The sequence below is a fragment of the Cyprinus carpio genome, chromosome B17, assembly GCF_018340385.1.
Source record: "Cyprinus carpio isolate SPL01 chromosome B17, ASM1834038v1, whole genome shotgun sequence".
NCBI classification, from domain to species: Eukaryota; Metazoa; Chordata; class Actinopteri; order Cypriniformes; family Cyprinidae; genus Cyprinus; species Cyprinus carpio.
The window spans coordinates 21,229,762-21,301,850 of record NC_056613.1 but is presented as its reverse complement, the minus strand read 5'-3'; the positions used below and the strand labels follow the sequence as shown (position 1 = coordinate 21,301,850).

The 72,089-nt window shown below is 36.8% G+C and overlaps 2 protein-coding genes across 2 annotated transcripts in view; both read left to right on the top strand.

Moving 5' to 3' along the window:
• Nucleotides 1-34,967, top strand: part of LOC109107645 (kinectin-like) — a 36,896-nt gene extending 1,929 nt beyond the window's left edge. The window contains exons 2-36 of the mRNA XM_042742771.1: nt 14,912-15,549; nt 15,869-16,057; nt 16,733-16,879; nt 17,244-17,374; nt 17,505-17,618; nt 18,212-18,334; nt 18,469-18,581; nt 18,705-18,849; nt 20,022-20,106; nt 20,190-20,398; nt 20,492-20,560; nt 20,641-20,678; nt 21,085-21,175; nt 21,273-21,341; nt 21,425-21,453; nt 22,746-22,836; nt 23,016-23,087; nt 23,210-23,247; nt 24,267-24,357; nt 24,453-24,565; nt 25,185-25,254; nt 25,415-25,455; nt 25,542-25,632; nt 27,060-27,146; nt 29,113-29,202; nt 29,399-29,497; nt 29,624-29,713; nt 29,826-29,918; nt 30,924-30,992; nt 31,117-31,200; nt 31,619-31,702; nt 32,711-32,794; nt 32,909-32,998; nt 33,289-33,399; nt 34,170-34,967. Of these exons, the coding sequence (XP_042598705.1) occupies nt 14,913-15,549; nt 15,869-16,057; nt 16,733-16,879; nt 17,244-17,374; nt 17,505-17,618; nt 18,212-18,334; nt 18,469-18,581; nt 18,705-18,849; nt 20,022-20,106; nt 20,190-20,398; nt 20,492-20,560; nt 20,641-20,678; nt 21,085-21,175; nt 21,273-21,341; nt 21,425-21,453; nt 22,746-22,836; nt 23,016-23,087; nt 23,210-23,247; nt 24,267-24,357; nt 24,453-24,565; nt 25,185-25,254; nt 25,415-25,455; nt 25,542-25,632; nt 27,060-27,146; nt 29,113-29,202; nt 29,399-29,497; nt 29,624-29,713; nt 29,826-29,918; nt 30,924-30,992; nt 31,117-31,200; nt 31,619-31,702; nt 32,711-32,794; nt 32,909-32,998; nt 33,289-33,399; nt 34,170-34,208 (3,816 nt within the window). The 5' untranslated portion in view covers nt 14,912 and the 3' untranslated portion in view covers nt 34,209-34,967. The remainder of the gene's footprint in view (nt 1-14,911; nt 15,550-15,868; nt 16,058-16,732; nt 16,880-17,243; nt 17,375-17,504; nt 17,619-18,211; nt 18,335-18,468; nt 18,582-18,704; nt 18,850-20,021; nt 20,107-20,189; nt 20,399-20,491; nt 20,561-20,640; nt 20,679-21,084; nt 21,176-21,272; nt 21,342-21,424; nt 21,454-22,745; nt 22,837-23,015; nt 23,088-23,209; nt 23,248-24,266; nt 24,358-24,452; nt 24,566-25,184; nt 25,255-25,414; nt 25,456-25,541; nt 25,633-27,059; nt 27,147-29,112; nt 29,203-29,398; nt 29,498-29,623; nt 29,714-29,825; nt 29,919-30,923; nt 30,993-31,116; nt 31,201-31,618; nt 31,703-32,710; nt 32,795-32,908; nt 32,999-33,288; nt 33,400-34,169) is intronic.
• Nucleotides 34,968-40,942: 5,975 nt separating this feature from the next.
• On the top strand, nt 40,943-65,466 carry peli2 (pellino E3 ubiquitin protein ligase family member 2). The gene is made up of 6 exons (XM_042742770.1): nt 40,943-41,302; nt 47,909-48,038; nt 59,895-59,996; nt 60,602-60,799; nt 61,078-61,266; nt 64,298-65,466. The coding sequence occupies exons 1-6, from the start codon at nt 41,226-41,228 to the stop codon at nt 64,886-64,888; spliced, it is 1,287 nt and encodes a 428-aa protein (XP_042598704.1). The 5' UTR covers nt 40,943-41,225; the 3' UTR covers nt 64,889-65,466.
• Nucleotides 65,467-72,089: the final 6,623 nt, after the last annotated feature.

The window sequence follows — 72,089 nt, the reverse complement described above, 5'->3', positions numbered from 1 at the left end:
CTTTTCCCATTAGCTGGTCACAATGCACAACACTGCTGTATGCTGGGTCACATACTCATGCACACTCTAAAGTGAAAAAAGCATGGATAAAAAGCGCTGGATAAAAGCGCATGTTCACTCTCTGACTGCAGATGGCGCTAAACAGGAATGGAGCTGTTTCCCCGGAAACCCTGTAAACAAAGCAGCAGCTATGCTACTTTGTTTCTGAAACGGGTTTAGATGATTTAAATAGCCATTCAGATTTGTGTATTCGCTATGGTGCTCATCAGAGCACCAAATACTTAAAGGGGTAATTTGAGATTGAGGGTCATATGAGACATGATGTGATTTCAATTTTTCCTTTCTTTTTGGAGTGTTACAAGCTGTTTGTGTACAGATAAGATCTCTAAAGTTGCAAAGTCTAAAGTTTCAAACCCAAAGAGATATTTTTTATAAAAGTTGAGACTCGTCCAAGCCCTCCTAAAACGCCTCGTTCTAACACGCCCCCACATATCTACATCATGATGTGGGAAGATTTGCATAACGCCGCCCAAATGTTCACGCAAAGAAAGAAGGCGTGACTTTGATTCTCGCTGTAGTAGTGTTGCTGTCGCCATGTCGTGGAGACTCTGTGTGTTTTGTTGTGAAAGCGAAACTACTTTGTTTGGTCTTCCAAAAGAGGACACAACTAGAAATCAGTGGTTAAGTTGTATTTCAACACTGTTCCATAACAGTTCAACTCAAATATTTGTGTGTGTGCAACGCATTTTATGGAGGACTGTGTCCTGAATTTGGGAGAGTAGCCTATAATGCCGCCTGTTCTGTTCTATGTTTACATATTTAAAGTCTGCGTGAACCGGAAGTTGCAAACGACTTTTCTCCAGTGTTGTGATGTATTTCCGAGAGAAACGGAATACTAAATGAGAAAAACTAGTGGGCGTGGCTTTATTTTCCAACTAGCACTTGATTGGATCTAGAACCAAATATGCACCTCCTCGCCATCTCTCCTTTCACGCGCTGTCAATGCTCTGTCTCCTGTCAGTTGGAGGGGCGTGGTTACAGATGCTAAGCAGACACCCAAACCGTCAAACCTACGTCATCAGGGAAGGTCCTCCAATGCAGAGGGGAGGGGCATTTTCAGATTTTGATTAAAGATTATGAAGCCAAAACATTTTTTTGTGTGGAGTGACTTGCATGGATGAATTGTTCACCACAAAAGATAAATTTAGGCAAAGTTAATATGGTCAATTTTGATTTCAGTTGGACTTTAAAGGATTTGCCACTGATGATTCAAACGTGAGTTTTGAGCAGTGTAGAGTAGAGCTTGTTGTTTGTCGTTTCTCCAATCACAAATACAGACATGGTTTTATTTTTACGTGGCACGATACGCAACGTGTAAAAAGACAGTATAAGTCATTATAATCAGTAATTATGTCCCCACTGGATGCAACAAATGCCTCGTTTGTAATGGGTTTTATTGTTTTTATCTCATCGCACCGGGACACGGCATCACGGTATGTTAAGGTGCATAACATTTCTGTCACACGCTTGAGGTATTATGGTAGTGGGCGTAATATGTATATCTGGCCAATCAGAGCACACGTCGCTTTTCAGAACGATTAGCTTTGTAAAAATCAACGCTTTTCAGAAAGGAAAAAGGTGGGGCAAAGAGGAGCAACAGTAATGTAAAGTATGTGGAAAATAATGTGGTTTTTGAACCTTAAACCACATAAACGCATTTCATTACACCAAATACACAACATAATGTTCTTTTTTAGCAATGTAATATGACCCATTTAAATATTTAGACTTAATAGGCTATTTATTTTCAAACTTTTTTACATTTTAATTTGGACTACAACATGCCCTAGATATTGTTTAAAAGTGTTTTGATTTTTTATTGTTCGGTCACACTTTACATTAGGGCTTCATTAGTTAAATCATTAGTTAACAAACTGCCAATGAAAAATTCTTCTAAACATTCATTAATCAATAACACGTTGTTAAAATCAAAAGTTGCAACTTTGTTATTTAATGAGCTATCGTGAACTAACACATTGTCTACACTGGACACGAGCGGTGCGGCAAAATACTATAGAAGTCATTATAATCAGTGATCCTGTCTACACTGGATGCAGATTTTTTTTAACAAAGATTAATATCTTCTGTAGCAAATGTAGGTATTGCTCATTGTGAATGTTATTGCATTAACTCAAGTTAACTAATGAGATCTTATTGTAAAGTGATACCTATTAGTCTTCATATTGGCTGTTGAGCAGCCGTATCATCCTGCAGCCCAAGACTGGTTGCCCACTGAAGCTAAGCAGGGTTGAGCCTGGTCAGTACCTGGATGGGAGACCTCCTGAGAAAACTAGGTTGCTGCTGGAAGTAGGGGTATAAGAAAATATCGATACACGTGAGTATCACGATGTTTTGTTTGGCAATACAGTATCGATTCTCAAAAACGGAATATCGATATTTAAAAAAATACAAGATTCATAAGATTCATGGCAGTTGTTTCGTTTTGAGTTCGTATCCCGACCGCTAGACAGCAGTCTTCATCTCTGAACTTAAACAGTGACAGGAAATACTAGCATTAAGGACTGTAATGGAGGATGCATAAACATTTCTTTCCAATTCCCGCCTTGGTGTATAAAGCTGAAGTGTGACATCATTTGTGTTTTTTCTGGTAACGTCCGCCCCAGCGCCGTGGCGTGGGTGGTACCTTGGTTCTGCCGCGTCCCGTGTGAAGAGCCTTTGGGTAGGGCCTAGCAGGCAGTATAGGGTCGCCGCACAGCTGCAGCTTTCTCTCGTGATTGTGGCGTTTTGTGCAGTTGGGGTGGTGCTCGCGTCTCGTGATTCACTCTGCACAAAAAATGTTTCAATGTTGAGTGTTACAGGGACTGATTATTGCAAATGCAAATCCCAGTGTATTCTGGTTAAACTATTTTTATTCATTTATTTTTTGCTAAGGTTTGCATATGGTGGTGTGTTCTTAATGACAGCTTTCCTAAAAATATATCCTATTCCTAAATTAAGAAATATCCCAATATATCGCCTTGCTTACAGCACCGCAATGTATCGCAATATATCGTATCGCAACCCTTGTATCATGATACGTATCGTATCGCCAGATTCTTACCGATACACAGCCCTAGCTGGAAGAGGTGTTAGTGAGGCCAGCAGGGGGTGCTCACCCTGTGGTCTGTGATGGGGACCCTGTCAACATGCACCGTCCTTCTGATGAGACGTTAAACCGAGGTGCTGACTCTCTGTGGTCTTTAAAAATCCCAGAATCCTGGCCAAATTTGCCCATTGGCCTCTCTGCATCATCATGGCCTCCTAATCATCCCCATATTCTGATTGGCTGATTGGCTCCTCTTCAACAATAAGCTGGTGTGTGGTGGGCATTGTGGCACAATATGGCTGCCGTATGGATGCTGCACATTGGTTGTGGTTGAGGAGATTCCCCCTTTCTATGTAAAGCGCTTTGAGTTCCCAGGAAAGTGCTTATAAATGTAAGGAATTATAATGATTATTATTATAATTCTTCTGCACTTAATCTGTGTAATTTTTTAACTTTATACATGTTTTGTGTATTGCTTTATTGTATTTAAATGTTCAGTTATTTTTGTTATAAGAAAAAGTTATTAAACCTGTTATACTGTTTTATTTAACTATACTGTATTTCAGCGACAGCTGAAAACTCATCTCTTTCGACGCTGCTTGACTTCATCCAAAATTTAAAAAAAAAGAAAAAACTTTGTCTTTCTCTTTAATGATTCCTTCCTTTTCTAGCTTGTGAACAAATGCCCGAAACTTGGTATTACGAGCACTTCCTGTGTCTGTTTGCCTCTTTAAGAAGAATCGTTTTATGTATTCCCCAATTGTAAGTCACTTTGGATAAAAGCATCTGCAAAATGACTAAATGTAAATATGTAACTGTATTATGACAACAGTTTTTGCAACTAAATTTCAGTATTGTGATAATACCGTATACCGCGATAAAAGCATTAGCAATGAATCACAACATGAAAATTTGATACCTGCATATCCCTAGTTGTGACATATATCTTGTTGTTAATTTTTTTTGTAAATTAAGTCATTTTGGCTTTTTAATAAAACAGAAAGGATATGTCCAGTCCCAAAACCATAATTCAATAGAAAGTGTTGTTACAGAAAATTGTGTTACTGAGGCGTTTTGTGAAGTCTAAGTTTTGTTTGTATTGGTGTGGAGCTTTCCTTTTCACACCGTGCCACCCTTGCACCAGTATGAGCCCTTATTTTCCTCTCTTTGTCTGAACCATTGTTCTGAGTAGTGTGTAGCTATTTAAATAAACACAGAGAGAAGTTTACGTAATTAAGACAAGTAGATGACTTCATTTTCACTTCCTGTGCCTCTTGGGTTGAAACTTTAACACAACTCGCATACAAAGTAAGGCTTTCCTATCTTCGTCCTCCATGGTTCTGAGGGAACGTTTGATTGTTTTGAACTGTTCTGTACAAATAAAAGTTTAAAACTGGATCTGTTTCTGTTCATTTTACTAGTTCAGGGGCTCAAAATGCATTTGAGTAGTAGTCAATCATGGCAATGATTGGCTGTTTGGACTGGAATATGCTGTGTATACTGCCTCCAGTTTTATAAAAATAGGCTGAAACTGTTTGCAAAGTGTAATGATAAACATTTAGTGTCCACTGAAGTATGAAATATCACAGCATTTTTAATTTAGCAAGTGAAATTCAGTTAATGTCTTGGAAAATAACCTTATTTTGATTTTTGATTTGCATTGTTTAATAAATTTAAAATTCATAAATTATTTTTATATATTTTAAAAGTAAATAAATTACTTTTAGAAATTTTCTAAATCAAATATTTTTAAATGATGAATACGTTCAATTTAATTCACAAAATTAAATGATTAATAAATTCTGACATATTTTGGTCGCCTAATTAACAAGATTAGTGGTCAAATAATTATCGTGATTAATCACATCCAGAATAAAAGTTTTTGTTTACATAATGTGTGTGTGTACTGTGTATATTTATTATCTATATATAAATACACACACACAGTATTTATTTAGAAAATATTTACATGTATATATTTATATTAATATGATTTAGTTTATATATACATATATTTAATATATAAACATAACTTATTTTCCTTAAATATATACATGCATAAGTGTGTAAATTTATATATACGTAATAAATATACACAGTACACACACATTATGTAAACAAAAACTTATTTTGGATGCGATTAATCGCGATTAATCATCTGACCGCACTAAACGAGATATTAAAAATAAATGTTTGGTTTTACATCTGGTTTAATTATCATATTGGAGATGGTTGATCATTGTTTTTTTGATAAATAGTTTTTTCATTTCCTCTTAGCAGGGCAAAGAAAAGTACACGCAGTTCAGAGAAAGTGAGCGCACCACACCCATCTCCACTTTGTTCTCTGTGCACAGGGTTGTGTGAATCGAACACACGTGAAGCCTAAGAAATGTGTTTCCACTTACTTAACAGGGAATATGCAAGTAAGGGCAATGTGAAGATTTAGTTTACACCTCAACAGCTGCTTGTCTCGTCTTGTATGTTATCAAAATTCCTTTTCTGCATTTGCTATAGTCCAGTATGCTTTCACATAAGTATTTTAAAAAAGTGTTATATTTTAATCCATATATTTATGTAATTATTATACATTTACATCAAAATGTTAACTGACTAATTAGGGCTGCGATTACTAGTTGATAATCAGATTAAGTGTAATCGTTTTTAACAAAACTACTAAATTCATTGTTAAACATTTAAATGAATTTTAGCATTCAAAAGTATCTAATGATCACAAGGGGTGTATTTGATCAAAAGTACAATAAATCAGTAATCATATCATTACAGCTTATAATAAATGCTTTCTTTTTTATGCATTAATTAATAATATATACATTTTGTGTAAGCAGATATTATTGTATATTAAATGAGAATTTTTTTAATACTTAAAGTATAGATTTTAATACAAGGGCCCATGCAGTATCTGCATTATTATCTTATGAACAAAACTAATTTAAGTGTCTGATATTGGTTATGGATTTAATTTTTTGTTTTAATTCTGTCATTTGACAATTAATGCATGATATTAGACTACAGCAATAAAACATGAATTATGAATGGTTTGCTATTATTAATTAATTTAATTAATTATTAATAAAAACCATATTGGGTACTCACTACTTATTGGTAGACTCTATAATCAATAACCAATTATTTAAAAAAAATTAAAAATAATATCAGTAGAAAATTTAGCTCAAACCACTCATCTATTACCATTTATTTATTTATTTATTTAAATGCATTCATTTTAAAGGAAAACCGGAGAAATGCTGTGGAATGAATTTAAACATGGCAAAACGTTTTAAAGGGATAGTTCACCCAAAAATGAAAATTATGTCATTAATGACTCACCCTCATGTCGTTCCAAACCCGTGAGACCTCCGTTCATCTTCGGAACACAGTTTAAGATATTTTAGATTTAGTCCGAGAGCTTTCTGTCCCTCCATTGAGAACGTATGTACGGTATACTGTCCACGTCCAGAAAGGTAATAAAAACATCTTCAAAGTCCATGTGACATCAGAGGGTCCGTTAGAATTTTTTGAGGCATCGAAAATACATTTTGGTCCAAAAATATCAAAAACTACGTCTTTATTCAGCATTGACTTCTCTCCCGGGTCTGTTATGAGCACGTTCACAGCACATCCGGTTCGCGAACGAATCACTCGATGTAACCGGATCTTCTTGAACCAGTTCACCAAATCGAACTGAATCATTTGAAACGGTTCGCGTCAACAATAAGCATTAATCCACAAATGACTTAAGCTGTTAACTTTTTTAACATGGCTGACACTCCCTCTGAGTTCAAAAAAACCAATATCCCGGAGTAATCCATTACTCAAACAGTACACTGACTGAACTGCTGACCGAGCCAGATAACGAACGAAACATTGACTCGTTCTCGAGTCAATATCCGTTTCTGTCGGACGCGTCCGGTTCGAGAACCGAGGAGCTGATGATACTGCGCATGCGTGATTCAGCCTGAAGCAGACTGACACACAGCGCGTCTGAACCGAACTGGGTTTTTTGGTGATTGATTCTGAACTGATTCTGTGCTAATGTTATGAGCGCGGGTAAACCGAAGGCTTGAATCAAGGGCAATCATCGCCAATGAAGTCATTACGTCGAGCGCAAAAGAACTGGTAAACCCGTTTTTCGGCAACCGGTTTATTGAATAAAACTGTCCAGAAGAACCGGTTCGCGGAAAAAGAACAGAACTTCCCATCATCACTACCGGTGATCCTAAAACCGATGCAACCGGTTCTTGACTCGAGAACGAGTCAATGTTTCGTTCGTTATCTGGCTCGGTCAGCAGTTCAGTCAGTGTACTGTTTGAGTAAATGAATTACTCAGGGGATATTGGTTTTATTTGAACTCAGAGGGAGTGTCAGCCATGTTAAAAAAGTTAACAGCTTAAGTCATTTTGTGGATTAATGCTTATTGTTGACGCGAACCGTTTCAAACGATTCAGTTCGATTGATGAACTGGTTCAAGAAGATCCGGTTACATCGAGTGATTCGTTCGCGAACCGGATATCACTAAACTGCAGTGTTGTGGACGCGCTCATAACAGACCCGGGGAGGAAGAGAAGTCAATGCTGAATAAAGTCGTAGTTTTTGATATTTTTTGGACCAAAATGTATTTTCGATGCCTCAAAAAAATTTCTTACGGACCCTCTGATGTCACATGGACTTTGAAGATGTTTTTATTACCTTTCTGGACGTGGACAGTATACCGTACATACATTCTCAATGGAGGGACAGAAAGCTCTCGGACTAAATCTAAAATATCTTAAACTGTGTTCCGATTATTACCTTTCTGGACGTGGACAGTTGGAACGACATGAGGGTGAGTCATTAATGAAATAATTTCTGTTTTTGGGTGAACTATCCCTTTAAGTAGTAGAGCTGATCGCACTACACTTTGCACTCAGATTAGACAAAAATATTTTCATACAGGGCTTACACATGCATTCCCTTTCACCCTGATGCTATCTTGGGCCGTCATGGGACTAATTGCTTGTTAGAAATGACATGACCTTTACTATAAATTAAGAGTTTAAATGGATCTTTCTTGGAAATGGTGTCTTTTTGGCTAAGTAAGTTGTGAGATGTGACCGGAGAAAATGGAGATTATAGACACCTGATGATGGTCTCTCTAGGGCTCCTGGGGAAATTGCAGTTAGAATGGTGACTCCGTGCTCTATTCTTAATGTACTTGGCTTATCCATATTCCCAACACAGTGAATTTCTCGGACACGCTGAACCGAACAGACTCCAGTCAGACAGAGCAAACGGCTGTTCCAGGACCTGGTGCTTCTTGTCACTGGTTTTCCGCACTGTCCTGAAGGCAGAATTCAGCCAGGCATGTCATCCAGCACAACAGGGCACTGGTTTCTGTTTTGCTTCGCACTTTGTACACGAAAAGCACTCAACCAAACGTGCCACTTTTTTTATCTGCCTTTTATCAAGAGCCTGTCTATTCCTTGTTTCCTCGTCGTAATTGAACATAGATGAGACATTGATTTTTTTTCTCTCTCTCTTTTCTTTGCTTGGTTAGTTAGTAGTAAACAGTTTTTGTTTCTCGTCAGACTCAGGGTTTTTCGTTATCAAATTATTTTTTTAAAGGGATAGTTCCACACCACCCAAAAATAGATTAGTCTGTCATTAATAATTACTCACCCTCATGTCGACCCTCGTTCATCCTTCAAACACCAGATTTAAGATATATTTTTTATGAAATCCAAGAGCTTTCTGGCCCTGCATAGAAATGCACCTGACTGAACTGATCGTCCAAGGCCCAGAAAAGGCAAAAAAAAAAAAGGACATCGTTGAAATAGTCCTGTGAAAACCAAAAGAAGAATTTAAGATTATTTTGTGTGGTTTCTTTGCAAGCAAAAAAGGACTTACAAGTTTGGAATGACACATGAGGGATGAGTCAAATTACATGACAGCCACGTGAGCCTCTAATTTGGTTTTGCGGGTGTAACTATCCATCTTGACTCCTTGAACTAAAATTTAAACTTAAAAACCAAAAAATCGGCATTTCTTTAACAACAACAAAAAAAACATTACTTTATAATATAAAAAAAAAATTCAGGCTACGATTCTCAGTCAAGGCAATCAATTCTCATTTTGTTTAGTTTTTGGTATGTTAAAGTACTAAAATGACTAAAAAATAAAATAAACACTAAAACTTAATAAAACCTGTATGGCCATTGTTTTTTAAAAATGACTTAAAATGACAAAAACAACAAATTACTGAAAACTTTGTGACTGAAAATTAAATAAATAAACAAAATATAAAAATGAAATCCTAAAAGTCTATCAAATACTACAATTAACACAATTTTTTCTATATAATCAATAACCAATTATTTAAAAAAAATTAAAAATAATATCAGTTAGAAAATTTAGCTCAAATACCCGACTCATCTATTACCATTTATTTATTTATTTATTTAAATGCATTCATTTTAAAGGAAAACCGGAGAAATGCTGTGGAATGAATTTAAACATGGCAAAACGTTTTAAAGGGATAGTTCACCCAAAAATGAAAATTATGTCATTAATGACTCCCCCTCATGTCGTTCCAAACCCGTTCAGACCTCCGTTCATCTTCGGAACACAGTATAAGATATTTTAGATTTAGTCCGAGAGCTTTCTGTCCCTCCATTGAGAATGTATGTACGGTATTACTGTCCACGTCCAGAAAGGTAATAAAAACATCTTCAAAAGTCCATGTGACATCAGAGGGTCCGTTAGAATTTTTTGAGGCATCAAAAATACATTTTGGTCCAAAAAATATCAAAAACTACGACTTTATTTCAGCATTGACTTCTCTCCCGGGTGTCTGTTATGAGCACGTTCACAGCACATCCATCCGGTTCGCGAACGAATCCAACTCGATGATTACACCGGATCTTTTTCTTTAACCAGTTCACCAAATCGAATTCCTGATCATTTGAAACGGTTCGCGTCAACAATAAGCATTAATCCACAAATGACTTAAGCTGTTAACTTTTTTAACATGGCTGACACTCCCTCTGAGTTCAAATAAACCAATATCCCGGAGAGTAATTCATGTTTACCTCAAACAGTACACTGACTGAACTGCTGACCGAGCCAGATAACGAACGAAACATTGACTCGTTCTCGAGTCAAGAACCGTTTCTGTCGGACCTCAAACAGTACACTGACTGAACTGCTGACCGAGCCAGATAACGAACGAAACATTGTGAAGCAGACTGACACACAGCGCGTCTGAACCGAACTGGGTTTTTTGGTGATTGATTCTGAACTGATTCTGTGCTAATGTTATGAGCGCGGGTAACCGAAGGCTTGAATCACGGGGCAATCATCGCCAATGAAGTCATTACGTCGAGCGCAAAAGCAAAAGAACTGGTTTAAAAACCGTTTTCGGGCACCGGGTTTATTGAATCAAACTGTCCAGAAGAACCGGTTCGCGGAAAAGAACAGAACTTCCCATCACTACCGGTGATCCTAAAACCGATGCAACCGGTTCTTGACTCGAGAACGAGTCAATGTTTCGTTCGTTATCTGGCTCGGTCAGCAGTTCAGTCAGTGTACTGTTTGAGTAAATGAATTACTCCGGGATATTGGTTTATTTGAACTCAGAGGGAGTGTCAGCCATGTTAAAAAAGTTAACAGCTTAAGTCATTTGTGGATTAATGCTTATTGTTGACGCGAACCGTTTCAAACGATTCAGTTCGATTTGGTGAACTGGTTCAAGAAGATCCGGTTACATCGAGTGATTCGTTCGCGAACCGGATATCACTAAACTGCAGTGTTGTGGACGCGCTCATAACAGACCCGGGAGAGAAGTCAATGCTGAATAAAGTCGTAGTTTTTGATATTTTTGGACCAAAATGTATTTTCGATGCCTCAAAAAATTCTAACGGACCCTCTGATGTCACATGGACTTTGAAGATGTTTTTATTACCTTTCTGGACGTGGACAGTTATACCGTACATACATTCTCAATGGAGGGACAGAAAGCTCTCGGACTAAATCTAAAATATCTTAAACTGTGTTCCGAAGATGAACGGAGGTCTCACAGGTTTGGAACGACATGAGGGTGAGTCATTAATGACATAATTTTCATTTTTGGGTGAACTATCCCTTTAAGTAGAGCTGATAGCACTACACTTTGCATCAGATTAGACAAAATATTTCATAAATGTGCTCACACATGCATTCCATTTCCACCCTGATGCTATCTTGGGCCGTCATGGGACTAATTGCTTGTTAAGAACATGACATACTATAAATTAAGAGTTTAAATGGATCTTTCTTGGAAATGGTGTCTTTTGGCTAAGTAATGTTGTGAGATGTGACCGGAAAATGGAGATTATTAGACTGATGGTCTCTCTAGGGCTCCTGGGAAATTGCAGTAGAATGGTGCTCCTAAATGTATTCTTAATGTACTTGGCTTATCCATATTCCCAACACAGTGAATTTCTCGGACACGCTGAACCGAACAGACTCCAGTCAGACAGAGCAAACGGCTGTTCCAGGACCTGGTGCTTCTTGTCACTGGTTTTCCGCACTGTCCTGAAGGCAGAATTCAGCCAGGCATGTCATCCAGCACAACAGGGCACTGTTTCTGTTTGCTTCGCACTTTGTACGAAAGCACTCAACCAAACGTCCACTTTTATGCCTTCTATCAAGAGCCTGTCTATTCCTTGTTTCCTCGTCGTAATTGAACATCAGATGAGACATTGATTTTTTTTCTCTCTCTCTTTTTCTTTGGTAGTAAACAGTTTTGTTCTGTCAGACTCAGGGTTTTTCGTTATCAAATTATTTTTAAAGGGATAGTTCACCCAAAAATAGATAGTCTGTCATTAATTACTCACCCTCATGTCGACCCTCGTTCATCTTCAGAACACAGATTAAGATATTTTTTATGAAATCCAAGAGCTTTCTGGCCCTGCATAGAAATGCAACTGAAACGTCCAAGGCCCAGAAAGGCAAAAAAAGGACATCGTTAAAATAGTCTTTGACACCAAAAGAAGAAATTATTTTTGTTTTCTTTGCAAGCAAAAAAAGGACTTACAAGTTTGGAATGACATGAGGGTGAGTAATTAATGACAGAATATTTATTTTTGGGTGAACTATCCCTTGAACTAAAATTTAAATTGAAACCAAAAAATGGCATTTCTTTAAACAACAACAAAAAAAACATTACTTTATAATATAAAAAAAAATTCAGCTAATTCTCAAGGCATCAATTCTCATTTTGTTTAGTTTCTGTTAAAGTACTAAAATGACTAAAAATAAAATTAACACTAAAACTTCATAAAAACTGTATGGACATGTTTTTTAAAAAATGAATTAAAATGACAAAAACAACAAAATTACTGAAACTTTGACTGAAATTAAAATAAAAACAAAATATAAAAATAAAATCTAAAAGTCTATCAATACTACAATTACACATTTTTGACACTTTGGAGCAAGACTGACATTGATCCTGAAAATATCTTTTTCTTATAAGGCCACGCCGAGCCTCTGGATAGATTAGCATTGAAGGGGGAGTTGTGCTGTTTTCAGATCTGTGACCACTCAGCGTGTGACATTTTCCCGGCTGGATATTTTTGTTCCTTGCAAAGCCCCTCTGCACTTGAGTTTAGGATGTCAGTTGTGAGTGAGCAAAGGGTATCTTGAATTGCATAGCTCCACAGTGTTATCTGTTCAAAGAAAAAAAATATTTTTTATTATAGTGGCAGTTTGGGCTTTATTATTTGGCTCAGTGATCATATTACTTATATACAGTCTCTGAAAAAAAAAGTGAATGTGAGAGAATGAGTGTCACCTGCTCGCAGGTACTTATCTTGGTGTCAATAAGTAAACCCAGATTGCTGCCCTCAGCACACATACTAATTGGATCATACCACTGTGAGAGGGTGGAGGTGAAACGGACAAGCCAGAGACATGGAGGAGGTGATGAGGTGTGATTTTTAAAGTAAGAGAAGCAAGTAGAAGTCAATCACAGAGGAGGCGGCGTTCCAGGGTTGGCCATATTAGAACATCTTATGCAATTTGCTGAATAAGTGTGCCAAGGTGTGATGATTTTGTTTTGCCTGAGGCATTGTTATGCACTGCCTTTAAACAGCACCTGGTGAAAGTACAAATGGCTGTGGTAGCAATATAGTGTGATAACAGAGCACAATACTCAACTTTATCTCGTGTTGTTTATTTTGGTTGTTAGTTTGATTTATTAATAATTATTGTGGTATTATGATGTGGTTCAACTGTAGGTCTGTTGCTTTGAATTAAAGCAGATATAATATCCACAGAGAGTTATCTAGTAGTTGCATGAAAAAAGGATGGCATGTTGCCTTGTACATCAATTTGTTGGCAGACCGTTAGCATCTATGTTTCTGGTTTTGTAGCTGCCAGATGTAATGCGGTTGCAACTGGGTTGTGCGATTATTGATAAAAAGTAACATTTTTATTAGTGGTTCAACGGATCATAAACCTCACGGTTCGGATCATATTAGATAAGCAAGAAAAAAAATATTTCAATATAATTTTGCTTTCCATTTATTACTTAAAACTAAGTACTACGATACCACATTAAAAACTACTGGCCTAACCGAGAAAGCTCAAACATGATTAAAGACAAGTGTACGGCCAGTAAAAATAAGAACAAATACACAAATTACAAGCATAGATAAATACAATTAAACAAAGTTACGAATAAAATAAAGTTGGTTATATTCAGGTACAGAAATGCCATAATTAAAGTGTAAAATAACACTGCATAGTGTTCATTGTATAAATTAAATCTAGATTAATCTTTGTCAAAGCTGTGTTTTGTTGTTTGATTCACTTTAATGACAGCAGCAGGGATTTATTGGCTGCTGTCCCTGTAAGACCTGATGCCTGAATCTTGGGGGGGGGGGTCCGATAACAATAATTAGGCACTATTTTGTGTGAGTGTGTTTTTGTGCAGGTCCCATGGCTGATTAAGCCCCAACTAAAACCAGCAGCCCAACTTTTCTCTATGAGTGCTTCAAAAATTAATTTAAAACGGGCGAAGAAACAAAGCAAATGAATGGGTCATTGGATCATTGAATTCATTAAAGTATGAAACATTGCAATGTTGCTCGGAAACGCACAACAGTTTTGCTCTGGCTTTTTTGGACTTCTTTTCATTGGTGAAACAGCGCAAAAACAGACAATATTATGTCCAAAATGTAACTAACTCAATATTAACAACTGTTGTCAACACAAATCAACACATTTTGCGATCATGCTAATGTGCTGATATTTGGGAAAACAGCACTCTTGCTTGTGTGATATTACTTAACTAAATCATATTCATATCCTACAAATATAAAAAAAACAAAAGCTCATACAGGAATATTTTTGGCTTTATAACTTTTCAGTTATAGTGTCATCCAGTAGGATTAATGAAGCATTGAATGGTTTTGGACTCTCAAGACGTGTTTTTGTTTGTTTGTTGCAAAGTGAGTGACATATTTGATAGTGTCAGCTTCCATTTCAGTAAAACAACAATTACAATATTATTGTAGACGAGAAATATTGCATACCCCTAGTTGCCACCCCCATACTTTTGCAGCATGTCAGTGACTATTGGGTTTAAGTAGTGTAGATATTATGCATTTTTCAAGTTTGTGTTTTAGCCGAAAGAGCTTGAAATAGGTCCATATACATAATTTTGATTCTTTGTAGTTTGCATTTGTCAAGTGGCCCTATCGTCACGCATCCTGCTGAATATTTGTGCTCTCTTCTTTCCTTCTGCCCTTTATTGTGTTCTTCAAGAATGGCGCTGGACATGGCTGACTCCCAGTACCTGCTCATCCTGGCACCGTCGCTGGTCATCGCTCTCATGTTCCTCTTTTTCTGGCTCTTCATGAAAGAGACTTCTTATGATGAGGTTCTGGCCCGCCAGAAACGAGACCTTAAATTGCCTCCCGCCAAGCCCGATACTCGTAAAAAGAACGAGAAAAAGAAAAACAAGAAGAAGGAGGCCGGCGGAAATGGAGTGGGAGGAGGTGGAGGTGGTGAGTCAGAGGAAGACTTGAGGGATTTCGATACATCTGATGTCACTAGCCCTACCTCGAATGAAGAGGACTCTGAGGCGGTGCCCGTGAGTCCACCGGTTGCTGCTCCGGTCCTGGCAGAACCTCCATCCGGGATAAGAGAAAGAAAAAAAAAAGAGAAAAAGCCAAAAGCTTCTCCAGCTGCTGTCCCAATGCTTGTACCCCTTTCCCGTACAACCCCAACTACCCCTCCTGCCTCAGAAGAAGCAGAAGTCAATGGCTCCAAACCTGCTGTCCGTAAGGAGCAGCCCCTCCCCCTGACCAAGCAGTCCAGCCCACCGCAGCCTCAGGCCACGCCCCCTGCACCAACTGAGACTACCAGCAAAAAGAAAGCCAAGAAGCAGAAGAGTGAGTCTGGTGAGTGTACTACCTACAAATAGGAACATGTGTTATGCAATGTTGTGTTGAAAATGTGCAATGTTCTATACCATGAGGGCAATCCAATGTACAATATTCAACTTGTGAATAGTAAAGGCCAAGGTATACCAACACTTAGCATCTATGTACAGCTGGTTTTTGCTGCCTCGCCCAAAAAAATTTGGTGCACCACTACTTAAAACCATTCTAAGCCAGAACCATTCAGGACACCCTGATGAGCACCATCATTACCCTAACAACCACCCAGAACACCTTCTCATGCTCCTCTCTAAAGATCTCTGGCTCTCATTTCTCACAGAAGAGCATCCACCTGCGGTCAAGCCTGATCTTTCTCCTCCTGTGGTGAAGAAGGTGGAGCCTGTGATCATCGAGGTGGAGATAAAGGCAAAGGACGGAGCCGCCCCTGTAGCCACAGCAGCACCACCAACTGCCTCCAGCGGCAGTGGGCGTAGGAAGAAGAAACAGAAGGTGGAACCTGTCGTCACAGGTAAGAATAAACCAAAATCAGACAAACCAGAGAGGTTAAAATTCTCAGTTGAGTCATTGAATCACTAAAGTAGGCATCTGGTCTGTGAGGTCTATGGCAAGATTATATCAACTTAAGCCAATGTTGCTCTATATAAAAGGGTTAGTTCAAATCTATCATCATGTGCTCACTGTCATCTTGTTCCAAACTGTATGACTGGCTTGCCTCCAAGGAGCACAAATGGAGATGTTCTGAAGATGTTCTATATCCTGCTCTTTTCTCTGTTAGGAAATGATGCCATGAACAGGGGTTGTGATGCTCTAAAATAAGCACAGTAGAAGTGGTCTATGCTTTCATATCTCACTTGGACAAATTCAAACTGCATACTTGAGAAATATTTTCATGAGTTCTATGGACTACTGTAGGGCTATGGAAGTGTCCTTTCTCATTCACTGTTATTGTATGGAAAACATTTACATTTACATTTATGCATTTAGCAGACGTTTTTATCCAAAGCGACTTACAGTGCATTCAGGCTAACATTTTTTACCTAACATGTGTTCCCTGGGAATCGAACCTACAACCTTTGCGCCGCTAATGCAATGCTCTACCACTGAGAAACAAAAGTTAAACCGGATTGGAACAACATAACGATGATAATAATAATAATAATTGCTGTGGTCATGTGTGTTTCAGTGGATGAGGCACATGTCCAGTCCTCAGCCCCGGTCACTGACTCCACCACCTCGACAAACCACCAGAGCAACCAAAACAATGAGGCTCCGCCCCCTGCTCCTGCACCCACCAAACATGGCAAGAAACAAAAGAGTGACACCAACAAAGGTACTTGGCATCTTTCATACACTTTTTTTTTTTTTTACACAAAATGGGGGGTATAGCCAGATTTGAATTATTTAAAACATTTTATTGATACTTTTTCATGTTTATTGAGTTATAACTATATTCATAATCTTCAATCTCCACCATCTTGGAATATTTGTTCCACTGAGCTTGTCACAATGCTTAATGGGATGGTCTTTTCCACAAAGGGTGTAGACAAATGCTGCCTTAGAAATAGGCCTAAAGAAGGCATATTAGAAAACAGCACAGCCTATGATCCCATAAAATACTGCCTATGGAGGGTTTGAAATTTTCCTGATGGCCTGCGGTTTGAACAGGTGGCTAATACGTGTCTGTTTTTGAGCAGAGAACTCTGAGGTGAAGCTCAAGGAGCTGCAGGCCAGTCTGAGTGGACTCGTTCTGTCAGATTCTGATGTGGTCAGTCTCGTCTCGCTGCTCCGAGACAAGAGTCCCAACGCTTTGGACAGCTGGTATAAGGTTAGAAGATTAGGTTGACTTTTGTTTTTTGTTTAGTGTTTTTTGCTATCATGCAGTAATGAAATGTGTTTGATAGTGAAAGCTTGAGTCGTCAGATTTCTGATGATTTTTTCTGGTTTCGCTTTCTCAGACTGCAGCTAAGTTTGAGCCTTCGGCCCAGCAGCTCGCAGAGAAAGATCGTCTTCTGAGCACGCTACAGGAGGAGGTGTCTATCACCAAGGGCAAAGTCAAACAGTTATTAAGGGTTGTTAGTTTATTTATTTTATTTTTATTTATTTGTGTGAGTGGCTTGCTTGTTTTGAAATTGGTTACTCATTATATATTTTTTAAGTTCCTCTATCACAATAAAGAAAAACTGTATAAATGCATTAATTTTGTGCACCCAAAAAATGTAATTCATTTGGACCCTTATTGGGAAAGACAAGGAAATAATCTCATTCAATTTCAGCCCTGTTACCAGATGTTTTCAGTTGGTTTATTGGTTATTAATTAATTAAATGTTTGTTTACTTAATGTTTATTAGTAAAATAATAATTTCAGGGTTGTTAACACTACTCAGACATGTTACAAAAATTGCAAACCTCATATAAAATAAACTTATATATTTTGATATTTTTTAATTTAGTTTTTGAAAAAAGTTCTGAATAATTAAAATATTTCTAAATTTTTCTGACTAAAAAATAAGTCTTTGTATGACTTTTTTTATTAATTTCAAGCCCTTTTTTGCAAAGTGCCACATGCTCTAGTTATGACACAATATAGAAGATAAGTAACATAAATATTGTAAAAATATGAATATAACTGAGCTTGGTAGTAATTTATTGACTGGGACTTCAGGAACTGCAGGCTGAGAAGCAGAAGACGGGCCGCGTGGAGTCTGTGCTGCATGAACATCGTGTTGCCAGAGAGAAAGACATCATGCAGGTGAAAGCTCAGAGCTACCAGGAGATGCAGATTAAGGTAATCAATCTCTTTGACTGATAAGACTTTGTGGTCTAACCAATGCAAGTCATAATAGAGCATAAGAAAGCATGCTTGATGTGGTATGTTCATGTGTAAGAACATCTAATGACAAGTTACCTGTCTCTCTGCAGTTCCAACAATTAAGAGAACAGCTGGAAGGACAGATTGCACGCCTGCAGCAGGAAAACAGCATCCTGAGGGATGCTGTGGAGAGATGCTCCACCACCAACCAGATGGAGAACAAGTGAGTCCCACCAACACCCAGATTCCTCTCCTTTGGTCCACTTATAGTGTCAAGATTCATAATATAGTATTTCAAGACCATCCATCAAATAGGCTGTGTTTTTGTTTAATGTGTTATTTTCAGGCAGTCATCCGAGCTGAATAAACTGCATTCGGAATGCAACGGCCTGATGAAAGAGCTAGCAGAGACCAAAAACAAGCTGCAGCAGGAAGAGTTGCAACGGAAGAGTCTAGAAGTCAACTACAAGCAGAATATGTCCCAGCTGGAGGTGCCTGCAAAGCCTTGCACAATACATTAACATGCCTTTTTGAATCACACTTCTATTAGAACACCAAACAAGGCATTTAAGTTGCAAAAAGGAACCATTTTAAAGGTTTATGATGTACAAAGTGCAAGCTAACTACCCTGCACTAGTTTAGAAGAGTGATGTTAGCTTAAACATTCATGATCAGATTAAGTGTTTCCAAGCTATTCATAACTTAAAATATTTTCCATATGTAATAGGATTAGTCCAACGAATTGTTTGGTTTGTAATTTGTACCAGACCGAAAGCCTCATACTGAATGGTTCAATACGAATACGTGTATCGTTATACCCCTAAATTCAAATCAAAGGGTAAAATTTTTTTTTTTTGATTTTCATTCATTTTTGTGTGTGAACATATATATATATATATATATAATATCAAACCTGAGAAAATGGCACCATCTGGTAAAAAAAAAAATATATGTATGTGTATATATATGTGTATATATATGTGTATGTGTATGTGTATATATATATATGTTAAAATATTTTGCTTTGTAAAAAAAAAAAAAAAAGTATATATGTAAAAATTTTATCTTTAAATTTAATCTTTTAAATAATTATCAGATTTTAGAATAAAAAAAAAACTGTTTTGATAACAACAGTGAAGATCTCAATTAGGTGCCTTAATAAAAATTGAACAATTGAATACATTTCACACTTTTAAATATCAGATATTAACTAAATAAAAATGAATCACTGATAAAGAAAAAAAAACACTGTGATTTTAAAAGCATTGCTTAAAACAGATTTTTAAAGTTAAATGACTTGGATTGGATTGGCAAATGTATTTATTTACATGCATACATAATTACTCTTTTACTTTTTAACATTTTAAATTAATTAATTTGATTAAACATGAATAGAATTTTCCTGTATATAAGACAGGCTGAAATCTCTAGGAGAGTGTTCATCACCTCTGCTCACTTTATGATTTGAATTTTAATTTTCAAGCGATAATTTCCATTTTCCTTACACCACTGCTTGTTGGCAGAATTAGATTGTTACAGGAAAGGCTGAGAAAGGCTTGAAAACAGCTGAGCTTTTGTTTAGTGTCTCTAAAATGTAGCATCTGTTTGTAGCGTCACTACATTTAGCTATTGAGCTGAAACTGTTTTGTATCTTTTGTCGCAGGATGCAAAACGTCGTTGGGAAGAGCTGCAGAACTATTTGCACAACGTGAATGCAGAGAGAGAAAAGCTCCAGGCCACTAAACAAGGTAGAAACACACACACACACCATCTTACAGACATCAAGTGCTCTGCACACACCACTTAAGCAGTGTCTCCTGTGTCTTCTCAGAGCTGCAGAATCAGCTGATGGCTGTGGAGAGCGAGATAACCAGTAAAAACAAGGAGATCCAGAATCTCCACAGCAACTTGACGGACACGCTCATCTTTAAAGAGCAGGAGCAGCAGAAGGTCAAGCAGCTGGAGCAGCAGGTCATGCAGCTGTTGGAGGCGTCGCAGCACACCATGCAGCCGGACAACCAACTGCAGGAACAAGTCCAGGTACCTGAGGAGTCCCAGCACTCCTCGAACTCTAAAGAAGCATGTGTGCGTGTTACATGGCTGCTGATCATCACACAACGTTGTCATTTACAGGATCTTCTTAATGAAAACAAAACGCTGAAAGTTCAGATTGATAATCTTCAGACTCGGCTCAACTCTCAGGTATGTGGATGAGGGGGAATCTGTCTCTTCTTGTTGGGGACAGTCATGTTTAAGAGTCATTTCTTTGTTCTTCCTCTTAGGCTACAACAGTATCACATTTCGAGGAGCTTCAAAAACTGTAAGTGGTCACCTCAAAGCTTCCTTGTTTTATGGTTTATGCACCAAATAAGGCCTGTTTTACACTGCATATATATTGACACCTTTATTAACAGGTTAGGTTACAGTATTCACATTGACAGTGCTCAGAAGAAACTTAACTAGAAAATATTGAAAATGCGCTTTAACCCTGTTTATCGAAAGTCATGTGATATTTCAGCATTGAGCAATAAAATAACAGCTTGTTAGACAGTACAGTATTTGTTGTTTCATGTACAGCTATGTAAAATTAAATTTGTACTGATAAGACCTAGTTTCAGTCAATAGTCCTAACATGGAACGGATTTATCACATGGTTGGGACACAGCTTAAGGTGGTCAGCTGTCTTAAACCTCATTATATGTTATCTTGCATGTGTCTCTCATTAGGCTGGCTGAAAAAGAGCTACAGAGGAAGAGTCTAGAAGATTCTCTTAATGCAGAGAGGAGCAGCAGCGCCGGCAGGGAGACGAAAATGCAGGCAAGTGTCAACACCATGGGTGCCAGCTCACACCAGTTGAACTGAAGTGTGATTTCCGCTGTGTAGTGAACTCACAGCTCTCTCTTACCCTCTGTAGGCCATACACAATGAGAACCTGACACTGAAGACAGACCTCCAGAATCTGCAGGCACAGATTTCTGAGCAGGTTGGATTTCAGTTGCTGTTCTTTCCACTGTTAATGCATCTTTACGCTAACACACGGCACTGTCGTGTCCTCTCTTTCCCCAGGCTGTATCTGTGGATCAGCTGAAGCAGAGGTGAGTGCATTGAAATTGGTTAGAAGTATAAAGAAAATACAGATGCACTAGTGCTATACTGATATGAAAATTCTGGCTGATAATGATTCTTTTCGTGTTATAGCAGATATTAAAAATCAATATCAATAATATAAAAAAAAAGTGTAAAAACTTTAGCCCAGCTACCCGTAAAGTCTTGCTTGTTTAAAATGTTTTATTAAAAAAATGGATGATACTTTTTAATATTTATTCCAAAAATTATGCATTGAACTACCCACAGATTAGTTTGGGGTTGGTAATTTATTATTATTTTTTTTTTCAGTTTTCTTCTGCTTACGAAGGCTGCATTTATTAGCTCAAAATTACAGTAAACATTATGAAATATTATTAAAATTGAAAATAACTTCATATGTTGGAGAGTAATTTATTCCTATGATGGCAAAGCTGAATTTTCAGCATAATTCTTCCAGTCTTCTGTCACATGATTCTTAAGAAATCATTGTAATATGCTGATTTGATGCTCGAGGTATTTCTTATCATCAGTAGTGAACAGTTATGCTTTTTTTTTATATTTATGTTTTTGATAATAGAAATTTCAAAATAGCAATATTTATCGCACTTGTTCTGTACTAATATTAAAAAACTGGCCAATACCGGAAACCTGATTATTTTTGTGTTATAGCAGGTATTAATAATAAATGTCAATGATATAAAAATGTATGAATTAAATGAAACCGTTTGCCTGCTATTTTCACGGTATGGCCAGTATAATATATCATTAACAATTATGTTTAAAAAGAGAATTTTAGCCAAACAAATAATAAATGAAACCCAAAAAAGTAATTTAAACTTAATTACTAATTATATTATATGGCATCATTAATTTAAAAAATATTAACAAAAAAGATAACTAAAATTAAACAGTAATTTTTCATATTACAAATGGATTTTGATCTCAAACAAATAAAAAAGTGCTTGTATTAAAAGAAACAATAGATTATAATATATACAAGTTTGTGTGTGTTTTATTAGAGGTGTATCTAAAGTCAAATTTACATTTAGACACACTTATGAAATTAACAAGCGATTCCTAAATTAATTTCCAAATTAAACTAAATATGATTTTGCATTTCTAAATAACATTTGGAAATTGTGTATTGTTTATTCATGAACACTCACAGCTCTCCTTATGAGATTATGAGATAAAGTTTACGTTTCTCCAACCGGTCATTTATTTTTTCAGTATAAATGCATTGACACGTTTGTTTATTAAAGATCATTAATTAATGTGTGTTGTATTATGTGTCCCTTAGCCTTCAGCAACGTGATGACAAAGTTCGAGTGGTGGAGAACTTGCTGGAGTCCAGCCTCATTCAGGTGGCCAATAAGGAAGCCGAACTGAAGGTGAACAAAAAAATTTTTTTTTAATATTTTACTATTTATATTAGTTCCTAATATACTAATATATAAATATAGTAAACTAACTAAATCACTATAAATGCTCTTATAACTGCAGTTAAATAATCTGTTTACATTTGTTATGTTGAATGCATCTTTTAACGTGTTTTTTTTTTTTTAAACAGGCAGTCAAAAATGAGTGTGAAAGTTTGAAACAACAGCAACTGGAGGCAGTACAGAAGCAGACCTCAGAACAGGTAGCGAGCCGCTTCAACATACAGGCATTGTTTGGTGGAGAAGAGAGAGTGGTATTGTGATAAACGCCTGCCAAAGCTGCCCACTCACATTCTTCCTGTTTCTTTCCACCGCATTTTTCCAGACAATGTCAGAAAAGACACTAGGAGAGCTACAGCAAAAGTAAGTTACATAGTCACAACCAGGGCCAGAGTACCCCCCCAATGTTTCAACAAGAACAAATGACATGCTAAACTTCTTAAACAATCATTCTGCAGTCAGATGTATGAATAGGTGCAGCTGAAAATACACCACATACAAATAAATAAGTCAATAAATGAAAATTAATATCAGACAGCAGTATGGATTATGCTTTTCTATGAAATATTACACCACTGTGTAAAAGCAACATTGTTTAGAAGGGGGGATTGATTGACAGGTAGGTGCAGAAATTAAATATAATATTTTGTGTTTTCCTGACTTTTTTTTTTTTTTTTAAATAACACTAACGGGTAATAACTTTTTTTCCATTATTGTGACTGAAAAAAAAAAAACAAACAAACAAGAAAGAACATTTAAACCTAGTACCTAAACTTTTATTTTACAACAGTTGTCTGTCTGTGTGGATTCACTCTTTCTGTGTGTGTGTGTGTGTATGAGAGGGAGAGTGTGTGTGCACTTTGTCAAGTGACACAACACTTTAATACATGGTGTGAATAACTGATGTGCTGCTTTAAATACAAAGTAAAGATGTGTGATGAGTTACATTTTAGTCATCAGTCACACAGTAAGTGTAACACATGCTTTTTCCGTGTATGTGTGTGCAAAAAATGCTGGGGATTTATATACGCCATATAATAATGTTTAAAAAAACGCACATGCAAGCAGCAGGATGCATGCTTCTACAGCCAAAAATCCCACTGTTTGCTTGTGCACAGCTCTTCTTGGCAGCTATAAATATTATTTATTTTATAATACAGTATAGCACACATCTTTGGCAATACGATAACTTCCTGTGATTTGCCTCTTTCTGTGTGACTCTCATTTAAAATGAACTAGACACTTGCTCTTTCTGCGTCTTGTGTGCAACTGGCTTTGTCTAAGTGGCCCAATTTATGAGTGGTCCACTGGGAATTTTCCCAAAAGCAGAAAACGATTTTTTGAGTTCTAATAGTAAAATATTTTAACTTTGATTTGAACAGGATTCAGGAGAAGGATGAGAAAATTCGATCAGTTGAGGAAAGTTTGCAGTCAGCAGTGGACAAAGAATCAGAGAGAAAGAAGGCAGTGGAGGTAAGTTTGTACTATTCATTGCTCTAGAACAGTCTGTGCTCATTCATTTGCATGATGTGTTAAAGGCTTGTATATGTGTGTGTGTGTGTTCATAGGATCTACAGCAGCAGGTCGAGACTCTAAACACTGAACTTGCCCAGCTGAGGAGCAGAGAAGCTCAAGAGTCAAGCTCAGACTTAAATGCTAAACTCCAGGAGCTTCATGCTCAGTATGTATCACTCAGAAGCAAAGCTGGATTTAATTAAATAATAAAATTGCATTGTTTTATTGAATTAAGTGTTATATTTTCATTTGATTTACATTGTAAAAGATTAAAACGTGTTATGAATTCAATTTAATTCTACACCATTATTGATGATAAATTTTGTATTAAATCACAAAACACAGAAATTCGATAAAATAACGTAAAACACAAAATCTGGGGGCCAAATTAGAATTTACTTATAAATTCTATAATTCTTATACTTACAGTATGTTATGTTTTACATGTGTTTTCAAGGACTAACAAACATGGAATGCATTTCCTTCTGTTAATGGTATGAAACAAAAATCTGGATGATACTGAATGATACAGAAAAAAAAAAAAAAGTTGTTCTCTAATTCAGTTCCATTATTCAGTTCCTGAAATTAAATCGCAGTTCTGAAAACATAATTTAAACGATTTTTAAGAATAGTACATTTACAGAACTTTTTGTGAAGCTAATTGTAGCTTTTACCAAATTGCACAATTTTCTCTAATCTTTTGGCTACAATTTGGCACCATACAGTTATTGTACAAGATTTTTTGGGAGATTGCCAGATCAGTAATGCTTATGTGTATATTGTAGGTTAACTGCTAAGGATCAGGATGTTGAGAGACTGCAAAGAGAACTTGATAAGGAAGTTCAGCAGCAGCAGGTGAGAGTGCTGGGACATTCATATCAGATGCAATAAACAACTACAACAAACTATCAGTGTAAACCATTAGATGCACGTCAGGTAAATGTTTCGACATTGTTACATCCAGTTTGTGTTTTGCACTGATATAATAATTTGTCTCTCTCTTTTTCCCCCAAAGCAAACTGTTTCAACAGTTCCCAGCCCGGAATTATTAACAGCGTAAGATTCATATTCATTTTTTATATGTTGATCAACTGTAACAGTACTGCAGTAATGCACACATTCTGCTATGTGTCTTTCTTCAGGCTGGCAGAGAAGGACCAGAGGCTGACTGAACTTCAGGAAGAGCTGCTTGAGTTGAGGGAATCTGTGGAGCTTCATCGTATGAAGAACAACGTAAGTTAAGCCAGATTGAGCCTCGAGCAGCTCTTTAACTGTAGAAGAGGCAGCAGAAGCCAAGCTTTAGATTTTCTTACCTAATGCACATGCTAATGAGCATGTAAAGCAGATGACTTGAATTTGAATGGCAGCTCTATAGTCGTGAGCAGATGCTGTGCATCCCTCAACCTTTGAGAAATGTTTCTTATAAATGTTATTGGATGTTTTAAGTGTGTTAGTAATAATTTGAAGTATACTAGTGACTGCAGAGAAGGTGCACTACATTAAAAACACTGCATTAAAAACACTTAATATGGTACACTCACATGAAAAAAAACTTTTTTTTCCCTTTACATACATGTGGTGCCCCATCATGGAGGAAGCATTTTTTAGATAAATTGATAACTCAACATTGTGGAAAATTTTTGTTGGGAAAAAAAAGCATCCTGCTGATAGCGAATTGCTACAATGGTAATGTTTGCTTTTTGTGCATCCATCCATAGGTGTCAGTATAAAGTCTGAGATCAATGTTGTATCGGCCACAAAAACAAAAATGATCTCAAATACACCTTTAAGAAACATAATTGTTTGACTTAACAAAACATTGCATACAAAATTCCGAATCACAGCTAATACAGTCTGAAAGAAAAACAATGAGAAGCACTGGGAAGACTGTTTGGATCCCTTAGTGTGCGTGTGTGCGTGCGTGCATGTATACTTAAAATGCTTTAAATTAAAATATTCAAATAATTTTTAAAAAACTAAATATTTCATATTCACCCCCTCAACAACTTTTTTTTAATAACCTAAAAAAAAGTGTAAATTAATACAATCTCCATGTGCATTAATACATTTTTAGAAAAATATATTTTTCTTGTTATGCCATAGTCTAAAATATTTTGTCTAGTAGAAATTGTGAATTAAAAATCCAGAAAATCATGAACAACTGGAAAATTCTGGGGTCTTCAAATATTGTTGTGGACAGTGGTTTAGATGGTCTTGGAGCACTTCTGTACATCAGCTGTCATTTGATTTTTATTTCTTTTTTTATTTTAGGTCATTCATTTATTTTTGATATGCTATGATGTTTAAATATCTTGCATGTGTTCCACCATTTTTTAGCTGAACGCTCTACATGGTACATTTTTCTTTTTTTTCTCTCTCTTTTTTTCTTGTAATTCTTGAGTTGCAGGATGATTTTGGTCATTGTTAGAGAATTTAAATGTTCAATTTTTGAACATTAATTAACCCTTCAAAATGGAAAGGCTGTTGCTTCTAGTCTAGAAATGATTTTGTGGACCTTCAATGTCGATGTAAAACACTGGTACAGGGAAGTGCCATGGTGGTGCTTTGGAATGCATACATGGTTCTATAAATGGCAAAATGAATGGGACAATCAAGAGTGTAGGCTGAACTGAAAGTGGTGTTTCTCTGAAACTGACTAGGAGCTCCGGGAGAAAAACTGGAGCGCTATGGAGGCGCTGTCAGCCACCGAGACCATACTTCAGGGAAAACTCGCCAAGAGCGCCAAGGTTCGCACCACAACTCCCAAACTACTTCACTCTAGAGTCGAATCAGAGCTTCTCCAATAAGCCTCTGCCATTTATTGATCAGTGAAGTTCTCATTCCTGATTAACTTCCTCCTCATGAATGGCTGCATACTCCTTTCATAACTCTGACCTGCTCAGCTGCATGCTACTAATGCACAATGCAGAGAGCTGTTTAAAACTGCAAACTTGCTTTGAAATTTCAGACATTTTGGCTGGATCTTGCCGTTTGTTTTTAAATTCTCCTTTTTGTGTTTTTTCAAAATTGTTTTAAACAAGTCACCTGAAATGAGTGTGCAGCTATTTTTGTTTTTTTTGTTTCATTAGATCAGGAGTAATTTCATGTCCATTGTGTCATGTGACCTCCCCTGATTTCCTCTTTCCCAGCATGCTGATCACCACCTGATTTCCACTATTCGGTCGGCACCAATCACAATCATTTCAAAGAACTATCATAAAAAAAAAAGCAACTCGGGAAGAAAATGACCCAATCTGAAGACACACAGAATTAAATTTTTTCTCTATTTATTGGTTTGATCCATCCTGTTTTTCCCTAAGGTCTCATCATCTCTTTCCTCCTGTCAGTAATCAGAAACTCCTGCCCCTTCATGGGGTTGAGCGGTCATCTAAATGTAGCGAGGCATAAGGGCATAGAGTAACCAGTGACTCTATAAACGGTCCTGGAGCTATAACTAACCCTGCTTACATCAGGAGTCGAGTGGACCGCATGTACTGTCCAGTGTGTGGACATCTGCTCTCAGTCATGTCCAGCCCTGCACCTGCTGGACAAAATCAGCATTCGCCAGATCTCTCTTATGTTCTTATGCTCATACTCTTCTGTGGACCTAAACACGTTCCAAAAAAAGGTTTTGTTATTTGGCCTTCAAAGTCAGCATGAAAATAATTTTATTATTGCACATTCAAAGCATTATGAAGACAAATTTCCAAATAAATTCTAATCTTTTTTTTTTTTTTAATTCAAAATGTGATAACTTGGGAGGAATAGATTTAGTTCATCTGTATTCGATGCTGGTGTGTAACAGTTGTGACTAATCACAGTCCAGTCGGTTGCTAATGGATGGAATCTCCTACTTTTTTTTTCTGATTAAAGGGTTAATTCATATAAAAATGAAAATTGTCCAAATTTACCTATGTTGTTCCACACCTTTATGACTTTCTATTGTGGAACATGAAAGATATTTAAAGAAATGAACTGGTTACCAAAAGTCATCAACATCTGCAGAAGATTGAACAACATGAGGGTGAAAAATTACGACAGCTTTCATTTTTGAGGGAACTCTCCCTATATCTTGATTTACTTGACTATACTTAAAGCCCAGTGTTTTTTCAGCATTTTTTACCTTTTCCCAATTCAGTAATATGGTGACTTCAAACGTGAATAGGATGTTTTTTGGGAAATGTCTAGATGAAGTAGAAATGTTTTGTTTTGTAATTTATTTTTTACAATTGTCTTAGAACAAAAATGATATTTTGAGCTATTGTCCTGAAATATCCTGATTTGGTGCTGGCTTTTAGATGTTGTTTTATTATTTGTATGTGTTGATGAGTAGAGGTTTAAAAAGCATTGTGGTAAAAAAGTAGAAGAAAAACAAAAAGTTTGTTTTACAGTGATTTTTAAAAATTCATAGACCAAAAAGATTAACTTTTTTTTTCAGTCTGAGATTGGTGCTGAATGTTATTCAAAACAGATGAATATTTAATTTAAGCCCATTTATGTGAGAGTGCATTTGGATTATAGTGGAATTGAGTGAAATTGATAAAAGCACTGGGATGTTTTTTATTTGTTGTTTTTTTTTTTTGTGGGGAGCACCAGTGGCACTAGTTTTTGTGGTATGGATTTTTGGAGTGGTTTTCAACTGAACTGTGAAATGTAATTGGAGCACCTTTTAAGCTTTTTGATTGGAGTATTTGATCTGTGTTTCTTCCGCAGGAGCATCAGACGGAGCTGGAGTCAACGGAGGCCGAATGCAGAGCATTGCTGCACAGCTTCCTGCCGCACGTGCCACTGCCCACTGAACAGGTGCACAATACACACACACACACACACACACACACACACACAAAGCAAAATAAATAAATAAATAAAATAATCAAAACTGTGCAAGGAAAGGACAGATAATTTACTTAATCTCTCCATCCTAATAAACTGAATCATGTTTCATATCTGTGCGTGTTTGCAAAATCCTCGAGTCTAAATGTACATTCTGCTTGTGCAGAACCACCACCAGTGGCTACAGATGTTTGAGACGTCTGTGAGAGAGAGCTTGTCTGGAGAACTGACCTCTGGCCCTGCGTCAGGAGCTGGAGATGCCCAGGTACAGAAGCATTGTAAATCTTCCAGAGACCATGTCTGATGAACCGATTCCAGTGCTTTATGAATCAAGTGGGTGCATAAACATTTCAGAAGACTTCAAGATTTGTTTTTTTTTTTTTTGGGGCAGGCTTTAGCAGAGAAGTTGAAAGAGGCTGAGGAGGCCCAGAAAGTTCTACAGAAAGATTGTGAGACGTACAAGAAAGTGCTAGCAGAGACGGTGAGTTGTTCATTGCATCTGTCTGCGATTTTAAAAACCGAGATGCGTGGCACCTGACAGTATGCTGGCAGCAGTGGGCTGAGGGATGTGTAGTGATGCTGTTGGTGCACAGGAAGGGATCCTGCAGCGGCTACAGAGCAGTGTGGAGCAGGAGGAGACGCGCTGGAGGGAGAAGCTGGAGCAGTCACAGACTGATCTCAGAGAGGTTGGTAAAAACACCATTCCTCATATCTACACCACTCCTTTGATATTTTAGGCAGTTAATAGTTAGGTTTAATGCTAAATTGTTTGCTGTGGCAATGATTCAGTGTGATTTTGATTCTCTACTAAATCCTGCAATGCATCATTCCAATACAAGTTCATTTTTTTATTTATTTTTTTTCACATTTTTTAAAGTTTGGGGTTGGTAAGCTTTTTTTAATGTTTATGAGAGAATTTTCTTATGCTTATCAATTTATTTTATCAAAACTACAGTAAAAACAGCAATGTTTTGAATGCTGTTGTGAATTTATTCGAATTTAAAATCATTTTTCTATTTTAATACATTTTAAAATGTCATTTATTCCATCTGAATTTTCAGCATCATTACTCCAATCCTCAGTGTCACAGAAATCATTCTAATATGCTGATTTGGTACTCAGTAAATATTTTTTATTACTAACAATGTTTGTGGAAACTGATACTTTTTTTCCTGGATTCTTTGAATATAGAGTTCAAAAGAACATCGTTTTTTGTAATATAAATATTTGCAAAATTATAAAAGTCTTTGTCACTTTTGACTAATTTAGTGCATCATTGCTGAATAAAAATAAAGAATTTCTTTAAAAAAAAAAAAAAAAATTGCAGACCCCAAACCTTTGAATGGTAACTTATAAATTAGATATGTAATTTTTTATTTCTTATATAAAATATTATTAAATAACATATAATCATGTCATTTATAATATGTGCAATATTATATAATATTAGTAATAGTACTTTATATAATAGTAGTACAGTAAAAAAAAAAATTAAATAACCATTTAATGTGAACTAAAAATCATCTAGACACAAATGTGATCATTATCATGAATATAATAGTCATATCACCAATTTTCTTTATGTAGAATGTCTTTTTTTATTTTTTTATTTTGGAGACTAAGACCCAGTGTTTTTTGTAAGATTCACCAAGTTAGACTGCAAAATAAAAATGTGATGCTTTGGTGTTTAGATGACTCAGAGGGTAATTACACTGGAACAGGAAGTGGACAGACTGAGCTCAGATGGAGATGTGGAGAGTGTGAGTATGCTTTCAGTTTGAACAGCTCTGAAACACAGTACTTACACCTTACATCTGAAAAACAAACCAGCGCTGGGCTGAAGAGTATCCCTTTGAATACTGCTTTGCATCTGATATATCATAGCTAAGGAGAGACAAACAGCACCTGGAGGCTGAACTGGAGAGAGCGGAGCATGAGAGCGCCACCTATGTGTCAGAGGTCAGAGAGGTAAGTGCAAATACTAACGCCTTACTGCATGCTTACACCTCTGTCTCTCGTTCTTTTGTGTTGTAGTTTGTTGCTTGTGGTTGTGTTGTTTTTAAATGTCTAACATGTTGGATTGTAGCAGCTGTTGAAGGGTTGGCATGTACTTGTCTATCCTCAGTCCCAACTAGCACAGCGATCAGTGAGGAATGAGAAGTGATCCAGTGCTCTCTTTAACCTGCAGATCTTTCTAGAAAGCTTTCATTGTCTGGACTGAGGATAGAATGTTCCGGGTTCAGTATATGTTAAGCTTTATGCATTTACAGCAGGGAAAGACATTTCTGTATTTCATATACTGTATTGAACTAAAACACCATCCTCCAAAACCAGCACCGGTTTCTCAGCCCCTCTCGTTCCTTAAACATCTCAAACTTCATTTCAGCTCAGAGATCTCTTGACCGAGTTGCAAAGCAAACTCGACGGCTCGTACACCGAGGCCGTCAGGCAGAATGAGGAGTTGAATTTGGTAAGACGCCCCCTGGTTAAACTGAAGTAGCTTTCCCTTTCTCCTCTTGAGCTCACATGGGTGCGGACGCTCGCTTCAAGGGCCTGGACTTTTACGGCAAGGGCTTGCTATCTGTTATCTCTCATTTCTAAACATTTATTCAGCTGTAAAGTGATTTCATTTTCCAATAATAACACTGTCGTGCTCCAGCGATGACAAAACGACATCATGAATTGCAGTTCATTTGAAATACATGCAGTTCTTGACAAAAAGATTTTGAAGTCCTGATCATATGAAACATTAGAGATGACAGATACACCTTGCTAAAGTTATGTTAATCTGTCATATAATAGCTTACTCTGTTTCCTCTGCGGTCACAGTTTCACTTACTGCCACCTCTGCACAAGCACATGCACATTCCTAACGGCTAACCTTTTATTCTCTGAACTGTTGTCAAATCCTCAGTGTTTGTGTGTTTCTGACATTTAGACATCACCTTCATTCCCCCCTTTTTCACAATTTAAATGTCCATTTCCATGCTTTTGAAGTAGCTATCCAAAACTTTACTCAAAACATTTGTGAAAATGACTTTTTTCCAAGTATTCAGCACTGTTAACTGTATTCCTTAAATGGATAGTTCTCTTCAGATTCTGTCATTATTTACTCATTCCAATCCTGTTTGATTTCCTTTCTTCTGTGGAAGTCCAAAGGAGATGTTTAACAGAGTGTCCGAGCTGCTCTCTTCCAGACAGTGACAGTGAAGGGCCACCAGATGGGTGCTAGCTCTAAAATGCCAAACAAAGCATCACCAAATTACTTTGTTCTATTCATTAAGTCACTATTTACTAAAACTCCTGACAAAAAAAAAATGCAGCTTGGAGATTCTGCTCTAAATATCTCCTTTTGTGTTCCACAGAAGAAAGTAAGTCGTATAGGTTTTGAAAGAGTTGAAGCTGAGGTAATGATCAGGTGAACTATTCATTTAAGAGCCCATGACTGACGTGATATCTGACTTGGCTTTTTCTTCAGCTTAAGACTCGGTTGACTGAGACGCTGTGTAAGCTTGAGATGGAGGAGAGTGAGCGACAGAAAGTAGCTGGAGACCTTTATAAGGTAAAGCTTGTGATGCAGGAGGATCTTTCTGTTAAACCGTCCACAGTTTAACACAGTTATGTGATTGAGAAGCTTGTTTTCTTTTCTTCATTGTATGTTTTGTCACCTGATCAGGCCCAGCAGTCTCTGGAGTCGATTCAGGCAGAGATCATTAAAGAAGCAGGCCAAGCTGACCTGATAGAGACCAGCAGCCTCACACAAACGGTGAGAAGTTTGTTAGCTTACAAAACAATACACTGTTTAACACATGTGGACAGGTTTTGGTTGTCAGGTGTGAGTGGGTTAATGAGATGAACTACATCTGTGGATACTGTACTAGGACACCTGTGTGAATCTGATCATATTTTATATATATAATGTATGTATATATATATATATATATCCCAAGTATACTAAATTAACACTGCAAGCGTGGTTGAGTTTAGTCTTTGGAAAATCGTGACATTTTAAAAAGGTCTGCCTGACTTGTGCAATCTTTTGACTCGTGTTCTTAGGAGGAGATTGACCGTAAGGAGAAGATGACTGCAGGGTTGAATCAGACGGTACAGGAACTACAAGAACTGCTTCAGTCTGTCAACAGACAGCTTACCAAGGGAAATGAAAGGGTAGGATCCCCTTTTTTGTTGCTGTTTTTTTGTTTATGTATTCTAGTGTTTCTGTGTGTATCTGTGTTTCTTAGATCAAATCATTGTAGCTAAACAGCATTTAAAAAATACAACCAGTGTTACACATTTTACACTTGGCTTTCTAGCTAGCGTTGCCTATATGTGACGCTGGACCACAAAACCAGTCTGAAGTCACTGGGGTATATTTGTAGCAATAGCCAAAAATACATTGTATGGGTCAAAATTACTGATTTTTCTTTTATGCCAAAAATCATTAGGATATTAACTAAAGATCATGTTCCATGAAGATATTTTGTACATTTTCTACCGTAAATTTATCAAAACTTAATCTTTGATTAGTAAAATGCATTGTTATGAATTCATTTGGACAACTTTAAAGGCGATTTTTCTCAATATTTAGATTTTTTTTGCACCCTCAGATTTCAGATTTTCATTAATAATTGTATCTCATCCAAATATTGTCCTATCTTAACAAACCATACATCAATGGAAAGCTTATTTATTCAGCTTTCAGGTGATGTATAAATCTCAATTTCGGAAAAATTTACACTTAAAACTGGTTCTGTGGTCCAGGGTCACATATATGCTTTTTCTGACATAACATACACACATTATAAATATTTACTGGAGTTCACAGGAAATCAGTTTCCAATGAATCTGATTACTGTACATTTATTGAGCATTCTGTTGTATACTAATGTTAGTTCCCAGTTATGATAAACAAGTGCCTTATTGTCTTTTTGTTTCAGGATGATGGAGATAAATTATACTCTAATTATAAACTGTAATGAAAAACTCTCATAAAGCCACATGACGTCATACCAGAATAACCCACCGTCAGATTCCAGCCCTGTTTCCTGCACCTGATCTACCATGTGCTCTCCAGTTAAACCAATCCACAGTCCCCTCACACTCCAGCCTGGGGTCCCGTTCTCCCAGAAACACCCCGGCGACGTGCACTCAGTGAGCCGGATCCTTTCTAATGCTGTGGCATTCCTCATATTCAGTAGACATACAGAGCAAAGGCATCCGATAGACCAGACGGTTTCATTTGACCCTTTTTCAGTCCAAATACTTTGAATACTACTTTTTGTTAGCTCTCTTTGACCAGAGAGGGTTTTATGCTTTCGTATAAAGAGCGTTGATGATATTTGTGTTGTTTTAAAAATAAAATAGCTAACTGTTATGATCTGCTGACACTCACTTTGTGTTTTCAGCTCTTGTCTTGAAACCCTTAAACTCAGAGGCACATGCAAGAGAACCGTTTTAAACCAATAAATGCTTTTCTTGACTAATTATGCTTAATTTAGTATTTGTTTTCCTGGGGGCCTGTTGTATTGAGGGACATATTTTGCGGTATTGTGGGTGAAAGACGGGTTAAATCTGTGCTAAACACCACTGCAAGCAATTCTGTAAGTGCTGCTCAGACAGAGGCATCCTCCTCATCTGTTGTTATCACACTCTATACTGTTGCTCATTAACACTGATATTTCATTTTTTGTAAAACAGGTGACCGGTAATAAAAGGGATGCTTGATTAAAAATGCAGTCTGGCCTCCTCCTTTCTTTCTTTTCCTGTCTTGAAATTGTAAAGCATAACAATAACTGATTGCGCTTTACTTTTGTGAACCAATCAATTTTCAAAGCTATTTGGTGGCATGGTAAATAATGTGTTGCGCACAGGAATAGTTGGCTGGCAAAATATTAAAAGGCTACAGTTTTAGGAGGAAAAAGTTTATTTTAAAACAAACATCAAATTCAAAATATTAATTTTAATGAATAATATTTGTTCAATCTATGGTTCATTTTATGATGCTTTTTATTTATTTAATGTGGAGAGAGTATTTTATAGTTCTATAGTAAAAAAGAAAATAGAAATTAAATTATTATACATTATAAAATCTAAATCTTTATTTTCTCCAAGGCTGCAATTATTTGATTTGAATTATTCAAAAATACACTAAGAACAGTAATTTTGCTACAATTTTAATAATGTCATTTATTCCTGTGATGGCAAAGCATCATTTGTTTTGTGTTATTTGGAAATAGATTTTTAAGAAATCATGCTGTTTTGTTTTTATAGATTTTTTTATTGTTGTTTGTTATTTTGATGGTGATGTTTGAAATTTTTGTTTTTCAGGAGTCTTTGATAAGTAGAAAGTTCAGAAGAACAGCATTGATTTGAAAAAGTATTTTTTGTAAAACTCTGTCACTTAATGCATCCTTGCTGAATATATTTATTTTTTTTTTAATTTTTTTTTTTTTGGCATGTTTGTATGGGTTGTGTTTGTTTTTTTTCTGGTTCTAGTTTTCTGTAATGAGTTGCACACTACAGCAGGGGGCAGTCATAATTTAATAAATGTCTTACTAGCAGTCATCTGGATGAGAATGAACTCATTAAGGCTGTGACACATTCCCAACATTTCTCATGATTAAGCTCATCTCTATGAAAGACCAAAACAGACAAATAGTTGTAATATCAGACTTCATTACTTCTTTTCAAATGATAAATTATTTATAATTAGCAACTTAATCAGCCTCATATAAGACAAATCTTATGGAACATAAAAAATTAGTTATTTAGTAGAATGTCCAAGCTGCTCCTTTACAATTAAGAACCTGGTAACTGAATGAAACGTGAGGGTGGTGCGTTTTCATTTTTCAGGTGAACGTCCCTTTAAATGAATCACGTGTGCTTAATGTTCACACAATGCTTTAAATTCAAAGTAGCCTTCATCACACATTTTCACTTACTTTTGTTTTTCTTCACAAGGCTGCAGTGATTTAGACTTTAATGAAGGGCGAAGAACAAATTAAAGGATAACAAGAAAACTTTTGTGCGGCTCTGAGGTCAGCAGACACATTCCAGCCATTCCCTCCTTGTGTCATACTACAATCAGCTGAACATTTTACCATCATGCACTGGCATGGAGGTTAAGTAGTGACAAGTCGTGTAGATAAACCCCATATACTGTATATACAAAAAGTGTGTGGGCTTCCCCTCCTTATTAGTGTCTTTCTGCTATTCCTGTCATTTTTGTGTGGACATCTCAATACAGCTACACCATGACACTCAAGAGCAGTGGTTTCAAAATGTGGGCTGCAGAGTGGAAATAGCTGTGCATTGCAAATAGTAGAATGGTGGTGCTTATAAATTCAGTTAAGTTTTTTGGTGGGCATAACATTACATGGTGGGCATAATATTTACATATTTCTGACGTGACATACCACAAGAAGTGTTTTCTGGTGCTCTTGGTGTAATATGCAAAGAATAAATAAATAAATAAATATTGTGTAGGCCTATCTGAAAATGCAAGAGCAAAGAAAACTTGTGCTTATTAAAAGGTTCCCCATGGCCATTTATTTATTATCAAAAAAATTATTATCAATGTATTTTGGGATTTTTCCCATCATTACTGTTATTATGAGTTTTATGTATTTTTTAATTCATTTTTTAACATTTGATTTAAGTTTTTTTTCTTTCTTTCCCTGGCAGTTGCTATTTTTCTTTTCACTGTTGTTGATTGTTTTTCTGTTATTATCTGTTAGAATAATAATAATAATAAAAAAAACATCGCGATCTGTGTAGTCGGATTTATTTCACTAACTCAAGGCTAGGGTTCCTGCTTTGCGTAGTTTGTGCTTGCTGTGTAATAAAGTGGCCCACTTTACCTGGAAATATTTTTTTCTGGAGTGCATGATCTAAAAATGTGTATTGGTATATACCATGCAAATAACACTTTATATGAACCATATTCAAAATGAAATATTATAGTGGGACATTAAAGTCAACAAAAGTAATAAAGAAAATAAAATAAAAAAAACATCTAGGTATCTAAATTACAAAGGGCGAGATTGATTATCTATTTAGGTGGGTATTAAAAAGTTTATTCCTCCTACAATTGTGACATTCCAATTCATTCCAATTCTATAATAAACACTGTATTATACGGTATCACAGTTTTCTCTGTTGCACTCTTTTTCAAATGTTTTACCAAACTATACACAGTATACGCTTGTGTAAAATATATGTGCTTACTTGTATTAAACGTGCACTTGTACTTAAAAAGAGTACGCTTTCATGACAGGCAGATGATGTAATAATGTCAAATTAATAGTTTTACTCTATACTCTATTTTAAAGACGACAGAATTATGAAATTATATATAAAATACACTTAAGTCCTACTTGAGTGGGTCAAAAATCCCTCTGAAGTCAAACTAATTGCATTATTATAATAAATTCATACTATAGTTTCATTTAATTTTAAATAACATGCATAAGTGTCCGAAAACATTACATTCAATTCACACTTTTAAGGTATATTATTTATGTAATTGTTAAAAGTATGCTAAAGTGTACTTCTTTTTCACAATGGTACATCCACACTGCAGATATAGTAAGGATAGTATGGAAATATTTTCCATTTATTAGCATAACCACTGATCATCAGAGGAGGCTGAACAGACTTTTCCTACTTTAGGTGTCCATGTTGGAAGTGGTGTAAAATATCACATGAAGGCAGAGCGTGACATTACTCCTCTGACCTGATGTAATAACTTACATGAGTCAGCGTCCTCAAAGATCTTCTTGAAGCACTCACAGTCTGATAGACTTACACAGGCTGAGTAATAACAACATCATTTACTGACTCTGCTGTTGTAGAAACAGTCATTGTGAGTTCGAACTGTTAGACATACACATACAAATGTAACTGGTCACAATGAGTTCTTCAGGGCTAGGGATCTTTGTCTTAGGCCACTAAAAAGCACTTTAAAAGAAAGCAAGAAAGCATAACAACTCCCTGACAACCACCCACAAAATAAACAAGCATTGCAATGTTTTCTTCAGATCATCCTGTGTAGCGTTTATGCATTATGAAAGAAAACGAAATCATGATTCGGTCCAGATTTTGACTCTTGTCTTAGTTGCGCAATCATTCACTCATGCGTCATGCCTACTGTCTCTTTTGTTCATGCAGTTATATTATTCTCATAGTACAAAGATTGAAACCAGACACATGCCTTTCAGGAACAGCAGCTCTTTGCATCTGCTATCCATCAAGATGGAATGAGCAATCGAGTCTTTGATCCTTCATCCAGGCACGTGTGTAGAGGGCTGGAGGGTGGGACAGGGGGTGACTAATTCATAAAAGAAACCTCTGCCCATACACAGCACACATGTGCTCATAGGACGCTGTCAGCATGTTGGTGAAATTGAGAAATATTTAAGTCATTGACACGGCATTGTTATTCATCAACATATTTGTTTACTCAGAAGTGGCATAATGAAGATTTTTAACTGATTAGTGTTGCAGTAATTAATTACAAGATCTGGGATGTTCTACAGATGTTTAATTAAAATTCTCTCAAAATGAATGTATTTTTAAAAAGAGCCTAGTGTATAAAGATGGGCATACATCTGGTTTATTAGTTTGTTTGTTAGTGGGAGGTAAGCAGAAGTTTAATTCATAGAGGAACTTTTCAAATATACACTACTGTTCAAACAATCAAATAAATTTTGGCTTTATTGAGCAGAAGCTATTTCTTTCAAAAACATTAAAAAGTCTTACTGACCCCAAACTTCTGAACAAGTCATAGAGACATTCTTAAATTTGTTTATGATTTTAGTGTTTACTGTTTCTTCTATTTCTTTTCTTTTTACTTTATTGTCATTTTTTTGTTATTTTATGACACTTTATTCATTGTTGTACTTCAGTCAACTCATGTTGTTTTAAATATTGTAATATAAACAATATTTAATAAATAGAAATAAACTTGAAAGTGGCATTTTTGAAAATCAGTATGGGGTGAAATTCATGTCCAAATTACATTTCAAAACATGTCCAATTAAAGTAAATAAGTAAGTAAGTAAATAAATAAATCACCGCTTTGGAATCTGACATTTTTGTCTAAACTGAGTTATTCACATTGTTATTCTGTGACAACTTATTTACATTATTTGATGTTTCTTTTGTAAGCTGTGTACATTTTGGGCCTTTTTTTATAGAACATGAACCGTCATCATTCATGATTTTTATGATTCATGATTAAAATGCTCTTCAAAAGAAAAAAAAAAGAAAAGAAAAAAGAACTATATAAAATATAACAACTCTTCACTGAATAGTTATTTGGGGAACCCAAAAAATGGTTGCAAGTGTATATAATTTATCTGATTTATATAGCATTTTATTCTTAAACTATTTTGAATATTTTGAATATTTTTGAATATTTTTAGATCTTATAAAAAGATCTGCTATTAAAGGTATATCCAAAAACCCCTCCAGTATGTCTAAATAAATAAATACATCAAATAAGTTATTATAATTTTTTTAGATTAATGTTCTGAAAATCTATGCACATTAGGACATATTTAATGACACAATACAACATTTGCATATTTAAAAATAAGATTTCAGAAAACTCGTAATAAAAAACAGTTGGATGATTGTACCATGATTAATCAGCTGGGGAAGTATGGTAATATCTATTATTTAAAACATTTACCATTCAGCTGTGGTGTCTTGCCTAGAGCAGAAAAATACAAATTTTGAGTGTCTCAAAATGTTTCAAATACAGGTGTGAGAAATCTATAATCCTGATTATCAAGCCATCAAACTTAAAACAGAATCTCATTGCTTCTGTAAAGGCATGTATATGGATGCAAAGCAAACTGCTCATTCATGTGGACTGAGCTGTTCACAGCATGATGTCTGTGATACACAGTGTTGATTTACAACAGAGCTGGTCAACAGTTTACATTCTCAGACCCTATTGCCTGATTTACATATGTTAAGGCTTTTTGAAAGTCAAAATCATTTATTTGTAAAGGCAAATCCCATTCAGAACATTACAAAAATGATAGCTGCAATTAAAGTGATAGTTTTAAAGATAGATTAAGATGTACAATGAAAGCCAAAGGGGTGTAATGTTGTCAGGATCACAATGTTCTGCAAAATATCTTCTTTTGTGTTCTACAGAAAATATATAGCCTAACTTTGACGTGAAGGTGAGTAAATATTTTTCTATGAACGTGTCTGTATTATACACTAAAATGCAGAGGTTTTGGTGTGTTGCTTTAAATCAGTGCAAACGCAAACACATTTATTGATTATTACTGATACGTGGGTTACCGTTATTGCACTTTATGCGTGACACTTACAAAAAAAATTTTTTTTTCAAATTATTATTATTATTAAACCAAGTGTATTACTTTAAATATATCTAAGTTTCAGCTTTTGTTTACATAATTGAAGGTGCCGCCACAGACCGCCGTTGTGTTGGATTGTGCCGTTAGAGGGGGTGCATTTTTTTTTTGCTTAAAAATTGAAATATCACAGGATCAAACTGTCCATTACAGATTGTACAGAGGCAACACAGTCTTTAAAAGTTTCCAAGTATACACCAACCAATGATAATCCTACGAGAATATTCACTATAATATTTGGAAAGTTTCCTAGTGTGGCTCCCCTTGTAAAGTCGTTTGAAGTGAATGGTACGGTCCACCCCCTACTAGTACTGTTTTTCTTACAGCGGATGGAAGCGCTCGCCAAGTTACTCGCTGTTCCTGTGATGAAATATGCCCGAGACATAAGGCTTTATTATCATCATAATAATCGTTTCTTAAATCTCCCTCGGATGTAGGATTTCACTGACTTCTTTCTTTTCTGAAAAGTGCAACTCAAGCTCGGGAGCAGGTAACTTAAATGGGAAATATGGCAGTTAGGAGCGTCTTTTGAAGTCTCTTTCCCTTTCGTCGCTGGATTGATCGTGTAACTAATCGAGAGAGTGTTGTTTGAAAAGCCTCATGCTTTCACCGGGTCAAGAGGAGCACTGTGCGCCCACCAAAGAGCCAGTCAAGTACGGAGAACTGGTGGTTTTGGGGTGAGTCCATACGCGCAGCTATATTTTTCCTCATGTGTGTCCAATATTGACGAGTTCACGCGACTTTGGTTCTGTTATTTGCTGTTTCCTTTCATAATCTCACAATAGAAACCCTCAAGCATATTTTCGAACCGCTGTTTAGTTTATAACTGCGTTTTTGGAGAGTACGGAAATAGTTTGTTTACACACTTGATATTGGTGTGCCAGACCTCCCAGCTCTTAAAATTCACGCGCTCACGTTACTGCACAAATGAAACACGTGCGCTGTAGCGAGCGCTGTCTGTAAGCTAGCACGAGCCAGTCGGATAACTACATTTAGGCACTTATTATTTTTATGCACGAAAAATAATCCTCTAAAGTGATTTCCCGAAGTCTTCGAAACACGGGTTTTATATGGGATGTGCATTTTGCTCCATCATGGCGGTGCATGGTTAGGCTGTGATTTGATTTAATCCTCAGAGCTCGTGTTTTGGCCCCATCGTTTGGGTTTTGATGGGACCTTCTCATCGGGATCGTTCATCATCTATACGGGAGGTCATAACGAGATGAAGGGCGATGGAGGAATTCGGAAGCAGCCCACTAAAGTTATTTGTTCCCCCTCCTTTTCTGTGACTGAGCAAAGAGGCTGTCTCCTTTTTACGAGACCCCCTCCTCGCTCTGCTGGGTTGTAAATCACATATGTTCAGTGATCTAGAGCAAGGCTTTTCAAACCATTTCTGGTGCACCGCATGTGTTGGCTGTCTACCTCATTAGCTAAAAGGTGCTTTGGATGTGTCAGATAAGGGCAATCCAAAATAAGCAGAATCCTGAACATATATTGATAGCCTTACAATCAAAATCATCCAATCCCGTGAGATGTTTAACCTCAAGCAGACCTTCTTATTTTTTTAACCTATTAAAGCCTACTGTATCATGTTTTATACATACATTTGCAAAGCTTTTAAATTATGAACATGATCACAAATTTGCTAGAAAGTTTTGTATACAATCTGCTACATGCCTTCTGTCATGTGATTGATATTTTATACTTTTTATTAGTAAAAATGTCCAGCTTCAGGGTTTTTTTTTTATTTATTTTTTTAAGTAAGGCATAAGATGAAGTTGAACTTCACTGAAGAAACTTGATTATCTCTCTCTCTCTCTCTTTTTTTATTTTTTTTTGTTTATTTGTTATTTTTATTTTTATTTTTTTTTAGAAAAGTCAGTTAAAATATATCATACATGATAGATCAGCCTTTTGAGGAACGTTTATTTCTCTCAGACATCACTGTATTGCATTGCATTATATGCTTTGCTCTCCACGAAAACTGCATAGCTTTGATTAATAAAACTAAACATTTAAACGCATCTTACTTGGACATATTATTGGGAGCTATAAAGTGACAACTGATATTTTTGTGCATTTTATGTTATAAAGATCTTATTGTTTTATATTATGAGCTATCACAATTTCTGTCAGCATCGGCGACAGATTACATGTTTTAACTCAGTTTGGGCCTCTGAATATAATTGGTATTTCTTCCTCAAACGTGAGCTCCATATTCCTACTGTATATGAGCCATAAAAAATTTCCATTTCAAAAAATTAGATTTCTGATTATTCCATATGGTTCAGAGGTACGCATGTTTTAGTTGGAGCGGCTTGTCTAAGAGCACAGAAAGCTTTGTTTCAGTCTCCAATTTGACGTCAATTTATAGACCAACCTGGCTGCAGGCGCTCTATATATATATATATATATATATATATATATATATATATATATATATATATATATATATATATATATATATATATATATATATATATATTAATAATAATATACAGTGGTTTTTGATGTGAGTAAATTAAGAAGGGTCTGTGGTTAACAAGACTTGAAGAGAGTGTCATGTTTTGTTTTGTAATGTGTTGATTTCACATCCTTATGGTGGTTGTAGCCTGTAGGTCCTTGTTTAGCAACCTGTGTTTTAAAACACAGCAGCTTCATAATGTTTAAAATGCATAAAATCATTTAGAATAAAACAACGTTTCTTGGAGTAATAATTTAAGAAAATGCTAATTTTTTAAAAAAGATTTTATGCAGAATGTAATTTTAAATATGACAGAGATATAAAGCCTTTGTAAGATTAATGTCAAAAATATCGTAATTGTGAGTTCTGAGCACATCAATGTCTGGGCAGTCATATTTACAACACAAGCATATCATCTCGAGTTCAAGGATTCCCACAAGTTTCCAAGTTGTAAGTGGTGTGTGGATTTGAGCCCAGGTGATTTTACCAGGGAAAATTTGCTGAAAAGCGGACCAATTAGGTGATAGCCTAAATGAATCATTTTCAGCATTCTGAGTTCAGATGTAGTTTAAGTTTATTCAGAATATAATTATTTTGTTTTGTTATGACTACGTTTTATTTTGGCAAATTAAATGCATGATGCATATAAGCTTCCCAGGTGCACTTAAAAGGTAACATCATTTCAGAATCTCACAACTGACCCAAACCATCATGTATAACTATAAAGCTTCATCAGTAGAAGTTTATAGTTGAGTGGTTTGTGTCTTTATATGTAAAGTGAATAAAGTTTTATTATGCACCTGTCATGGTACAAAATTAATCGGATGATTTTTGGAATTAGAAACTCTGCATGAGCCAAACAGACCTATTGTATAGCCATTGTATGTGTTTAAAAAAAAAAAAAAAAAAAATAAATTCATGGTACCAACTTTCCACTGCCCTGATTCAGTGGGGTTGTCTGGCATTGGCTGCTGGCACACAGAGAGCCGAGGCTGAAAGAGGGTATTATTGATCTGGGCACAGGCACATCTGAGCCTCCAGTCCTCCTCTCTCTGTTCATTGTTCTCATTAGACTGACTGAACTTTTTGATAAGGCTTTGTGGGACACTACAACCCTCGAAAATGCACCTTTTGTAATGGTGTCTTTCCTCTGTGACTGATAGCTGTGGGGAGATGGATCTCGCTGACTCTAAAGTTTCTGCCAACTCACTGAGATGGCCTTACAATCAGTGTCATTCAAACTCTGACCTCTGAAAGGAAGAGACGATAAACCTAGAGCGTCTCAGATGTACTCTGATTTGTATAATTCAAATCTTAATTTAAAATGGATTTTTATATATTTCAGATAAATGTGTCCTTAAATGGCACAAACTGTAATTGGTCACTTTTCATACCAGTTAGACATCATGCTGGCTGTATCGGAAAGCTAAACCTTCTAAGGAAACGATTCAGATAGACTTCCAAGGCACCATGTCTAATGATCTAGAACAATTCAAATGAGCTGTAGTCACAGAAAACCAAGCATTTAAGGACTTTTTCTTGGAGTCATGCATCACCTTTCAAATGGGACGCCATTCTTTCCATGAACTGCTTGTGCAGGATTGTGAGATCTTAAAGACTTAAGGATGCATCTTCAAATCTGGCCAGATAATGACATCTCCGTAGACAGGATGTTACGTATTTAATGGTTCGGACATGCCTTGATACTTTCTCTAATTGTTGCATGTCTAGGGATAGGCATCGATAGACAGGATGTTGGGGAGTCTCATAAGTGCTGACATCATGCACACTGTGGGGAGCTGAGTGTGGATTAGCATTTTACTCTGAATCCTTGTTCTCATGAATGCTATATGAAAAATGATCCAGGACACTACCAGGAAAATCTGATGGAGCAGAACAAAACTGCTGACTGCTTGTGCCAGGATGACATTAAGAGCTGGAGTCAATGAGAAGTCGGCTCTGTATTAACATTTACATTTAGTCTAAGGTGTCTTGAGCACCATGGTGTGTATAACTATGAGTAGCTTGATTAAATAATGTATTAAGTCTAATTAAAATGAGTGTTATTTTATGATGCACATTTCTTCTTGTTATGAATCAGTGATAGAATTACATTTTCAGTTTAGGTTTGCATGAAAATTAAAAGAGACCTGCCCAAGGGAAGTAACTTCATGAGAACTACACATGCTGTTATACAAGAGAACATTTACATGTGAATCATGTTGCTCGTCGCTGATGTGTTCCAGCAATTACATAAATTTATTTAAATATTTAAATCAACCACATCACATCTAATTATGATTATGAACTCCAAAGTTTTTATGTGAATTTTTTTGATTGTTTATGTTGACCACATCACATCTAGGGAAGTTCCAGCAATTTCATGAAGAACTAAACTCCGTAATGTGGGTGGATGTTGTTAGATATACTGAGTTCCTTTTATACACTGATAGGGGGTGTTCACACAGAACACGTCTTTGCGTCTAAAACGCGAGACGCATCACTCAGGAAAGGTTTTAAGTGCAATGCAGAATGCCTCCTCTGGCATGTTGCCGTCAAATAAAACTGCTGCTATGTAACATGCTGCTGTAAACTAAAGCTTGCAATGTGTGCCCCGCCTCCAAAGTCTTCTGATTGGTCCAATCTTTCGTAAGTGACATTGACACGGACTCTTAAAAATGCAAGTGTTGTGGTCATACACGTCTTCTCTCGTGTAACCAGACCTTCATATTGATGGCTGAAGGTAAAGCAACCAATCACGTTCTGTTTTGTGCCGCATCATGTTTAGGGGCGTGGAAATGTCCCCACAATAACAGACCGGTGTGTAAAACTGTTGGACATATTTTAAAGATTCGATGCAGCACGTTTACATAGAAAAACAGAGCATTAGACTGCCCCATAGAATCTGTAGACTTCTGGTATTTTCTGTGCTGACTGTGGTGGAAATCGGATAGTAGAGAGTATTGTGCTAAATAGTTTGTTGCTAGCATTTTTATATAATAAAATGTATATATAACATTTTTATACCTTTAAGCGGCAGCTCTAATGTTAAATGGCATGTGATTCCTTTTGTCTCTGTATTAAGTCCTGCTTTGCTCACATTGTGCTGCCAGTAGAAACCACTTCTGCTTTAATTGTTCACACTTGTTCTCTTTAAAAGATTCAGACCTCAGTTGATCCAAAAGTGTAGAAAAACAACATTGTATTTGGACCCTGCATGCAGTGTTTTTTTTTTTTTTTTTTTTTGGAAAACTGAAGGACAACATTTGGGTTTTTGTTTAAAAAAAAAAAAAAATGGTTTTTAGATTTGTATATAATAACTTGTGGCAGAAACATTTACAGTTATGCAGATGTGAAACTACAGTGAAACTGGAGCATTTCACAATAACAAAGCAGCACTTTCACTTTAGCACGCTTGCGTCATGTACGAGATATACGAGGAAAACCACTTTCGCTAATATTCTGCCTAATAAATGTATAATTTATTACGTGCAGCGATATTTCACTTGTATGTATCAGAGAATTACTAAAGAGGCAGCTGACGTTTATAAAAGAATTTGCAGCTTTACTCGCAAACTACAATTCCTGTTCATGATTTAATTCAATTAAATGAAAAGTGTAGTTATTAGTAATAGAATATGTTTGCGGTGGTAATGATGACAATAGCACACACAAAGTATGTGTATGCTGATTAGGTGTAGAAGATGACACGTCGCTAATCTTTGAAGCACATGATGTGTACTGTCTATACAGATATTTCAGTGTGGTTTGATAATTGTGCAATGGCTTGGTTAATTATAAAGCACATTTTGTTCCTGTGGCTCAGTGGTAGAGCATTGGGTTGGCAGCACAAAAGGTTGTTGGTTCAATTCCCAGGGAACACACATACTGGTAAAAAAAAAATAAAAAAAATTTATATATTAGCCTGAATACACTAAGTCGTTTTGCATAAAAGCGTCTGCTATATGCATAACTGAAAATGTAAATATAAATTTTGAATGACGAGTACTGCAGAAATCTGTGTGGATTTCTGGATTCTGTGTTAAGGCCTGTTCACACCGGGACGAATTTCGCGCGCGATATTCGCCGACGTTTAACGCCTTGTGACTAAACAAAGGGCGCCAATGTGAGTGTGCACACTGACGCGAAAAACACCACGCGTAAAATCGTCATTTTTTAAAAAACGCCTCGGGTTCGTTTTTTTGGTTTGACGCACCGCGTCAAAAACTATACGACCAATGAGAATCGTGCTTTTGCACACGTGTCTGGAGCTTCTGAAGTTACAGTAAAACACAACTTGGGGGCGCTCACAACACAAAACTGTCTTGCTGAGCACACATACGTAACGGCGAAGAAGATATACGCCAAGTAGCGTCTACACTGCCGGGAAGAAATAAGACGAAGAAGATGCAAGGCAAGATGAATGTAGAGTTGCTGGTCTCGTTGGTGTCGGAACACAAAGAACTATATGACAAACGCGACAGCGATTACAAAAATCTTGATAAAAGAGAACTAGTATTTCTAGTATTTCTGTTTTACATTAAGCGCCATCTAATGTCAGGGAATGAATTTGCATGTTCACTCGGCTCATCGTCAGCGAAAATCGCTTGGGTGTGAACACAAAAAACGCGTTGAAAAACGCTGGCGAATAACGCGCGCCGATATTCGTCCCGGTGTGTACGGCCCTTTAGTCTGCTCATGTGACAGGGATCTGTAGAGTTGTGAAACACCATATATTCTGCGTTTGACTTCTTAAAGAGATTTTTTTAATCTTCCTCATCTAATGTTATCTAATTTTGGCATTTCTCTTCTTGAACAGGTACAATGGTTCACTCCCCAATGGAGACAGAGGGCGAAGGAAAAGCCGGTTTGCCCTTTACAAGAGAGCCAAAGCCAACGGTGTCAAACCCAGCACTGTACACATCCTTAACACGCCACAAGCCAGCAAGGTAATCTCATATCAGATTGTGCACCATGGAGAAAGGCTAACTTAAGGGACTGATTTTTGTTTAAAGCATGCCGTTTCCATGCAAGCGCATGATCAGCACATGCTCTTCTGAAGCTTGTCAAATCCAGAATCAACTTTATGCAACAGCAATACATGGAATTTAAAATTCTTTCACCAGACTTTACAACTCCACATAGCAGAGAGTAGAAAGAGTATGTTTGTTTCTTGCCCAGGTATAAACTGTGCAATGCAATGTTTGGTTAAGAAAGATTGCAGTTTTTTCAGTTACTCCACAGCACAGTTTGTGATAGCATACCTAACCCCACCTTTCAAATGTCTGCTTGCTACTGGGACATTCTTCAGGGATTTACAGGGTGGTACTAAACATATTGGGTGGGGTTGAGTTGTAAAAAGTTTGTCATTCAGAGTAGCTGATACTATGAGCCTCCAGATGTTATTAAAATTCACAGAGACTGTATTTCCCTCTGATACTTGAGAAGTTTAATGAGTGCTGGAGATCTGTTTGAACACATTTGAGCAGCCAGGCCACAACTTTCAAGTGCAGCCCACATTGAATCCATTCACAATGGTAGTATTTTCTATCCCAGTGACTTCACTTTTTGAAAACGTGATTTTTTTTTATAATTTTTTTTTATATTGTTTTTTTTTTTTTTTTTTCTTGTGGTTGGTGGTTTCTCTGTGATGATTGTTGACTCTATAGTCGTTTTGCCACTCTAGTCAGCTGAAGGCAAACTGCCAGCTGGCATTGTCTGAGGAGATCTTGTTGGATGTAATAATGAACATAATAGCAGTCGTCATTTACTCCCGACATCTGAGCTGCTGAAGATGCAGAGGATTAACGTTAATTTAGTTTTTGAAGGGAATGCGCCCCCCGATCTGCCTAGATACGTCTATGTTTGCGCAAATTATTTGTGATCAAGCCTTACCTACAGATGAGATCATTTTACAGATTTTATCATTCTTTGCAAATCCCCTATCCTAATAATGTGCTAGTTAGCAAGTTCACAGCTAAAGTAAATGGTACTGCTCGTCACCCCGCAGAAGAGAGGGGCGGGTGAGCAGAGGTCATTAGCATTTAAATGAACATGTAACAAAATGGGTTGATCTGATCTGATTTTAACAAGGTAAAAAGGGTGTTTTTTTTTTATTTTTATTTTTTACACTACCATTGAGAAATTTTAACCAAAGCATGTTATAGACTTCATTAAGACCCAAAAGAATCATATCAACTTGTGGAAAATGGGCATCCAATGACCCCTTTAAGGCATACGTTTAATTGTAGACATGAGACTGTTTAAAAGAGTGGTTTCTTTTGGGCAGTCTCCAAGACAGCATCTCATGTGTCCTTGATAGAAACAACAATCTCAATTATGAGCTTAGTGGAAACGATTCATAATGTAACACTTTTACATTCAGTATCTTTAAAGGATACTTCCTTTTATGAAATTTGAGTATAACAATTCATTGTTAATGTTAGCTTAGCAGCATGCTGACTTTATTTTTTTAAATACATTTTTCAGTTTTGTGTAGCACTTAGAATTACTTCAGATCAGTCACGTCAGAAACCCCTTAAATTATTTTAATAATTAGTATTAAAGGTTTTTAAGAATTTAAGCAATGTAGTTTTTCCCAGTTAGAGTGAACTTTTTAAACTATACCAATAAACTATATCAACTATACCAACTTGATGAAGGAGGTCACCTACAAGTGGGCAATTGTTCATTGTAATCGTTTGGGAATCGATCAACAGAGCAGAACCCTAAAGCCATGTTAGGTCGCAGGCTGAGAATAGCCATGGCATTGTGCCACCTCACATCCATTATACTTCTTAACTCCTCAGTCTGTACCTGCCTGATTCTAGCAGGGCTCTGCTTTTTTCTCTCGTTGTCTAAAATGTAGTCCTCAATAGACTTGCCACAATATCATAATTTACACTGGTATCAGTGTTCAAACCGATATTAGTATTGGTTGGATGTAGAGTTCTGCACGGGACTGTTTTTAGGCCCAGTCCCGCGGGGTTATGTTCTGCACCCACCCGCTCCGTGATATATTCACTCTGTTCACCCACTGTCTGCTTAGAATAGTCATATTCCCGATCCGACCGTTCCCGCTAAATTTAGGTCTAATTCCAAAATCTCACATTTTAAATTTCCACTTCTGAAAGAGAGAGAGAACAAATAAAAATGTAGTCTGCAAATTTTTTATTTATTTTATTTGTCTAGTCGAGATACAAAATTAATTTAACATTTTGCTGTCAACACAGTAGGAAAACATGTTGCAGAGAAAAAAAAGAGGCTAGGCTAGAGCCCTGCACGGGCCTCAAATTTAGGCCCTAGCCTGTCCCTGGCCCGAGACGATAAGGCCCTAGCCTGGCCCATGTCTGACAGCTTATCAGAATTACCTACCCGAGCCTGCCCCCCCCCCCCCTTTGGTTTTTGTGTAATGTTTGTGTGTTTATGTTTTGTTTATTTTTTTTTGTTTCATTTCGAAAAACGTTTGGAGCATTTTTTTTTGTTCGTTAAATATAAGTTTTTGTTTTTAAAGTAATGACCAAGCGGCCAGTGGAAGACAGTAAGCTGATAATATATGTTTGATCAATTTAGCCTTCTCTAAAATGAAATCTATAGATATACTAAAACAGTTCAAGCATGTAACAATGTTTAATCATTAAACCCAGATAAATGTGCGCTATATCCAATAGTTTGTGTGGAGAGTGGAAGCTAAAGTGTGCTTTGCAGGACATGGAGGCACCAGCGCAATCACTTGCATGTTTTCTGTGGATACGCTGTCATTTTTGCTCATAAGGTAAGAGTAATTAATCATTTGTAAATGTAAAGGGAATGCTTTTATTTTTGTTCACTCACAATATCAACAAAACGTTGTGCTTTTATAAAAAAGAAAACAAACTTGATGCGCTTTCTGCCGTCTCGTCTTGAACAGGAGCGCTTTACAAAAATTAACCGAAACTTAGCGAATACATGCCTCACAGACATGATAAATATATCTATAGAAAGCTATAAGCTAGTAATTAACGAAATAAAATGCATAGAAAACAAACATTTTCATTATAATCATAATCTGTATAGATGCATTTCTTAAAGGTGCGTCTAATGAAATGGCGAGCACTGCACATGACCAATTGGCTGTTGTTTATCATGGTAATCAAATCAAAACTCTTCCAAAATGCAGCTTTTCCTGAAGCATTGGGGACTTTTAATAACTCCCCATGCTCCAACTTCTCACTGATGCTGTGCATGGTCAGCTGTCACCTGTATGCTAATGCGTGCGTATATGTATTGCGTAGGCGTTGTGTAATATTTATAATATAATCATTATAACAGTATTTCATACAGTAGCCTATGTGTGCTCTGAGTGTATATGGGCACAATAAAAGGAGAGAAGCTAAATGACCCAGAGCCTGATCTGTAAAAAAAAAAAAAAAAAGGCCCGAGCCCAGCCCAAATGGACCGTCGGGACCCAACGGGCTTTCAGACCTCTAGGCTAGGTTGTACAAAAATTGTAGCCTATTTGTTATTTTTATTCATCTTGTCAAAATACAAAATTAGTTTTTACATTTTGCTGTTAACACAGTAGGAAAAGCGTCACAGAGAATAAATAAATAGCCTACCACATCTGTCATTTAAATTTTATAGGCTAAGCAAAATTTGGACAAAACAGGACTCACAAAATTTCAAAATCCCTGGTACTCTTGAGATTTTTGTAGCCTGAAAATTAATTTAACTAGCCCAAATATAAAAAGAGCTTTAAAAAAAATAAAAATAAATAAATATATAGAAAATTTAGATAGGAGTTTAAATGTCAATCAAGAAATTTATTTAATACACAAATATCAACAAATATGAAGGAAGGAATTTTTTCACTATTTACAGAGTATCTGCAGAATTCTTTAAGGCAATTTATGACCCATTTTAAGAGCTGCACAAGTAAAATGAACACCGTATGAGTGGTGTTGGGCAATGTCTATGGTAACATTATAAAGTACATGATTTACAGTTCAGATACAGGTTTTCACAAAAACTAAAATCTTATACAACAGCATTCCAGCCTTTAGACCATTTTCATGAAAAGGGATAAATAAAGCATATAAATTGTCAATTTAAAACGTATAAATATTGTCTTAATTGTTTAGATTTTTAGAAGGCACATTGACTTCTTTTTCATTTACAACTCTGTATTTGCTGAGTTAAATCATGAGTTGATTTTGCATTGATCTGACCATAAACAGCAAGATGGGCTTGTTCCAAATGCAAATTCATTCTTTGCCACGAGGTGGCACTTTAGGAGCACTGAAATATTGCGTTTCCCCCGTTAACGGCTGTACACAAAGCAGCGCCACACTCATAAACACTGCTTTATCAGGAATTATAAGTAAATGAAATAAAAAGACCTACGACACATTTCTGAGGACAGTTGGTTCCTTTCAGATACATTCAAATAAAAACTTCTGAGCCACGTTTAGACTTGAAACGTGTAGCGCTCATATTTATTCAATGACATCATTGCCTTTTGAAGTTTAATCCAGCCGTATCGCGACTCTTGTCTTTCTGTCCCCAACTGTAAGCCCTCTTGCAATTATAATTAAGATATTTCTTATACCATTTAAAGTATTAAATGGTATAAGAAACTTTTTATGGCCTTAAGATTGATTCTACTCACTTTAGGAGTTAAGCACCCGTGTGAGATCTGCATTTAAGAAAGCCTATCGGGCAGAGTGGTGATACATTTTGGTAGCCCGACTGGAAAACACAATAGCCCCGGGACGTTGGGCTAGCGATTTTGTGAGCCCTCTTCAAGCACTTTGCTCTGGCATCCTTATTCTGCTCTGTCATTCGTCGACAACCTGTCTGTTCTGTCTGAGGGCCGTATGTTTACCACCGGTACAGCTTGCTCTGAGGACCATTACACAAATGCTGCGCACAGAAAAAGAAATAGAAGAAAAGCTTGCTACGTAACAGCAACGCTACATTATTTAAAGCCCCCATGAAATCAAAACTGAAGCTTCTTTATTTTTTTGGCTTTTAGTATGACAAAGTCTTAAGGTTACCAGCTAGTGTGCTCCAAAACAATGACCATATTAGCGTTAACATGATATAAGCATTCAAAACTTAGCCTACAGTCTCTCGCTTCTGCCAATATGGATCAACAGTTTTGATGACATCACCCTGCACTTCAGCTTCTCATCAAACTTTTGGTCCAATCAGATGCTCTCTAGAATCTTAGCTTCCCGCCCTCTACATTATAAATAGACGCTAAAGCTGCAGCTTAAATCTTGTTCACAAAATAAGTATTTTATGTACAGTGAATGGCACATAGTGCACTATATAGGGGATAGAGAATGATCCAAACAGTGTAAATATGCTTTCCATTGGGGCAAAAGAAGGCAGGTTTCGCACTGTTTCACACGAACCGCTGCAGTGCACACCGTCTGCTCTGGTCCAGAGACATAATAGCATGGAGCAGATCATGTGTGCTAGCATTATTTCTGACGGACCTGTTTATTGTACACCGTATGTTGTTTTTTTATGACATTATAGGAGATTTTCGCTGTCATATATGGCTTAACCAAGCACAACGGCGATGGTCCAAACTGTAAAATAAACAAAACGTTATTGGCTGTTTAAAAAAGGGGGCGGGACTGCTTGATATGTCCCGCCCTGTCTTCTTGTTTCAGGTGAAATTAAGTTAACACATAATAACACTGCTTGTTTCAAAGCACTTCAGTGGACCTTTTATATCACTGGGCTGTTGAATGCTTGAATCTGATTGGTTGAAGAATGTTCTAAGTGCTTTGATTTTCCTCATTAGTCTGATGTCTGAGCTGGGAATGACATTACACCAAATAAAGGACTTCTGAAGTAATTTTTCATTTTTGGGTGAGCTATCCCATTAAAAGTTTCTACTGGGAACTTGGAATTTCCAGCTTCTGAGTACAAATGGAATGCAGCATTATTTTCAGGGAAACGCATGGCTAAAGTAGTTCCAGGCAGGTCTTGACCATATTACATGTCCATATCATTTCGCCAAATGATTTAAATTATTTCATAGGTCCTTACAGCCTACAATAGCAAAAGAACCAAACCCCACAGAGATTCTGAACAGGCAAATAAATATAGTTAGCAACAAGATAAAAATGTCAAATTATTTCCATGTTTTTGCCACAATCATAGTTTTATGTATGGAAAGCACATACTCTTTCTCCCACTCTCTCTCCCTCACGAAGGCACACACTTGCTTTGCATTGTGGCTGCATCACCACCTCGGGTGTGCATTTATTTTCTAATTATTCCTTGGCCTGTTGTTAAGTATTCTTTACCCATTCAGTTTGTTAGAATATTGATATAGGACCTGTTGTTGTGAAGTAAGTTTCATTGATAATGTTCCTCCCTGTAAACCTATATGAACTTTTACAATGCCCCTCATACTGCAAATAACGGTATAAGATGGCAAATCTATGTAACTCTTTCTCGGCTGACTGAAAGCATAGAAAAACAGACAATCATAGTTCGAAACTTAACTGTCGTGCATTGCGGATGCAATTTGGGAGTTGTAATTTTTTTTTGTCAGTTGTATTATACAACTACTTGTGAGCTTTCATTTGGTCCCTCAGACCAGTATGCCTAAATGTTTTTCAGTCACACACTGTAATTTTCAGTTGCAAATGTGACCAAAATGGTCACACTATAGAGCTGTGTTTAGTTATTTTTAAATGTAGGCTTGTTTTGTCATTTTAAAAAGGAAGAATGTGATATATTTGTAATATGTTTGTTTTACACAAAAACACAGGCTCCATAATTAAAGTCCCATGAATGCAAGGAATGTTTTCTTCTTGCCATGAAACTAGCTGGCATGCTATATTTTTGAGGAGGTTTTGTTACTGTTGGCTGCTTATTATCCATCCGCAGTGCCTCGTCAGAGCTGAAAATAGCCCAGCGCACAGTCATATGTGAATCACGCTGCTCTTTGGGGTCACAGCGCTCTTAGGTGGAAGGCCTTTCATGGCTCCAGGCATGGGTCTGAAAGCGTTAACTAAAAAAACGACCAGTTCTCCAGCAGTGACACAAGTGCAGCTGCATCATTGTAATGTTAAAGTTGAACAAAGAACAGGCTCTGCGATTACTCACAGTGCATCTGCGAACTCCTTTCAGATAATGGGTCACAAAATGTCTCTAAACTATTTCAAGAACAATATGTGATTGTTCATGGATGTCTTAGAGGTTTTTGCAGAGGTTAGAGTTGTTGCCACTTGCATTGAAGGCTGTCGAGTTCTGATGGAGGGTACAGTTGAATTGGATCCTGTGGCTTGGGGTTGGTGGCCGCAGCATCTCATCTCATCGTGCGTTTTCAACAAATGCGAGGCCCAAGCTGCTCCGGCGTCTCACAGATGGAGCTGCTTCATATTCACCATGTTGCTCAACGGGTGCGGCTCCACCAGGTCTATTGTTTGGGGGCTTTTCTGTAGCTTTTGTGGCCCACTGTAAAACAGGGGTGGGATGTGGGGGATGGAGAGATGGACCCCCTGTTGATATCTGGCAGTGAGCATGGAGGGCTGCCCACTCTTTGTTCCACTTTACTATGGACACAAATGCGTAACCAACAATAATGTCCTAAATTTTCATCTAGAAGCTGCTCATACGCAAACTGTGTCTCGTCACAACATAATCAATATAGCTTTGGACTATATCTGGGTGGGATAGATAAAATTGATTCAGTACAGTGATATGCTGTAAAATCTAGTTACAAATTTTGTATATAAATATATAATATATAAATATGTATAAATATGTAATATAATATTGGCTATTATCAAAATCATTTGTTTCTGTAAAGGTTAATCCAGACTAGTATGTGTAAACTCTTTCGTCACAGTAGTGTTTCTAATGCTAAAATATAATTATTGTTGGGATTTAATGGATTCAAAGATAGATGGCACAAAAGTTTCATCAAAAGCAAGTCTTGGGGAACAACTAGAAAGTATTAAAGTCAGTAACAACAGAGACTGTGTAAAAGTACATGTAAACAATGCCAGCAAGAATGCAAGCTTTTATAAAGGCCGAAGGAGGCCATTCAAAATAAAAAATATTGGTTATTTTGTGTGAATAAAGACTTTAGGCTAGTTGTTTCAGTTTATTTGCCTAATAAATGATAATAAAATTTTAAATCAAAAATCCATATTTTCAAATACTATTTGTAATTCAAATGCGTTTTTTCTCTATCCCATTCTGTCTTGATGCACACATGCTCCCTGTATTGTTTGAAGTTTAATGGTGATTTGCAACAAACTGCTTGTGAAATGAAAATATGCTCATGACTTGCAGTTTGTAAAATGTACAGAATATAGAGTATAACTATAAAATGTAAGTTATGCACTGAAGAAAACCTCTCTCAAGAGCATTAAATGGTGTAAATTTGTAATCTGTCAGCAACTGACGCAGCAACCAGCTCATATTAAAGTCTACTTTATGAGCCTCTTTGAAGCATTTAAAAGCACTCCCATGCTGGGGGTAACTTGTGTCGTTCATTTGATCGTTTTAATATATATATTTATTATTTAAACATTTTGAAACTTGTAAAAGGTTACGCTCGGACTTCCAAACATTATTGATAGACTCAAACAGATTGTTGAAATTTGATCTATTTCGCCCATTCTTCCGTTTAAAAAATGGTTCGGAAGAAGTCTCAGTTTGTGGAAATGATCATCCTAATAAAGCACAAAATTAAGCACATTTTTAAATGATTCCAATATTCATGTTTATGCACAAACATTAATTTGGATTTGGAGTACTTTGTATATATTGGCTAGTTCTATAACAGACTCACCCAGCATGACTGTTTAGTCTGGGTTATTACAGGACATATGTGGGGTGTGAAATTTTGGCTTTCTGCTCGCATATGTGAAATGTTTGTGACCTCCGGTGTTATTTAGAACAGTGTTATGTGCAGGAGCATTCACACAGTCCTGTGTTCGGCATATGAATAGACACTGAGTTTTAAACACCACAATGCATTGGGTTGTGTTTTACACATACCTTCCTCTCTTGGCTGTGTTTTTTCCATTGTTGCACACTAGTGTAGTAACCATGACCCAGTTTCCACTCCTCTTGAGCACACGTGATGGAGATGTGGGTAATTTGGAAATCACAGATTAGAGGAGAGAAAGGGTGAAATGGGAAACGAGAAATAAGCACGCTGGGAAATTGACTGCATTTAAATACTGCAATGCTGTGGTTTGTCTCAAGCCACCAGAATAGTGTTCACACACAATATGCTTTGTAGTGAACTCAGTTCGTATTGCAATTCAGATCATGTATGCATATCTGTGACCTCTAATTTTATTACTTCATTAAGCAGAAATTATATAGAATAGTCCTCGAACTTTAATGAATATATGTGAAATATAAAAATTGTTATGTGTTTATTTTTTTTTTTTTGTTTTTTTGTCTTGTATTGTGTATGATTTATTTATAACAAGCTGCATATGACAGCTGTCTGAGTAATGAATGTTAGATGGGGTGTGTTTCACATAGACAGTAAAACGCTCAAATTACATGTTTGTTACATTGGCATTTTAGTTTTAGACAAACTTTATATATACATATACAAAGGTCAGAGTTATTAGTAGAGCTGCTTTCTAACCTTTTCAAACTTCCGGGTTTAGCAGAGTAAAGGGCATATAGTATCATGTGAGGCCATAGCAAATGTTATTGTTGCCTTCCCATATTGTAAGTGTTCATGAATTTCCAAATAGGAGACATTGATTATGCCTTTTAAAAGATAGAAAGCTGAACCTTAGACAGTACATACTGCACAAACACACCTGTAATTTGTGGTTGCTAGTTTTTCCTCATTAACCTTGCAGTCACTTCCTCAGCAGCTGTATTCAAAGGGATAGTTCACCCAAAAATTGTCATTAATTACTCACTTTCATGTCGTTCCAAACTTTTATGTCGTTAGTTCATTTTGAGATTAGTTATTATTATGTATGATGATTTCCAAGAGCTCTCGACCCTCACATAGACCACAAGGATCCTTAACCAAAAAAGGGTCAGAAACGTAGCAAGGAAATTGTAAATTATTCATGTGACATCAGTGGTTCAACCGTAATTTTACAAAGCTATGAGAATACTTTTTGTGCACAAAGATAACAAAAATAATGACTTTATTCAACAATTCGTCTCCTCCGCGTCACCCTATAGCGCTATTTCGGACAGTATCACATACATAAACAATGTATGTATGCAGATAGGTTGTTTACATTCAGATCAAAGTGTAAACAATGTAAACAGCGTATCCGTGTATGGTTTTGCTGACACATAACAGCATATGTTGTTTACATATGCAGTACTCTCCAAATTGGCACTATAGGGTGATGTGGAGGAGATGAATTGTTGAATAAAGTCGTAATTTTTGTTGTCTTTGCACACAAAAGTATTCCCGTAGCTTCGTAAAATTACGGTTGAACCACTGATGTCACAGATTATCTTAACAATGTCCTTGCTACGTTTCTGAGTCTTGATGGTGTAAGGATCCTTGCTGTCTATGGAGGGTCAGAGTGCTCTCGGAATGCATCAGAAATATCTTAATTTGTGTTCCGAAGATGAACGAAGGTCTTATGGGTTTGGAACAACATGAGGGTAATTCATGACAGAATTTTCATTTTTGGGTGAACTATCCCTTTAAAGCCCAATGTAAAGGGGTAAAACAACACAGTGAGTTCTTGTCAAGACTGCTAAACGGTTGTCAAAATGAGTATTTCTCATGCAATATTAAGTCTACTTTAATTGAGCAAACAACTTTAAAGCTAATAAGTAATGGATCCCTCAGCTTACTGGGTATGAGCCAAAAATAATGCATGTTTTATTTTTTCTGCACATTTTTCTTTTACCAGACAAAAATGAAAGGTGCAAGCAGATCTTGTAGATGCAGCAAATAGGGATGTCACGAGAACCAATACTACGGCACCAAGTTGGTATAAACAATTTAAAGTCCTGCCAGTACTTGTTTTTCATCTGTAATGTAAGTACCGATGGAACTGAGGGTAGCGACTAAAGAGGCTGCAGTTCTTCCGGAACCTGGAAGTGTTTCAGTCGTTCCTCAAAGGGTTAAGATTAAGAAGAAGAAAGAACGCCTAAAAACCACACAGAAGAACTACACGTGGAAGACAGCGACATTATATGAATATGATTGTGTGAGATTTAAATGAGAGCATGCAGCTCAAAAGCACGAGTGCTGCACATGATCACACACACACACATACATAAAGTTTAACAGCTTACCGCTTGTTCATTCGTTGTGTATCCATCTGCGAATTATCCTTATCAACATTATTGGCTAAAATTACTGGTTTAGATGATTGTTGTTTAATGTTTTGTTTAAATATTTTTAGCCTGCCAGTATGTCAGTGAATTTAAACTAATGCTTGCATTCAGAGTGTGCGTGTGTGCGTGCATGCATGTGTGTGATATTTGAAGGCCAAGTGCCACTAATGTTGTGTTTTTGTAATTTGAAAGAAGAGTTAATGTTTAAGTATTATTGCTATTTTTTTTTCCCTTGGTATCGACTTCCACTCAGTACCAACTACTAGATTTTTGGTATTGTGATATATTTTGTAATCCCTAGTAGAAAGTTTGAAAGTGAATATAAATGATTTTTGAAGTTCATATCAATGCCTTGGAATTGTGGCAGCGTGTTTTTCACAGGAAATCATCTTTAATGTTTTCAGAAAGTGTAAAAATCTAGTAATGCATTTGAAAAACGTTCTCTGTGTGCCACTGTAGCAGGAAAGCCTCTGACAGATGCTTCTGTTGTGTTGTGACAGGCGGTGAACTGTAAGGGCCAGCACAGCATCTCCTACACGCTGTCCAGAAACCAGACGGTGGTGGTGGAGTACAGCCATGACAAAGACACAGACATGTTCCAGGTACTGTTTGACAAAGAAATCTCTTCTCCTCTTGTGTCCACAGCTGAGCATAATTCAGTTTCTGCCTGTTGCCTTTCTCTATACTTTGAGGTCTGATTTCCACCAGAGCTGATCAAGATCTGTGATATGGGACAGTTTTATTAACTCCCCAAGTCACATGCTCAGATGCAGTGTGGCGTATTTTATTTTATTTTTTTGAGGGAGGGGAGGGGCTATGGGCTACGCATGAGGGAAAGAGTCATACGGATTGAAGCAAATGGGAAGAAAAGCAAAAACAGGAACCAGCAGCAACCCACAGGGACAAAACAGAAACTGTCTCTATGAAAAGGAAATAAAGTGGAGACCATTGCATCTTTATTTCAGTACAAGTATTTATAAACAGGATTTAGTGCAGTGAGCACCTCTCTATTCTTGGGAATTTCCACCCCACTTTAAAAACTAAATTAGGCTCTTCAAACAAGTCCCAGCACATGCATGACTGTTTTTCATCCTGTTTACTATTGTTTTCTCCTAACATTGTCATTCTGTTATGTCAACTTATTAGATAGTTGCTGGAAAGTTGTAAGAGATGGCTGAGAAACTTAAATTTTTCTTTTGTACGTCAGATTGGACGATCTACGGAGGGCCCTATTGACTTTGTGGTGACTGACACCGTGTCAGGCGGAGGGGAGAGTGAAGACACACCCATCACTCAAAGCACCATCTCCCGCTTTGCCTGCCGGGTGGTGTGTGAACGTAACCCGCCCTACACGGCGCGTATCTACGCTGCAGGCTTCGATTCTTCCAAGAATATATTTCTCGGAGTAAGTGCGTTTTCTTGCCCGGTCTTGAAATGGAATTGTCTGTGGGATGCATTTCTCATCAGAGTTACAAGAAACTTTATTAAGCTTTCATTTATATGTACTTGTGTATGTGGTATCTGGGGAAGTATCCACTTCTGCTGATCCAGTGGAACTGATCTAAACTTACCTGGTAAATATAGGTGTGTCCGGCTAACTGGAATGAGTCACCCATGTGTAACTAAAAAAAGAGTGCAGCGCCTTCATTTTTGTTTATGTATAGTAATTACGTCTCTCTGTAGGAGAAAGCAGCCAAATGGAAGAATCCAGATGGTCACATGGACGGGCTGACAACCAATGGTGTGCTAGTCATGCACCCGCGGGGCGGGTTCACAGAGGAGTCCAAGCCTGGTGTGTGGAGGGAGATATCAGTGTGTGGAGATGTTTACACACTGAGAGAAACACGCTCCGCTCAAACACGAGGCAAACTGGTTAGTACGTCAGCTGCATCTGCTCGGTGTAGTTCACGGTGTAGCCAATCATTAATTCATTCACAATTCCTTTTACAAGTTGCAGAAACCATCTAGACTAAATTTTCTGAACTGCTGATCAGAATTAGGGGTTCAGTCCAGGGTCAGGACGTTTCTCGAATCTCGTCGAGATTCCAGACTATATAGGTGAAATGTAACTAGTGTAGCAGTGAAGATTCTGGGATAGCAAGGTCTACTGCTTCAGATCATGGTGAGCATGACTCTTGAACTGAAGATTAAAGAGGACCCCCTACCATTCCCTGACTAGGACACTCTATGCTCACTGATGTACTCTAGATCAAGTTGTTTACTTAAGTACGTACTTATGCATATTATGTCTTAATCAGATCATGTTTGTTTTTCTGATTTCAGTTTGCAAATTCATAGTTACGTTTGCCTGCTATGGACCTTTTTCACATTTCTGTTTCTTAGCAGAGGAAGTCGTCATAGTTGGGTAAACGTCTATAGCGGTGAATGGGAGACTACATCAAAAATATTTTGTTCCCATTTGCTTGAGATAACAACTATATTGTTAACATTATATAACTAGTGTTTTCACGACTTTCAAAAAGATCGAAGAAAAAAAAAAATGGAGAGAGTCTGATAACGGAAATCTGGAGTGTCAAACTTACCTTAACTTCCACAGACCCTGTATAAGAAACACCCTCACAGCAGCGTAAACTAGTTTTTTTGTAATTGAATGCAAAGGTAATATAATACAAAGTAAAGTCTTATTAATGTGCATGCATTTAAAAAATGAAAATATAAAAATACTTTGAAGGATTTGAAATCCTAATGATTCAGTGTGCTGTCGCAGTCTGTGAAAAAGGTCCATATTTAATTTTGGTAACACTTTACAAATCCTTTATGTATTATAATAGTTTTAATGCATTATGCACCTTATTATGCATTGTTCAATCTCATTAATAATTGTAACCACAGTTAATACATTAAACACTTATAAATTCATTATTACACTATGCAGTTTAAATTCGGTAATTATGTATATTACCACAAGATATAATGTATTGCAAGCCACATTATGAATAATTTTAATGCGTCGTACCCTTTAATATCCCTTTGTAATGCATTATACATAAAAGTTTCAAGTAAAGTGGTACCTTATTTTTTGGTGGGAAATTTATTTATTTATATATTTAAGTGTGAAATGTTTGAAAGCTAAAAAGAAAGCAAAACCGTTACTTAGTTTGTCTACTTGTACAGTAGCTGTGATATACAAGCACTACAGTATGTTTAAGTCTTTGAACCACTAGCTCCTCCTGGAGGACAAATGTGGTTCTGCATGCATTGTTACCATACGCTTAATTTCAATTCCCTAATAAACACTCTGCTAAAAAGTAAATATTAACATATTTAACCAATATCCTTGAGGTTTAATGTATTTTTCATTTGAACAAAACTTTACAGTATCAGAAACAGAAAAACAATATCCATCCATTCATTAAACAGCTTGTCCTCTGTATGATTGCAGAGCTGGTGCTATGGGCAATTTAGTGTCTCCAGTTCACTGCTGCATGTCATGACGTTGCACTAAATTGCTCTGCTTGTCTAAGTGTTTAAAACTGTGCACAAGAGAGAGACACAAACTAAGTTTCTGTATCTTTCCAGCAAAAAGAGAAGACCGTTTATATGACAACTGCCGATATACTAGAATCACTCCCAGTACTGAGAAAAGCAAACCGTAAGTGCTGCATGAGAGGCCTCTTGACTCGGGCATCAAACTCGGGATCTTCTTACTGTGGCAGTCTTACCTACCGTGCATCATAACAATTTTAAAACTACTTTCATTTGCATTGAAGCAAAAAAAACACACCCAAACAGTGACCTATACAGATGCATTTATCTACACTTTATTAGTGAATAGTTATGATTGTTGTAAACCATAACAATGTAATTTGTCAGTGACGCTATTGGCTACATGCTGGTAACAATTAAGGCAGACCATTACAGCCCATAGGCTAATCTATAAACTGTGCAAATAAGACTTCCTGGCCAGCTCAGTGGAAAAATAACCTTAATGTCTTTCTGCCAATCAGGTATTGTTGTTGTTGTAAGGCAAACTGGGTTCAAAGGTCAGGACAGACGTGAGAGCAAGACTTTGTTTGTTAGGCCTGTAATGGGAGCAGTTAACCAGTTAGACTTTACTGAAAAGCCGTTGAATTTAAAGGGATAGTTCACCCAGTAATAAAAACTAGCCTATGATTTACTTGACCTCAAGCCATCCGAGGTGTATATGACTTTCTTCTTTCAGACAAATACAATCAGAGTTATATTAAAAAATGTTGATTCTTCCAGTCTTTATAATGGCAGCGAATGGGAGGTCCAAGAATGTGCATCTGTCCATCATATCATGTGCTCCACACGGCTCCAGGGTGGGGGGTGTTAATAAAGGCATTCTGATGCAAATCGATGTGTTTGTGTAAGAAAAATATCCATACTTAAAACTTTATAAACCATAATCTCTGGATTCCACTCTTATATCAAAATCCTCCATTTTCCTTTTACAAATCCTTGTTTTGTACTTCTAATTCATGACCTGTGTTTTGTTTCGCTAGCTCTCTCATGCATTTCTGCATTCGTCAGTTCTCACCAGAGCGTACGCTACATTATCCGCTGGAACGCTACTATCTCGTGATCGTGTGTACAACAGTTAGCAGAAGCTAGAAATTACAGTTTATAACATTTTCAAATATGGATATTTATCTTATGCAAAAGCATCGTTTCACTTTAGAATGCCTTTATTAACCCCATGGAGCCGTGTGGAACACTTATGATGGACGGATGCACTATTTTGGGCTTCAAAATCTTGACCACCATTCACTGCCACAAACCTGGACAGGCTATTTGTCCAAGGTGTTTTCCCGCCTAAGGACTCCAGTTTTCCCGCAACCCAACATGGGACATACGTTTCGGCAGATGGATATAGAGAACACCTGTAATGAATGCACTGCATTGTTTGTTTTATGCTCAGGTGGAGAGTGAGAGTAACGTACTCCAGGATGGCTCTCTGGTTGACCTGTGCGGAGCCACGTTACTCTGGCGCACAGCCGATGGCCTTTTCCACACCCCCACTCAGAAGCACCTGGAGGCTTTGCGCCAGGAGCTCAATGCAGCCCGGCCTCAGTGCCCCGTGGGACTCAACACCCTGGCCTTTCCCAGCATGCAACGCTGCAGCCGTGCCCTGGCCAGTGTCCCCACCCAGGAGGACAAGCAGCCGTGGGTCTATCTTGCTTGTGGCCACGTTCATGGCTACCACGACTGGGGCCACCGTTCTGAAAGAGACCCCAATGCTCAAAGAGAGTGTCCCATGTGCAGAACCGTGGGCCCCTACGTGCCGCTCTGGCTTGGATGCGAACCAGCATTTTACGTAGATACCGGCGCACCAACGCACGCCTTCGTACCTTGCGGCCACGTGTGCTCTGAAAAGTCAGCCCGCTATTGGGCGGAGATTCCTTTACCGCACGGCACCCACGCTTTCCATGCCGCCTGTCCCTTCTGCACTACCCAACTCAATCTGGCGCAAAAGTGGGCGAAGCTCATCTTTCAGGAGCCTGTAGACTGAGAGTGTAGAGGAGGCGGACAGTGGATTATTGTGGAATTGAAGCAGAATCCAATATGCTGAAGGACAATTAATTCGTAGAAGGTGCGACCGCAAGCTGTGAAACTGCCCTTGAAATGCTTATGCTGGAGAGCAGGTTCTTGCTCATTAACGTGGTGATAGTTGGCGAAGGACAGGTGTCCATCATGATTTTCTTAGTTATTTCATCTACCGGCCTACAAGATGTCAATTCACACCAGCATTACCACATCACTCAGGAGATTTAATTCTTTCTATACCTGGCTTTAGACCTGAGGTGCTTTGTTAGATTCTTTCTTGGTGATCAACCTTCCTGTGGAGTTTTGTTGCTTTTAATAATCCTTCCGGTGCTTTCCAAAGAACATTAGATTTGGAACTAAACTGTGCAGGATGGTCGGAGGACCAGGACCAGGACTGAACATACATTAAGTAGTTCAATGTGTGGGAACTCCCAAAAGAAAGGATCCAGTATCCCAAACTCCACTGTAGGCTTCTACAAGGATCCACTTGTTGGAGCAGTGATTTGGGAACTGCAGTACTAAAATGGTAGTTTCCAAAGATGGGGGAAAAAAAAAATAAAAATGATTCTGTTTATGCTTTACATGAAGTGCTACCAACATAACACTCCTAAAGAAATATTAATCAGCCACAGTGCAAGCGTCATTTTGGATTGTGCATTATGGAATTAGTGATTTGTCATTTTAGCCTAGTCCTCTGTTCACCTACTTCAATGATCTCAAGTATTTGGAAACTAACACATTTTGCTTTTCTTTCAGTCTCAAAGGTTAAGGATTTTAAGCTTTGACGTAAAGGTATTTTTATTCATATACTGGGGTAACCGGTAACAAGATTAACAAAGGATGTTGCCAAATATTTCTGGAACTGGCTATAGAGTTAGTAACTTAAACAGTTCCTGGTGTTATTTTTTTTCACTTCTTGAAACTGTGTCCCAGATATTTTGGTACTGCTTATTGCTTGCCACTTGTTCATTTTTCCATATGTTGATATTGGTATACAATCAAAATAGAAGTGAAAATATTTGACTATTCTGCAGTCTGCATCTAGACTTTTCCTTAATGTGGAAAATGAGACTGAAAACAATGATGGTGGAGGTTTATGGAGTAAAGAAACTATAAAGCAGCGATCGCTTGGTAACCATTTCTCATTAGTCCAAATTCTTCCTATTTCAACTGTTTTCTAAGCTTGTTATGAGATTTAAATGACTTTTATTCCACTATTTTCCTAAAATTTATACAGAGATGGTTTCTTATGCCTAAAGACATTTTTATGGGGATGTGAAGAAGATATTTTAGGCATACTGAAGGGGTATTTTTTTTTAAACGCTTGCATTTACAGAGGCTTTTTACTCACTGAAAAGTATTTTACTACACAATGGCCCATGTACAGTTTGTTTTAAAACAGATAGTAATATATTTATTCAAATATGTGCTTTACTGTGTGGTAGGTGTCTGTATGAATGTATCAGCCTGAACATCTGGTCATCACTCATTTATAAGTGCATGCTGCGTCTGGAAGCTTAACCTGTGAACAGTCAGTAGTCATACTACTTTTATTGACGCTCCAGCCTTTGACCCTTTATCTGGTTATGTTCCTCCAATGTTCCTCCCACACTCCATGTTAAATTCAGACCTAATATGAAATGTTAAAGGAACACTGTGAAATGAAATCACATTGGATTTTATTTGTTAATTAATTAAATATTCTGTTCTCTTGTTTTTTTAGATATGCAAACAGTACCCTGAGGTGTAAACACCTTGTGTGATTATACATACATTTAGAGGGATGTTCCGTAGTGTTTTCTTGAAACATAACATATCATTGTGAAATGTTCACAACAAAAGCAAAATGAACTCTGGATGGGGAGTATATTTACTTGAGCAAAGCTACTGTTCATTAACAATAATGCCGATGTGAGGCTCTTCCATGTGGTGTTAACTAAAATAAGGCCGAACTTTTTTTTTTTTTTTTTTTTTTTTTTTTTTAAAAGCACCAAAAATTATTTTGTGAAAAAGCTACTTTGTATTTTGTCATGTTGAATTCCAGGGAGCACAATTCATGTGTAAACTATTGTATATTTCAGTTGTGCAAAATTAGGTACAATAAACATTACACTACAGAGCGTTAGTGTTTTAATTGCAGCTTTGTAACACCAAGACAACGGTCTCAAAAATTAAGCTTTTCACTACGAGTAGATAGTTGAACCTTGAACACTTCATCCCTGTGAAAGATCAACGTCTACAACAAAGAAACAACACTGACGTAATGCTATATATGCACTCAATCCATTAACCATTTTCTTTTTTTTTTCTTTTTCTTGTCAAATGCAGGAAAAAAAAAGTATCTTGGCCATAAAATTGTAATAATCATTTAAGAAACGAATGCCCATTTTGTGCTTTAAGGTATGCCTGAAAAAATTTTTATGTAAATAAAGGATATTTCACTCTCATTACACTCAAAAGATTTAGTTTATTGATGTCTCTTCTAGACATTTACGTATTGGATAATGCATAATACATCTGTTACTTTTATTACTTCTGAGTTGTTTACATTTTCTCTTAATGTCCATTCAAAGCAGAATTGTTTTTCATGTTTCAAGCATGAATAATCAAACTAACTCCTTTTTGTTCCACTGGAAAAAAAAAAAGTCTTTGGAGCAACAAAGATGAGTGAATGTTGACGATTTTCATTTTTGAATGAACTAGGTGGTCACACCAGACATAATAATGTATAGAATTTCTGAGTGGCTACCACGGTCCATACATACTTGCTAATGTTAATTTCAGGCCTATAAAGAGTGTCTGTGTGCTTCCTCCTGCTGCTCTTTCTTCAGTTGCTCTTGCATTACATCATCAAACCCATTATAAAGTTGAAATAAAATTATGAACTTTTTTTTGAAGATAACGCTCGAAAGATTGGCTAAAAACAAAACAAATCATCATTGAAGTTCTGATGTTATGAGAGATGAAAATAAAAATTTGATAAAGATTATTAAAATTAAGATTATTAAAGATGATTAGAAATCCTAATATCTTCCGCGTCAGTCAAATTTTTTTGAAGTTACTGTATGTAGTAATTATTCACAGCCGCAAGAGGGTGCTGTAATCATATTTTGTGAATATTGACACTTACCATCTTTCATGAACTGCAGAAACATTATTAATGTATTTAATGATGACTGCATTTAAGAATAAATTAAAGTCTTTTTAGTATAATTTTCACATTTTTACCGCAAGTTGTCAATTTTTCAATAATACATTTAATTTAAGAAAGGAGCAGTGCACCTTTCATGAAGTTAAAGGGATATTCCACCCCAAAATGAAAATTTTGTCATTAATCACTTACCCCCATGTCGTTCCAAACCCGTAAAAGCTTCGTTCATCAAAGGAATTGTTAAATAAAGTCTTTATTTTTGTTTTCTTCATGTACAGAAAGTTTTCTCGTTGCTTCATAATGTTACGGTTGAATCACTGATGGCAGATGGACTATTCTGACGATGCTTTTCATACTTTTCTGGACCTTGACAGTGTAACTTACTTGACAGTCTATGGGACAGTCACAAGCCTCCCAGTTTTCATCCAAAATATCTTAAATTGTGTTCCGAAGACGCGCAAAGCTTTCATGGGTTTGGAACAACATGGACGTAAGTAATTAATGACAAAATTTTCATTTTGGGGTGGAGTATCCCTTAAAGCCATTCTGATTATAATAACCTTAATTACCTGAATCTGTGTTTTAAAACATACTAAACTACAAATAAATTACGTACTAATTTAAAATGCATAACATAATTTTAACACTAGAGATAAAAAAGTATCCAATTAAACTACATTTTTGCTTACGCTTTAATACATTTTTTTTTTAGCTGTTCATTTTTAAAAGCTCATCTGCAGCTATACATGCTTCCGGTTTAAAACTCACTGTGAATCTGAAAAATGACACTAAAATCACAGAGTGAAAGGGCTTCGAATAATGGCAGCCGCATTATCCATCAAACAGTGATGACATATTCGTCCCTTTCATACGCGCTCTCTCTGCAAATAAGGGCATATAAAAGGATTTAGATTTTGAGCATGCCATTTAGCTGCTTTGAAAGGGAAGATCAGTGGGATGCCATGACTGCTAATTAACATTTCCTCCTGTAGATAGATGCTGGAGAGATGGGATGTGTCTCGGTCCCACTCTACGCTGACAGTCAGCATATAGTAAAGGTGACAGAAAGCTCGTTGGGAAATCTCTGCTTGGCTTGCCCCCATTTAAGAAGGTTTATTAAAAATGACATAACGTCTGCATTTGTGATGAAGCTTACGGCTTGTCTTTTGTGCTTCCTGTGGAGCGTTATTTTGTATTCTCAAGTGTGATGTAATATTATATGCCTGAAAAGGCCACCTCACTACACATTGAATGCCTGTCACAAACGGCATAAATATGTGCACCTGTACTCTGCTCCCTCCTTATTTGAATTGTGAAAATAAGATTAAGCCTTTTAATTGCAGCTGTTACCTTTCCTGTCTTTGCAGTGATTCTGAAATGCAGTTCAGTAATTGTTTCTCCTATGAGATCTGTGCATCCACCAAAACTGCTCGAGGCGTGATATGGAAGGCTTAGCAAGGGCATATTGCATGATCGTGCTCAGAGAGAGAAAGAGAGAACGTCTTTTTGTTTGCTGCCTGCTAGCTGTCTCCTTCAGGATGCCTGCCAGCTCAGACAGTCAACTGTTGAAGGATCAAAGCCGCAGAAAATCAAGACATGCCGCCCCGATCAGCAGTGTCAAGATTGGGACATCAAACCAAAATATGGAGTGCTGAGTCCTTTATAAAAGCTGATTTCCTGACAATATTAGTTTTTTTTAGCAATTTTTTTTGTACGTCATCTGAAAATTGATGATAATTAATGTGCAGTGAAGTGATCTTGTTAAAATGTGTTCATTTTTATTGTAATTATATGTTCACTGTATGTAACATGGATGTTGTAATGTTAGAATAATGCACCTTTATTATGTTGAGAGATCAAAATAATCTTTTTTGTCCTCTATTAATTTGTTCAAAAAATTCAGTGACTTGAATGCACGTTTTGAATTGAACTGTCCTGATATCATAAAAAGTCGGAATAAAATTCTTGAAAAGAAAACAAAATAATGTAATATTATAAAATATATATAAAAATCTAGAAAAGTTTATATTATATAGTCTTCTACTTTTTTGTGTAGTATGGCCACAGAAAGTCATGTGGTCCAACCAATATTTAGAGAGATAAAAATGAATTTATATCCTAGAGTCTCAGAAATATCAGACAAGATGACCTTTTTATGATAAGCCAGATCAGTTAAGGTTATAAAATGTCATGTGGTGCAACACTTTAAAAAACATTATTTATTAATTTACAATTAAAAAAAAATACCTTGATAAAAATTATTTAAAAACCTTTTTGAGGTGTGTGAACTCCAGTTTATTAAAAGTGTAAATATATATATATTTTTTATTTACTGGTTACACCACATGACATTTCATTGAATTTAACTTTTGAAAATCATGTGACCCTGGACCGCAAAACCAGTCGTAAGTAGTATTTGTAAAAAATAACCAAAAATACATTGTATGGGTCAAAAATATTGATTTTTATTTTATGCCAATAATCATTAGGAAATTAAGTAAAGATCATGTTCCATGAAGATATTTTGTAAATCTCCTACCATAAATATATAAAAACTTAATTTTTTTAATAGTAATATGCATTGCTAAGAACTTCATTTGGACAACTTTAAAGGCGATTTTCTCTCTCTCTCTCTATAAATGTATATATTTCTGCACCCTCAGATTCCAGATTTGTCCAATCCTAACAAACCATACCTCAATGGAAAGCTTGTTTATTCAGCTTTCAGATGATGTATGAATCCCAATTAAAAAAAAAAAATTACCTTATGACTGGTTTTGTGGTCCAAGGTCACATATAAAAGCTTGTTAAAACCAAAACGATGAATAAAAAGAGTACACGGAGTACATTTTATCATGGACACATATTGATGTTCTTTTGGATACACTACACGATCAGTCCTTGACCGCATGAGGTCTTTTGTGGAGCTGCAAAATACCCTGGGGGAATGCTAATGGAGTTTCTATCATAATTTGGAACCAATCCTAAATGGGATAAAACAAAAATCCTCTCAGAATCAAATATGATCCTATTGGATAAACTGAAAAGCCCAGTTTTCCATTTATTTTGTCAGAATGTCACTGTATGCAGTAGGAAGCTTGTTTGATCCCATTAGCTTCCAAATGATGACAGATGTCAATAGCATTCCTTCAGGGGTTTAAGGGCTAGTGGCGGGTATCTCGGTAAGGACGGTGTTGACTGCTAAACTCTATTACTCCTGCAGGGGGACACAGGTCTGACCATGCTTCGTCTCTGTTGTCCCTGTCCAGCGACCCGGTGAACTGGCAGGCGATATGTGCCACAGGTGGCTGGAGGCTGGACGCCAAACTATCAATAGGACACCTACATTCGGCGGGGTTGGTGTACTTGATATTTGCCTCTTTCCCCCAGCGTGAGACCCCGAGAGATGATATGCAGATCATCGCCTGTAAATAAGAGATAGTACACGCGCGCACGCGAGCACAACAAGGCGCGCGTTTGTTTCCCCCGCGCTCCTAATTTAGTAAACTTGGCAGTCGTTTTTAATCTCCCGGCAAATTAAAGCGGTAGGGGATCGTGGCAAGTGTTGGATGCATGTTATTAATTCCTCGCTATTTCTGTCTAGCGCAATTAGTCACTGTTTGCCGCTGAAAATGTCCCATTAATTATCTACGGCCTGTAAGCGGAGTTGCGCTCGTGGCTACTGTCTGAAGGGTTTGGTCCGCGTTTAGTGTCCTCACCTCTGAGTATGCTTGACGCTTTTGAAATGTCTCTTTAATTGCGTTTTAACGCCTAATCTGTGCCTCGGTGTGAAAGAAAGGCACGAGGCGTCTCAGCTTGTCTTCTGTTGTCAGAAGTCGCGTGCACCGCTGTTTCAGTAAAAACCCTTTTTTTTTGTATATACGTGACGTCAGATTAAAGGTCTGCACACAAAACAGTGTCTTCATCTGTCATAGGAGCTGTTCCAGGTTATCTGCAAAAAAAATAATTAAATAAAAAATCTTCAGGGCTTGTCGTCACATTAACTGTGAGGGAG

Excerpts from the sequence above, each read along its gene's own strand:
- peli2 (XM_042742770.1), top strand. The coding sequence starts at position 41,226 with ATGCTTTCACCGGGTCAAGAGGAGCACTGTGCGCCCACCAAAGAGCCA. Across the intron at positions 48,039-59,894 it reads ACACGCCACAAGCCAGCAAG|GCGGTGAACTGTAAGGGCCA; the intron begins GTAATCTCATAT and ends GTGTTGTGACAG. Across the intron at positions 60,800-61,077 it reads CCAAGAATATATTTCTCGGA|GAGAAAGCAGCCAAATGGAA; the intron begins GTAAGTGCGTTT and ends GTCTCTCTGTAG.